The sequence below is a fragment of the Mus caroli genome, unplaced genomic scaffold (genome assembly GCF_978045245.1).
Source record: "Mus caroli unplaced genomic scaffold, Mus_caroli_1 scaffold_6, whole genome shotgun sequence".
Classification (NCBI taxonomy): Eukaryota; Metazoa; Chordata; class Mammalia; order Rodentia; family Muridae; genus Mus; species Mus caroli.
Window position 1 is genome coordinate 102,493,697 of NW_028227261.1, and position 72,089 is coordinate 102,565,785.

A 72,089-nucleotide genomic window follows, 5' to 3' on the forward strand; every position below is an offset into this window, starting at 1 on the left:
TTAAGACCAGCCTGAGCTTCATAGTGAGTTCTAGGTCAGCATGAACTACATAAGACCCCATCTTAGACAAAACAAAATGAACTTTAAATAAAGTATGAATCATTTTGTAACTCTTGAGATGTGATGAGTATTCAACTCTGGCAAAGGAAGAAACAGAAAGAACAAAAGAAAGGAGGTCTAAGAATAATCACATTTAGTCCCTTTATTATGGATGATTTAGAAGAATTCTATCAGAGTACCTGTTATAATCTACAGTTGTTCATAATCATGACTCTAACTGGAAAAAAGTGAATACAAGATTAAACACATCTGGGACAGTAAATGCATTGAAAGGACAGCTCTTTGGACACACAATGTTTTCCCAAAGGACTCATATGTAACGTGGACTCCATTTGCAACTTTGTTCTGTCACTTGACTCTTGAGGGCATATCTGGAAATTATAGGTTATATCATTCATGGCTATATTTCTGCTCTTGTACCATGAGAAAAGGCGCGCGAGAGAATTTAAATCATAGAAAATACTTGTTTTCTTTTAGTTAAACTGTACATCTCAAAGCTCTTTCATTGTGTAGACAGAGGTAAAAGGAGGTAGAACAAGGATATGCAGAAATTTTAGTAGTAAATTTTGGTAGCGGGTGAATTTTGGAACTAGAGAATCTCCTGTTAGATTCTTTCATATAGCCATCCACAATCCTTGGCTAAGTTTTTACACGCTGCCAACACTTTGCATAGGTAAAATAAAAAAAAAATCATGGCTTCTTGAAATCTAGGAATTTATCACACACTCTTATTCAAAGAATTTATCACACACTCTTATTGTGCTGTATTGACATTGTAAAAAACTAAACTAAGATTGTAAACTATGCCCCGAGGAAAATGTCAGATCAAGTCTGCTGCTGGGTAGAGTCTCTCAGAGGTTAGTTATGCTAGCTAGGCTCCTGTCATAAAAACATCATTAATAGTGTCAGGCATTGATGCTTGCCAATGGTATGAGTTTCAAGTTGGGCTGGTTATTAGTTGACTTTTCTTTCAGTCTCTGCTAAATCACTGATTGGTGTAAAGTAGAATCTCAAGGTCATTTTGGATTGCATTTCCCTGTTGACTAAGGATTTTGAACACTGCTCAGCCATTTGAGATTCCTCTCTTGAGAATTCAGTTTGGATCTCTTCCCCATTTTTTAATTGGGTTGTTTGGTTTTTTTGGAGTTTAACTTCTCAAATTCTTTATATATTTTGGATATTGACCTTCTGTTAGTTGTAGAATTAGTGAAGATATTTGTTCATTGCATAGGCTGTTATTTTGTCCTGTTGACAGTGTCCTTTGCCTTACAGAAGCTTTTCAGTTTCAAAACGTCCTATTTATCATTTGTTGATCTTAAGACCTGAGTCATTGGTGTTCTGTTCAGGAAATTGTCTCCTGTACCAATGTGTTCAAGGCTCTTTCCCATTTTCTCTTCCATTAGGTTTATTGTATCCAGTTTTATGTTGAGTTCCTTGATCCACTTGGACTTGAGTTTTGTGCAGGGTAATAAATATGGATCTATTTGCATTCTTCTACATGTAGACATCCAGTTGGACCAGCACCATTTGTTGAATATACTTTCCTTTTTTCCATTGTATGATTTTGGTACCATGTAGAAAATCAAATGTCCATAGCTGTGTGGGTTTATTTCTGGATCTTTGGTTTGATTGCATTGATCAATGTGTCTGTTTCTGTACCAATACCATGCATTTTTTTAAAAAAAGAAACAATATTGCTCTACAGTACAGTGTTAGGTCTGGGATGGTGATTCCTCCAGAAATTCTTTTAGTGTTCAGGATTATTTTGGCTCTCCTGTTTTTTGTTTTTTGTTTTTTTGGTTGTTGTTGTTTGTGTTTTTTTGTGGATTTTTGTTGTTGTTTTGTTTTGTTTTTGTTTTTTTTTCATACAAAGTAGAGAATTGCTCTTTCAAGGTCTGTAAGAATTGTGTTAGAATTTTGATGGAGATTGAATTAAATCTATAGACTGCTTTTGGTAAGATGGCCATTTTCACTATATTATTAATCCTACTGATCCATGGCATGGAAGATGTTTCCATCTTCTGATATCTTCTTCAGTTTCTTTCTTCAGGGATTGTAGTTCTTTTTTTTTCTTCAACTTTTTATTAGATATTTTCTTCATTTACATTTCAAATGCTATCCTGAAAGTCCCCTATACCCTCCCCCCGGTGCCCTGCTGCCTTACCCATCCACTCTCACTTCTTGGCCCTGGTGTTCCCCTCTACTGGGGTATATAAAGTTTGCAAGACCAAGGGGCCTTTCTTCCCAATGATGGATGACTAGTCCATCTTCTGCTACATATGCAGCTAGAGACATGAGCTCTGGGGGGGGGGGGGTACTGGTTAGTTCATATTGTTGTTTCACCTATAGGGTTGCAGACCCCTTTAGCTCCTTGGGTACTTTCTCTAGCTCCTCCACTGGGGGCCCTGTGTTCCATCCAATATATTGTGAGCATCCACTTCTGTATTTGCCAGGGCATAGCCTCACAAGAGACAGCTATATCAGGGTCCTGTCAGCAAAACCTTTCTGGCATATGCAATAGTGTCTGCATTTGGTGGCTGATTATGGGATAGATCCCCGAGTGGGGCAGTCTCTGGATAGTCCATCCTTTCATCTCAGCTCCAAACTTTGTCTCTGTAACTCCTTCCATGGGTATTTTGTTCCCTAGTCTAAGGAGGAATGAAGTGTCCACACATTGGTCTTCCTTCTTCTTGATTTTCTTGTGTTTTGCAAATTGTATCATGGGTATTCTAACTTTCTAGGCTAATATCCACTTATCAGTGAGTGTATATCATGTGAGTTCTTTTTTGATTGGGTTACCTCACTCAGGATGATATCTTCCAGATCCATCAGGGATTGTAGTTCTTGTCCTAAAAATCTTTTACTTGCTTGGTTAGAGCTACACCTATACATTTTCATATTTTGTGGCTATAGAGAATGGCGTTGTTTCACTAATTTCTGTCTCTGTCCATTTATGATTTGTGTATAGGAAGGCTACTGATTAAGTTAATTTTATATCCAGTCACTTTGCTGAAGTTGTTTATCAGTTAGGAGTTCTTTGGTAGAATTTTAGAGATTGCTTACATATCCTAACATATCATCCACAAATAGTAACACTCTGACTTCTTATTTTCTAATTTTTATTCCTTTGATCTCATTTTGTTGTCTTATTGCTCTTGCTAGAACTTCAAGTACTATATTGAATAGATATGAAGAGAGTGGGGCAGTCTTGTCTTGACCCTGGTTTGAATGGAATTGCTTTAAATTTTTCTTCATTTAATTTATGTTGGCTATTGGTTTGCTGTATATATTGCTTTTAATATGTGTAGATATCTGCCTTGAATTCCTGATCCCCTCAAGTTTTTTTAACATGAAGGATATTTCAACATCTATTGATATGATCATGTGATCTTTGTTTTTCAGTTTGTTTATGTAGTATATTATGTTGATGGATATTTATATAATGAACCATCCTGCAACCATGGGAGGAAGTGTACTTGATCATGGTGAAGGATGTTTTTGATGTGTTTTTGTATTCAGTTTGCAAGAATTTTATTGATTATTTTTGCATTGATGTTCATAAGTGAAATTAGTCTGAAGTTGTCTTGCTTAGTTTGTGTGGTTTAGGTATCTCAGTAACTGTGGTCTCATAGAATGAACCCACTCTTGGTTTTATTGATTCTTCATATTGTTTTCTTTGTTTCTAATTGGTTGATTTGAGCCCTGAGTTTGGCTATTTCTTGTTGTCTACTCCTCTTGGGTGTGTTTGCTTTTTTTTTCTAGAGTTTTCAGGGGTGCTGTTAAGTTGTTAGTATGAGATCGCTTTAATTTCTTTATGAAGGTACTTAGTACTATTAATTTCCCTCTTAACACTGCTTTCATTGTGCCCCATAAGTTTGGGTACGTTGTGCCTTCATTTTTATAGAAAGTCTTTAATTTCTTTCTTTACTTTTTCCCTGACCAAGTTATCAAGTAGAGAGTTGTTCATTTTCCATGAGAATGCGGGCATTCTGTTGTTTCTGTTGTTGTTGAAGTCCAGCCTTAGTCTATAGCAATCTGATAAAATACAAGAGATTATTTCAATTTTCTTGTATCTGTTGAGGCTTGTTTTGTGTTTGATTATATGGTCAATTTTGGAGAAGTTTGCATGATGTTCTGAGAAGAAGGTATATTCTTCTTCTTGGGGGGTAAAATGTTAAATATATATATATATATATATATATATATATATATATATATATGTATATGTATATATATACACATACATGCATACATATAACATATATATAACATTTCTGTTAAATCCATTTGGTTCATAACTTCTGTTAGTTTCATTGTTCCTCTGTTTGGTTTTTGTTTTGATGACTTTCCTCTTGGTGAGAGTGGGGTGTTGAATTTCTTTACTCACTACTACTGTGTGGGTTTCCACATGTGTTTTGAGTTTTAGTAAAGGTTTTTGTTTTTTTTTTTTTCTGTCTGAAAGTGTGTTCCCTTGTATTTTGAGGCATAGATGTTCAAAATTGAGACATCATCATGGTGGAATTTTCCATTGATGAGTGTAAAGTGTTCTTCCCCATCTCTTTTGATTACTTTTGGTTGAAAGTCTATTTTATTAAATATTAGAAAGGCTATTTCAGCTTGCTTCTTGGGGACATTTGCTTGGAAATCTTTTGTCCACCCCTGTATACTCTGGTAGTGTCTATCTTTGTTTCTGAGGAGTATTTCTTATATGCAGCAGAATTGAGGATCTTGTTTACATATCTAATGTGTTAGCCCTTATCTTTTTATAGGTGAATTGAGCCTGTTGATGTTGAGAGATATCAATGACCAATGATTGTTAGTTCCTGTTGTTCTGATTTTGAATGTGTTACTGTGTGTGTGTGTATGTGTGTGTGTGTGTGTGTGAGAGAGAGAGAGAGAGAGAGAGAGAGAGAGAGAGAGAGAGAGAGAGAGAGATTCTCTTTTTGCTGTGGGATGCCTAATTTCTTGTGTTTTCTTGGGTGTAGTTTGTATAGGAGTTTTCCTTCTAGTATCTTCTGTATGGATAGATTAGTAGACAGATATATCAACCATTTGTTTTTCTTTCTTATATAGTTTTTTTTTTTCAGAAAGATTAACCAAGTGGATCATTGGTTTTGAGTTAAACTTCAATCTCTTTGTCATTCTAGTGAATAGGTTTCTTTTGATCTGTAACCATATATATATGTATATGTATATGTATATGTATATGTATATGTATATGTATATGTATATGTATATGTATATTTGGGCTTGGTGTTTAGTGTCTTATCACTTCCTCTCACAGCCACCTTCTCTAGTTTGTCTATACTGGGCCCAATCATTTCCTCATCTCTCAACTGAAGCTCTTCATGAATTACTTCTGTATCCTGAGTGGAATCTAAACTTCCTTCAACATGTGCGATATCATCACCTTCAAAAGCATTTGTTACGTGAAAAACCCCCTCCCAGGCACTAATGTGGGATAAATGGCATTCCCCAAGCCCTGCCCATTATGAGCACCTTTCATATATCCAACAATAGCCACTACATTAGGAAAGGATTACTCTTGCTTCCTGGTTCGTGATATTGGCAGAGAAAGTCAAACCTCTCATCTGACACAGACATTCTCCTCTCAATAGGATCAATAGTGCAGACTAGGATGTTTTCCTCTCAAGCCTAACTATTGCTTAATACATTGAAGAAGTTGGAGTTCCCAACGTTTCACAATCTAACAATACCAATTTTCTGTGAGGTTCCAAGTCTTGGAGGTTGTTTAATTCCATCTCCTCCCTTTTTGGCAGGCATCATGCACAGGTTCCTGGCCTGCAAAGACCAGTGTTGCTGCTGGCTGCTGGAGATGAGGAGAAATGCAGAAAGAGTGCAGCCCTGGCCCTCTGCAGATCTGCACCTATTATTATTATTATTATTATTATTATTATTATTATTTTGCCTTATGGAAAATTTATTGCAACTCTCCAACAGCACATTACTTCTTTTTTTCAACGTCTTGCTCTGCAGCTTCCTTCACCCTTTTTGCTTGGATGCCAAAGAGCCAGGCATTGGCATGGGCCATTCGGAGACTGGCAAAAGCTTAATGTTCTTCTTTTCTTCTGTGATAACTCTGGCCTTTTCCTTTTTGTACACATTCCAGATGGGCATCACAGGTCCTGTCAGCTTGGTGGCCAGCTTAAGTTCTTCAGCAGAACTGTCTCCTTTCTTCGAAGCAGAAGGCTTCCTGTGGAAAAGTATGAGTTTGGAGCAGTACTCCTTCAGGTGCTGCACGTTGGCCTACAGTGATTCAGTGGATTTGTTTCGCTTCCTTGGGTTCACAGAGATGCCGATGGTGCAAGCCTTTTTCTTGTGGATACCAGCCACCCTGAATTCCTCCAGGATGAAGCCCCTGCCAGCCCGGATCTTGGTGTGGTATCTAACTGTAGGGCATCTCACAATGGGCCTGATGGGGCCAGACGCGTGTCGAGGGGTTTCGCCTGCCCGGCCTTGCACATGCGGATCTTGCTAGCCGGCTGGTTGAACCAAGTGTCCACTCGCTGCTGCCAATTCTTGTGGAAGTGGGGCTTCAGGATCCTGCCATTCCGGCTGGGCGCCGTGGCTGCCTCCTATACAGGAGAACGGCCGAGCAGAAAGCCTATTTTGTTATTTTAAAGTAACTTTATTTTTAGCTTCAAAAAACATGGAGATAATGGTGATGAGCTAGCTATTGTTATGTATGAAGCTTTCAATTATAAGGTACTAAAAATACCAACTATTTATTTTCAGTTTTAAAGACAATGTTTAAAGCAAATGTGTGTGTGTGTGTGTGTGTTTTATAAATCTTGCATCTGAGGAACACTTTTCATCTGGATGACACTGCACCAAAGCAAATTGTTATCATCTTTGCATCCCTTAATAGCATTGAGGCCTAATGGTGTTAAAGATGGAGAGATTTGAGAGTTTATAGCCTCAGGTTGTTAGGTTGTTAGAAATGATGAAGGCTACACTAGGATCTTAATATTTAGAAAAAAAAGTGATGTTACAGAAAAAGGAGAAAAGGATTATTTTGGTATTTGAAAGCAACTAGTTCCTTATCAATTATTAATTCACATAAGAAAAACAGCTATGATGGCACAGGTCAGATACTTGTACATAGGCTATAAATATAGATGAATAATTCATTTTTCTATTAATTTTGAATTTATAGGCCAACTGGTAAGTCTCCGTTTTTTTCCTCTTTGATGAGGTTATGCCTGGGACAAAACACTGCACTGCCAGTAGTGTGGGAGGAGAGTACTAGTAAGAAAATAAAATTCATTCCCTTATATTATCATATTTGAGTTGTGTCTCATTTGTAGATTTTTATGAGGTTTTGAAGAAGTTACTAGTATTTATTGCCATAATATTTTTATTATTCAGTGCTTGTGATTCCAGGCACTGAACACGGGACATGGGCACACTAGCAAAGCCTTACCCTTTCTCAGCTCCATTCACAGCTTCATGCCATTCATTCACCTGGGGATGTGTCTGTCTTAGACTGCTAGTCATTGGAAAGGTTTTGGCAAATAATATTTTCCCCACTGTGTTTGTATTGTCAAGTTCTTTTTTAAAAAAAAATTCTTCTCTCATGTAATACACCCTGATCAGGCTTCCCAGGAATATCAACCAAATACAGCATAACAAGATGCAATATCATCAGACACAAACCCTCATATCAATGTTGGGCAAGGCAACCTAGGAAGAAGAAAAGGGCTCCAAGAGCAGACAAGAGTCAGAGACACCCTCCATTGTTAGGAGTCCCACAAAACCTACAGGCTACTCAACCATAAGGTATATGTACAGGACCTATCATAGACTAATGTAGGCTTTGATACTGTCTCTGTGAGGTCCTATGAACCCTACTTAGTTGGTTCCATGGGCTGTTTACTCCTGATCTCAAGCCCCCTGACTCATACAATCTTTTCTATCCTTTTTCTATGGGGTTCCCTGAGCTCCTCTTATTTTTTGGTTTGAGTCTCTGCACCTTCTCACATTATCTGCTGGAGGATGCCTCTCTGATGATGACTGTACTGGGCATTGATCTATAGGTATAACAGGATATCATTAGGAATAATGATATGGTTCTGGGAGACAGAAGACACGAGTACTGTAAGAAGCATTTATTTTCCGGATATTCTATTTGCACTGTTTGTTTTTTTAATCTGTGCTAGTTAGCTTCCTGTTGTCAGGCTCTTCTTTTAGTGTTTTTCCTCTGACATTCCTTAGTTAAAATTCTAGCATGTTTTACTGTAACTCTCAATTTTCCACCTAAGTCATCCAACAAACCTGATGATCAAAAGTTGACATTTATTCAAGGGCATCCTATACTGATGCTTATAAGATAAATATCCAAACTTGAGAATCTGGGAGGATCCCATTCTGATGAAAAGATTATTCATGTAACACATTTATTGAAAAGTTGCTTTAATCAAATAGTATGAAGAGGTCAAGAGATTTGGTGCTGACTCTCATCCACTGGGTGTATACTTGTGTTGATAATAGAAATGAATCCATTATCCACACTCAGCCTGCCTGAGGCAGATCCCATTACTTGTGAAGAACTGCCTAACAATAAATAAATACATTTTCCTTGCTATAGCTCAGTGTTCAAGTATATCATTTTGACATAAAACAGAGGTGACAAAACTGGTTCAAAAATGACAAGATTTTGAAATCAAAATTGTTGGCCCCATATTCATGGTCATGCTGTAGAGGGAAGAGCATTCTTCTAGCAATGTAAAGCATACATACAGTAAACTAGGAGAGCACTATGTGGGGCTGTTTAGGTTTTGTTTTCCTTGCTCGAAAGTGCAAATGGGTATCTGGGAAGCAAATGTTTCTTTCTTTTTTTTTTTTTAACAATTGATATTTATTAGATAATAATAATGCATAGAAAGTACAAGAAAACAGTTTAAACATTTTCCCAAAGATAAATGAGAAGATAAATCTTCTTCACACACACTATACATATAATCATACACATTAAAAAATGGAACTGGTTACAAAAATGAATTTTGTGATACTCTTTGAATTTTCTTCTTTTTTTTTGATTTTTAATATTTTTATTACATATTTTCCTCAATTACATTTCCAATGCTATCCCAAAAGTCCCCCATAGCGCCCCCCACTTCCCTACCCACCCATTCCCATTCTTTTGGCCCTGGCATTCCCCTAGATTGGGGCATATAAAGTTTGCAAGTCCAATGGGCCTCTCTTTCCATTGATGGCCGACTAGGCCATCTTTCGATACATATGCAGCTAGAGACAAGAGCTCCGGGGTTCTGGTTAGTACATCATGTTGTTCCAACTATAGGGTTGCAGATCCCTTTAGCTCCTTGGGTACTTTCTCTAGCTTCTCCATTGGGAGCCCTGTGATACATCCAATAGCTGACTGTGAACATCCACTCCTGTGTTTGCTAGGCCCCGGCATCGTCTCACAAGAGACAGCTATATTTGGGTCCTTTCAGCAAAATCTTGCTAGTGTATGCAATGGTGTCAGCGTTTAGAAGCTGATTATGGGATGGATCCCTGGATACGGCAGTCTCTAAATGGTCCATCCTTTCATCACAGCTCCGAACTTTGTCTCTGTAACTCCTTCCCTGGGTGTTTTGTTCCCAATTCTAAGAAGGTGCACAGTGTCCACACTTTGGTCTTCATTCTTCTTGAGTTTCATGCGTTTAGCAAATTGTATCTTATATCTTGGGTATCCTAAGTTTTGGGCTAATATCCACTTATCAGTGAATACATATTGTGTGAGTTCTTTTGTGATTGTGTTATTTCACTCAAGATGATGCCCTCCAGGTCCATCCATTTGGCTAGGAATTTCATAAATTCATTCTTTTTAATAGCTGAGTAGTACTCCATTGTGTAAATGTACCATAATTTCTGTATCCATTCCTCTGTTGAGGGACATCTGGGTTCTTTCCAGCTTCTGGCTATTATAAATAGGGCTGCTATGAACATAGTGGAGCATGTGTCCTATTTACCGGTCGGGACATCTTCTGGATATATGCCCAGGAGAGGTATTGCTGGATCCTCCGGTAGTACTATGTCCAATTTTCTGAGGAACCGCCAGACTGATTTCCAGAGTGGTTGTACAAGCTTGCAATCCCACCAACAATGGAGGAGTGTTCCTCAATCTCCACATCCTCGCCAGCATCTGCTGTCACCTGAATTTTTGATCTTAGCCATTCTGACTGGTGTGAGGTGGAATCTCAGGGTTGTTTTGATTTGCATTTCCCTGATGATTAAGGATGTTGAACATTTTTTCAGGTGTTTCTCTGCCATTAGGTATTCCTCAGGTGAGAATTCTTTGTTCAGTTCTGAGCCCCATTTTTTAATGGGGTTATTTGACTTTCTAGAGTCCACCTTCTTGAATTCTTTATATATATTGGATATTAGTCCCTTATCTGATTTAGGATAGGTGAAGATCCTTTCAATCTGTTGGTGGTTTTTTTGTCTTATTGATGGTGTCTTTAGCCTTGCAGAAGCTTTGTAGTTTCATGAGGTCCCACTTGTCAATTCTCGATCTTACAGCACAAGCCATTACTGTTCTATTCAGGAATTTTTCCCCTGTGCCCATATCTTCAAGGCTTTTCCCCACTTTCTCCTCTATAAGTTTCAGTGTCTCTGGTATTATATGAAGTTCCTTGATCCACTTAGACTTGACCTTAGTACAAGGAGATAGGAATGGATCGATTCACATTCTTCTACATATTAACAACCAGTTGTGCCAGCACCATTTGTTGAAAATGCTGTCTTTTTTCCACTGGATGTTTTTAGCTCCCTTGTCAAAGATCAAGTGACCATAGGTGTGTGGGTTCATTTCTGGGTCTTCAATTCTATTCCATTGGTCTATTTGTCTGTCACTATACCAGTACCATGCAGTTTTTATCACAATTGCTCTGTAGTAGAGCTTTAGGTCCGGCATGGTGATTCCACCAGAGGTTCTTTTATCCTTGAGAAGAGTTTTTGCTATCCTAGGTTTTTTGTTATTCCAGATGAATTTGCAGATTGCACTTTCTAATTCGTTGAAGAATTGATTTGGAATTTTGATGGGGATTGCATTGAATCTGTAGATTGCTTTTGGCAAGATAGCCATTTTTACAATGTTGATCCTGCCAATCCATGAGCATGGGAGATCTTTCCATCTTCTGAGATCTTCTATAATTTCTTTCTTCAGAGACTTGAAGTTTTTATTATACAGATCTTTCACTTCCTTAGTTAGAGTCACGCCAAGATATTTTATATTATTTGTGACTATTGAGAAGGGTGTTGTTTCCCTAATTTCTTTCTCAGCCTGTTTATTCTTTGTGTAGAGAAAGGCCATTGATTTGTTTGAGTTAATTTTATATCCAGCTACTTCACCGAAGCTGTTTATCAGGCTTAGGAGTTCTCTGGTGGAATTTTTAGGGTCACTTATATATACTATCATATCATCTGCAAAGAGTGATATTTTGACTTCATCTTTTCCAATTTGTATCCCTTTGATCTCCTTTGGTTGTCGAATTGCTCTGGCTAGGACTTCAAGTACAATGTTGAATAGGTATGGAGAAAGTGGACAGCCTTGTCTAGTCCCTGATTTTAGAGGGATTGCTTCAAGCTTCTCACCATTTACTTTGATGTTGGCTACTGGTTTGCTGTAGATTGCTTTTATCATGTTTAGGTATGGGCCTTGAATTCCTGATCTTTCCAAGACTTTTATCATGAATGGGTGTTGGATCTTGTCAAATGCTTTTTCCGCATCTAATGAGATGACCATGTGGTTTTTGTCTTTGAGTTTGTTTATATACTGGATTACGTTGATGGATTTCCGTATATTGAACCATCCCTGCATCCCTGGGATGAAACCTACTTGGTCAGGATGGATGATTGTTTTGATGTGTTCTTGGATTCGGTTAGCAAGAACTTTATTGAGGATTTTTGCATCAATATTCATAAGGGATATTGGTCTGAAGTTTTCTATCTTTGTTGGGTCTTTTTGTGGTTTAGGTATCAGAGTAATTGTGGCTTCATAGAATGAGTTGGGTAGAGTACCTTCTGTTTCTATTTTGTGGAATAGTTTGTGAAGAACTGGGATTAGATCTTCTTTGAAGGTCTGATAGAACTCTGCACTAAACCCATCTGGTCCTGGGCTTTTTTTAGTTGGGAGACTATTAATGACTGCTTCTATTTCTTTGGGGGATATAGGGCTGTTTAGATCATTAACCTGATCTTGATTCAACTTTGGTACCTGGTATCTGTCTAGGAACTTCTCCATTTCATCCAGGTTCTCCAGTTTTGTTGAGTATAGCCTTTGGTAGAAGGATCTGATGGTGTTTTGGATGTCTTCAGGATCTGTTGTTATGTCTCCTTTTTCATTTCTGATTTTGTTAATTAGGATGCTTTCCCTGTGCCCTCTAGTGAGTCTGGCTAAGGGTTTATCTATCTTGTTGATTTTCTCAAAGAACCAGCTCCTTGATTGGTTGAATCTTTGAATAGTTTTTCTTGTTTCCACTTGGTTGATTTCACCCCTGAGTTTGATTATTTCCTGCCGTCTACTCCTCTTGGGTGAATTTGCTTCCTTTTGTTCTAGTGCTTTTAGGTGTGTTGTCAAGCTGCTAATGTGTGCTCTCTCTAGTTTCCTTTTGGAGGCACTCAGAGCTATGAGTTTTCCTCTTAGAAATGCTTTCATTGCATCCCATAAGTTTGGGTATGTTGTGGCTTCATTTTCATTGAACTCTAAAAAGTCCTTAATTTCTTTCTTTATTCCTTCCTTGACCAAGGTATCATTGAGAAGAGTGTTGTTCAGTTTCCACGTGAAGGTTGGCTTTCTATTATTTATTTTGTTATTGAAGATCAGCCTTAGTCCATGGTGATCTGATAGGATGCATGGGACAATTTCAATATTTTTGTATCTGTTGAGGCCTGTTTTGTGACCAATTATGTGGTCAATTTTGGAGAAGGTACCATGAGGTGCTGAGAAGAAGGTATATCCTTTTGTTTTAGGATAGAATGTTCTGTAGATATCTGCCAGATCCATTTGATTCATAATTTCTCTTAGTTTCTCTGTGTCCCTGTTTAGTTTCTGTTTCCATGATCTGTCCATTGGTGAAAGTGGTGTGTTGAAGTCTCCCACTATTATTGTATGAGGTGCAATGTGTGCTTTGAGATTTACTAAAGTTTCTTTAATGAATGTGGCTGCCTTTGTATTTGGAGCATAGATATTCAGGAATGATAGTTCCTCTTGGAGGATTTTACCTTTGATGAGTATGAAGTGTCCCTCCCTGTCTTTTTTAATGACTTTGGGTTGGAAGTCAATCTTATCAGATATTAGAATGGCTACTCCAGCTTGTTTCTTCATGCCATTTGCTTGGAAAATTGTTTTCCAGCCTTTCATTCTGAGGTAGTGTCTATCCTTTTCTCTGAGATGAGTTTCCTGTAAGCAGCAAAATGTTGGGTCTTGTTTGTGTAGCCATTTTGTTAGTCTATGTCTTTTTATCGGGGAGTTGAGTCCATTGATATTAAGAGATATTAAGGAAAAGTAATTATTGTTTCCTGTTATTTTTGTTGTTAAAGTTGGCATTTTGTTCTTGTGGCTGTCTTCTTTTAGGTTTGTTGAGGGATTACCTTCTTGTTGTTTCTAGGGCGTGGTTCCTGTCCTTGTATTGTTTTTTTTTTCTGTTATTATCCTTTGAAGGGCTGGATTCGTGGAGAGATAATGTGTGAATTTGGTTTTGTCGTGGAATACTTTGGTTTCTCCATCTATGTTAATTGAGAGTTTGGCTGGGTATAGTAGCCTGGGCTGGAATTTGTGTTCTTTTAGTGTCTGTATAACATCCGTCCAGGATCTTCTGGCTTTCATAGTCTCTGGTGAAAAATCTGGTGTAATTCTGATAGGCTTGCCTTTATATGTTACTTGGCCTTTTTCTCTTACTGCTTTTAGTATTCTATCTTTATTTAGAGCATTTGTTGTTCTGATTATTATGTGTCGGGAGGTAATTCTTTTCTGGTTCAGTCTATTTGGAGTTCTGTAGGCTTCTTGTATGTTCATGGGCATCTCTTTCTTTAGATTTGGGAGGTTTTCTTCTATAATTTTGTTGAAGATGTTTGCTGGTCCTTTGAGTTGAAAATCTTCATTCTCATCCACTCCTATTATCCGTAGGCTTGGTCTTCTCATTGTGTCCTGTATTTCTTGGATGTTTTGAGTTAGGATCTTTTTGCGTTTTACATTTTCCTTGATTGTTGTGCCGATGTTCTCTATGGAATCTTCTGCACTTGAGATTCTCTCTTCCATCTCTTGTATTCTGTTGCTGATGCTCGTATCTATGGTTCCAGATTTCTTTCCTAGGGTTTCTATCTCCAGTGTTGCCTCATTTTGGGTTTTCTTTATTGTGTCTACTTCCCTTTTTAGGTCTAGTATGGTTTTGTTCATTTCCATCATCTGTTTGGATGTGTTTTCCTGTTTTTCTGTAAGGACTTCTACCTGTTTGATTATGTTATCCTGTTTTTCTTTAAGGATTTGTAACTCTTTAGCAGTGTTCTCCTGCAATTCTTTAAGGGATTTTTGTGCTTCCTCTTTAATGTCTTCTACCTGTTTAGCAGTGTTCTGTATTTCTTTAAGTGTGTTATTAAAGTCCTTCTTGAAGCCCTCTACCATCATCAGGAGATATGCTTTTAGATCCGTGTCTAGCTTTTCCGGTGTGTTGGGGTGCCCTGGACTGGGCGAAGTGGGGGTGCTGGGTTCTGATGATGGTGAGTGGTCTTGGTTTCTGTTAGTAAGATTATTACGTTTACCTTTCGCCATCTGGTAATCTCTGGGGTTAGTTGTTATCGTTGTCACTGTTTAAAGATTGGAGCAGAAGCTGTGTTCCACTCACCAGCAGTCTCAAAATCCTGCGGCGGGGGTCGTGGGTAGCTGATGGTACCCCGTTGCTGGTCCAGCCGGAAGAGGCCTGTGGTCCTACTCAGGCCGGTTTTCTGCTTCCCTAACTAATGCAGTCTCTGGTCCCGCGCGCAATTGGATTGGAGCAGAAGCTGTGTTCCACTCACCAGAAGTCTTAAGATCCTGTGGTGGGTGTTGTGGGTAGCTGGTGAGTGTCAGCCGACCCTGCGCCCTAGCTACCCAGGTGCTTTTCTGACTGGAAGAGGTTTGTGGCCCTATGTAGGCCGGATTTCTGCCTCCCCAACCAAAGCAGTCTCAGGTCCCGCGTGATTGGACTGGAGCAGAAGCTGTGTTCCACTCACCAGCAGTCCCAAAATCCTGCGGCGGGGGTTGTGGGTAGCTGGAGGGTGTCAGCTGACCCTGCGCCCCAGCTGCCCCGGTGCTTTATGACCGGAAGAGGCTTGTGGCCCTATGTAGGCCGGATTTCTCTCTCCCCAACCAGAGCAGTCTCAGGTCCCGCGTGATTGGACTGGAGCAGAAGCTGTGTTCCACTCACCAGCAGTCCCAAAATCCTGCGGCGGGGGTTGTGGGTAGCTGGCGGGTGTCAGGCAACCCTGTGCTCCAGCTACCCTGGCGCTGATCCGGCTGGATGAGGCCTGTGGCCCTACTCAGGCCGGTTTCTGCTTCCCTAACTAATGCAGTCTCAGGTCCCGCGTGCAATTGGATTGTAGCAGAAGCTGTGCTCCACTCACCAGAAGTCTTAAGATCCTGTGGCGGGTGTTGTGGGTAGCTGGCAAGTGTCCGCAAATGTTTCTTATAGAATTCAAGTATTCTGTCTCTGAGGAAACAAGGCTCATTTGCTGGACAGACGACACTGTTAGAGACACAATAGTAATTATGGACAATGCTATTTATTCTGAGATAAATAGTAGAGTATAAATAGTAATTAAATCCTTTAGTGAAAGAATCAAAAGCATAAGTTTAATTGTTTCATATGTATATATACTTCAGAGGAATTACACCTTCAAAAAATTCAAGAATTTTCTTCCTATCTGTGTGAAGTGTGGGTAATTCCCAGCTGTTCAAAAATTAAATGGAGTTAAGATATAATAAATGATTGCTTTTTCCCTAGATGCAAGTCTGTTCGCTTCCTATGTTGAAGAAGGTAAAGATGGCATTTTAAGAAGTGTTTAGTTAAGGTTAATTACACCTTAATTTCTTTTCACCTCGGATCCTTGAGGAAAATTCAGTGCAGATATTCAATGTAGATGGAGTCAGAAAAAGTCTTTCCCATTTAGATGAGATAAGTGTTATTTCATCAAAAGAACACAGAAAGGAAGATATCTACCATAAAAGTAGAGAATATGAGAATATCTGGTAGTATCAGAGGTCCATTCTTGGTGGAGTTCATTTTTTTAATTTAAAATAAATTCTTCTCCCGTACAATCTCAATGACATTTTCCTGTTCCCCAATTCCTCACAAACCCCACAGACACCTCCACTCTCTTTCAGACTCACATTCCCCCTCCCCCATTTCCCTTCAAAAAGGTACAGGTCTCCAAGTGACAACACAGGAACAACAAAATAAGATACAACATGGCAAGGCAAAGGCTTCATATTGAGAATAGATTGGGCAACCCAATAGCAGGAAAAGGGTCCCAAGAGCAAGCCACAGAGTCAAAAACACATTGGCTTCCACCTTTAGAAGTCCCATAAAATCACCAAGATAACAACTACAGCCTATATGCACAGGACCTGGTGTGGACCTATGTAGGCCTCTATTTGAGTTTCAGTCTCTGTGAGCTCATGTGAGTCCTGATTGGTTCATTCAGTGGGCCATCTTCTCCTGGTATCCACTATTCCCTCTGACTCCTGCAATATTTCTTCCCTCTTTTCTGAGAGATTAGTTGAGCTCTGGGGGGAAGGACTCAAAGGAGACCTGTGATTTAGACTCTTCACATAGTGTCTGGCTGTGGGTCTCTGCACTGGCTCCCAATTTGCTGCTAACAGAATCCTTTCTGATGATAATTGGACAAGGCACCAATCTATGAATTTAGCAGAATATCTTTAGGAATAATTTTATTAATTTTTTTAAGACCAGTTGTGTTTGACCCTGCCCTTGGTCTCTGGGCTATCTAATCTCTTGTTTCTGTCCATCCCGGCAGTATAAGGTATGGGTTCTCTGTCTAGGCATTGGACTCAAGTTAAACCACACACTCATTGGACAGTCACATGAATTCTGTGCTTCCATCATCCTACCACATTTTTCAGGCAGTGAAAATTATAGCCATAAGGTTTTGTGACTAGGTTGGTGTCCAGAGTTTAGAATGCAGGGGGAAGGTTCCATGCAGGTACCAGCTCTCTACTCTCAATGAGCTGTGTGGATGTTGTCCTCAGCAATGAGTCTGTTCTGTCAGTTTTCTGGGAAAGTGACCCTCTGCCTAGTATCAGTCTGGGTTGTTTGGGGATCTTCATGGGACCCCCTTAGCCAGCAACTTGAGCAAATGCAACCCTGCCCCACCACTGGAAGCCTTGCCTGGCTAAAAATGTTCAGACTCTGCATGTGCCAATACTGAGAGCACTCACTAGGGTCATCCTCACAGATTAGTTTCCACTTTTCTAGCTTTCCACCCCCCCCAACAACGGTCCCCCAATTCCAGCTGGCTCTCCCACATTTTCTTGCTCCACCCTTCCCCCCCACTGATCTGTCATGTTCCTGACCACACTTGATTAGTTCGTCCACAAAATCTATTATATTTCCCCTTCCAGGGAGATATCCATGCTTACTCTTTAGAGCCCTCTTCTTAACCTAATCTCTCTGGGTCTGTGTACTGGAGCTTGATTATCATTTACTTGAGTCTGGGTTACCTCACTCAGGATAATTTCTTCTAGTAGCATCCCTTTGTTTACAGATTTCATGATGCCATTTTTAAAATGTCTGAATAATACTGGTGTAAATGTATTACAGTTTCTCCATCCATTCTTCTAGGTTGTTTCCAGTTTGGGTTCCCGTGATTAGTGCCAAGATGAACAAAGTTTAACAAGTGTCCTAGTGATAGGACAGAGAGTTCTTTGGGTAAATGCCCAAGAATGGTATTGCTGGGTCTTTAAGTAGATCAATTCTCAATTTCCTGAGGAACAGCCATATTTTATTTCCACAGTGGCTTGACAAAATTGCACTCCCACCAGCAATGGGGACGTGTTTACTTTGCTCCACACCCTCACCAGCATGAGCTGTCACTTGTGGTTTTGATCTTAGCCATTCTGACAGGTGTAAAATGGAATCTCAAAGTAGTTTTGATTTGTATTTCCCCGATGGCTAAGGATGTTGATCATTTTTTTTTAAGTGTTTCTCAGTCATTTACAATTTCTTTCTTGAGAATTCTCTGTATAGATCTGTTCTTCACGTTTTAACTGAATTAGGTTTTTTGATATCTAGTTTCCTGAGTTCTCTATACATTTCGGCATTAGTCCTCTATTACATGTGGAGCTAGTAAAAAATCTTCTTCTATTCCATAGTCTGCCAATTTGTCTGATTGACTATACCCTTTGCCTTAAAGAAGCTTTTCAGTTTCTTCAGGTCTCATTTATTGTTGATTTTAGCCCCTACACTATTGGTGTTCTGTTCAGGGAAGCTGTTTCCTGTGCTATGGTATTCAAGGTTATACCCCATTTTGTTTTCTATCAGATTTAGTGTTTCTGGCTTTATGTTGAAGTCTTTGATCCACTTGGACTTGAGTTTTGTGTGAGGTGATAGATATGGATTTATTTGCATTTTTCTACATACTGACATCCAGTTTGACCACCACCATTTGTTAAAGGTGCTTTCTTTTATCTAGTGTGTATTTCTGGCTTCTTTAGAAAACAATAAGTTGTTCATAGGTTTTGGATTTATGTCTGGATCTTCAATTTGATTCCATTGATCAATGTTTCTGCTTTTATGCCAGAACTCATTACCAGAACTCATGCATTACCCAGAACTCGTAAAGAAAGCTGATCATGATAGTTTGCTGTTTGTAATCCCAGTTCTGAGAAGCAGAGACAGGGGTATGTCTGAGCTTTCTGGGTAGCCAGTTTGGCCTGCTTAGCAAATTCTAGATTGGTAAGAGAGCCTGGTTTTTGTTGTTGTTGTTTTGTTTGTTTTGTTTTGTTTTTTTTTAAAGTGGATATATTCCTATCAGTAATCATGGTTGACTTTTTACACGTGCAGACATATTTAAGTAAGTACAAGTAGACCTACAGACACATGAGCACGAATACACACAAAGAAATGTGGATGATCCTGAGGTAATAATAAACCAACTCAGTCTGAGGAAATAATAATTCTATACCTACATATTTATGATAACAGAACACTCAGCATCCAATGCTGAGTTTATATTCATGCCTTGTAAGAGAGCCTGGCTTTTTAGCTGAAGCTTAAACTAAGTAAAGAGCTGAGTAAAATTGTTTATGACTCTTCCTTACAATTCATATTTTCATTTTCTCATCCTCATTTTCTATAATTTATACCTTTAAAGTGAGAAAAACAGAGTCAGTGTCTCAGGAAACAGAAATGTTAGGAGTTTACAGAGTTGAACCTTTGGGATGAAATGGATCAAATCAACCCCAAAATTTACTTTCTTCTTATAATAAGTGAGGGAAAGCTGGTCAGCATACAGTGGGTATGTACATATTTATTCCTTAATAAGTGTCTTAGAGATACTCCAAGGGTTTCTCCTTGTATGTGTCATAGAAGCATTTTAAACATACTGATATAGGGACTGGATGGCTTAATGGTTAAGAACAATGGCTGCTCTTCCAGAGGACTTGGGCTTGATTTGCATCAGCCACAGGACTGCTCATAACTGGTATTCTAGTCCTAGTGATCCAACCCATTCTTCTGGCCGTTGTTGGCCCCAGGCAATCACATGGTACGCAGACATACATGCAAAGAAAACAACCACTCAAAATAATTTGCTAAAAAATGACATTTAAACACATATGTTACACACACACACACACACATACACACACATACACACACACACATACACACACACACAAACTTTGACTTGTCTAGTTACATGCCTGAGGGTTCCTTTGATCAGATATAGCATTGGAGCACCAGGTGAGGTTGGGAATCTAAGTTTCACTGAATTTTAATTTTCTGAGGGAAAGACTTTAAAGGGTAAGGACAGAAAGGGTAGCAGCTGTTTAAAGATTCAAAATCAAAAAGTTTTCATATTATGCGACATGGGCTGAGTTTGTAAAGGGGACAGAATTTTACCAAAAAGAGAGTACTTCTTGTTTCTTCCTCCTTCTTCTGAACAGATCAAGGTTTTGTTGGTCTTGCACATACAAGGATTCAAAAATTGAGAGCTTCTCTTTAAGTCACATAGAATAGTATGGGGTTGGGCAACTAGCCTTTATCTTGAGTGAGAAAAAAAATCAGTATGATGATTTTCAAAGGCTGACAAGTCATATATTCTTCAGAAAATGAAAAAAAAAACAGATATTTTAAAATAATTTCTTAAATTTTTGAAATCAGTTGAAATTTCAATGATCTTAAGAAATTATTATCTTCAAATAAGACTAAACAGATAATGTCTATTACAATGTTTCAACATTTTTCTCTATTATTGGTAAGTTTTGAAAAGTTTCAGCTTTAAACACATCATAAGTAATATAATGTTTTTAGCATTATTTTCAAAGTTTGGAAATGTCTCCTGAGTTTCAGATAATGGTTCAAAGCCCTTACTCTTCTTTTACTACTACAGAGAAGTGTTTACAAACAATCACATACTGAAGTTCAACGGATTTCCGCCGATGAATAAAACGCCATAACGTCTGTTCATAATTGTGTCAGACAAATTCACCAAATTATTCACAATAAGTGAAGACTTGCATTTTTGAATTCAACTTTGCTGTAAACTTGGTCCTTAGTTCATAATTTTGCACAAATATTGGTTGGAAAAAGTTTTCTCTCTATAAACTCAATTCTGGTTCTAATATTTCATTTTTCTCTACTCATATGTAATATTTAATGGGTGTGATAAGACATACTTATATTGTGGTATTTTCTGGTCCTGAATCTTCACATTACAAATTGACTCAATTAGCATGATGGAAATTAGAAATATTTTAGTACTTTACTATACTTTTCAGTATCACTAAAAGCTTAATTATAAACAGTTGTGGCTTTGGCTGTGGCTGTGTCACAAACACACATTCATGTCCATATTACATACATATATACATACCTCAATAAATATATATTTATACTTTTAATTAAACTTCTTTGTATCTAGGATCCAAAATTGTACCGGTTATTTTGGTGGCAGAAATTTTGTAGGAGAAATGACATTTGAAACAAATTGTTTTCCTGTATCTAGAATGCCTTACTTTTGTAAACTTTACAAAACCTGTATCACCTTGTGAATGTAGTTTTAGGTTCTCACTAATGGCTTGGCATTGGACCCCTTCATCTGTGTGGAACTGAGGCTTAAAGTTGATTAGCTTTTGTCAAATAAACTCCTATGTCTTAAAATCATATTGCAGGCAAGGGAAAGTTAAGAAAGTCTGATGCTATATATCCCTCGGGTAACTTGTACATCAAGGACAAAGGCACACCTCCAGTCTTTAAATATAAATCCCACTCTGCTGTGAAGGATGTGAGACACAAAAGAGGCATTTAGTATGATGGCAGCAATAATGAAAACTGTTAATGAAACACTGAGAATGGAAATCTACAACTGGTCCCAACTATATAGCTATGTGAGATCATTAAATGTTTCTTAAATCAATTTAGCTCATTTAGAACTTCACTCATTTTCACCGCAGCCTCTTTTCAAAAAACATAAAGCCCTTTCAAAATGATTTATTCTATTACTAAATAATATAAGTATCAGCTTACACTTTATGTGGTCCTCTTTCACCCTCCTTTTAGAAGGCTATTTAATCAATGCTTCTTAATCCCTTAGAGAAAGTAACTTTTAAAATGACTTCACTAATTGTTTAATATGATGACTTATACAGTCCTCATGAATACCTTTCTTTGTAGTCCCACTTTACTGATATGTAACTTGCCTTGGAAAGTATTGCCAATCCCTAAGCTATTGTATAATCCTGACATTCAATTTTTTTTTTTTTTAGAATTGGCAAAAAAATAATTATCAGATTAAAAGTTAGGCAGGATCAAATACAGTTCATTAATCATTCTATTCTACCTTAAATCACATCTCACTTCATATCAAAGGAAATCCACACTAATCATCGCCTGCAACGAGGACTCCATTTCTTTCTTTATTTCCTTTATTGCTTTTCATCAAGATCCTATTGTGTGCCAATTACTGTGGCAAGCAGACACAGACCCTGCTGGGTTTTCAGATCCTTGTGAGCAGAGTTATTTTATTTCACTACCAAGTCATTACTGAGTCCATGCTCAGGCCTTGTGATTAAATAGTTATGTGTGTTGTTGAGTCATAAAGTTGGTTTGTAGATGATGTTGTTTTCAGAATAAACCGGGAAGAGAGACTGTATTTGTTTAGTAAAATACCATGCTGTGAAGTTGTGACAGAAAGCTGGAGCGGGGAAGAAGACAAATAGATAAATTACACCTGTGCATGAGTATAAAAAAAAATTGAGTAGTGTGCTCAAACTAGGGAGGACAAACAAATCAAGAGTGCACATCCAATAACAAAGAGGATGGACCTAAAACATAGAAAAGGGATGACAGAGTGATCATGGAGGCAGTGGGAATTGTCCAAATATTTTGCAGAATTGATTATTTACTTTATTTTTGTTATTTTAAAATTATATGCTTGTGCCTATGTATGGTTAGGGGCATGTGAGTTCAAGTAAGTTAAGAAGCCATAGGCTTCATATCCCTTTGAGCTGGAGTGATAGATGCTTGTGTGCCTCCTGACATGGGTACTGGGAACTGAACTCAGATCCTTTGAAAGAGTAGGATTTGCTCTTAACCACTGAACCATCTCGCCACCCCCATGAAAAATCATTATACAAAACACTCATGTGTTGGTATTTGAAGGAAAGATATATAATATTGCGTATCCCCAATTGGTAAAGTGGCTACAATGACTTGATAGTGCATTTTGGATGATAAGGTATAAAATCATTGCCTATTAAGAGGGAATCTGTTGAATACATAATAGCTGGAATACTTTGGAATAGAGAAATTTGGGATTTTTAACTTTTTATATGTTCAAATACTTGTATAGACATAAATTATTTCCAGTTGAGACTCAAGCATAAATCAAGATTCATATAGATTTCATATACTCTGTGTGTATACATTTTGAGTATGTACACTGTGACTAGGTGTGTCCGTGTGTCCGTGTGTGTGCATGTATGTGAACATGTGTGTGTGTGGTAGTTGGGCTAAAGGTTGATGATCCGTGACCTCTTCTATTGCTTCCAGTCTTACTTTTTGAGACAGCATCTTTCATTGAACCCAGCACTCAGCGACAGGTTATACTGGCTGCCCACCGAGCTGCAGGAATCAATCTGTCTTTATTCTTACTACCAGCCCTAGGCTTATGTGTGTGCTACACTGCCTGACTTTTATGTAGGTGTTGCAAATCCTACCTCAGGTCTTCATGGTTATTCAACAGGCACCTAATCAACTCTGCCATTCCCAGATTTCATATATACCCTTTTTTAAATTTATATCTTATTTTATTTCATTTAGGTTTATCATTTTATTTTATGTGTATTTACGTTTTGCACAAACTATTATAACTCACTACTGGTGCCTTTGAAAGTCAGAAGAGTGTGTTGGACCTCCTGGAACTGTAATTACACACAGCTGTTAATTGTGATGGAGATGCTAGGAACCTGGGTTCTGTGGAAGAGTAGTCAGTGCTTTTAACTGCTGAGGTAGCTATCCACCCTCAACCTCTTTTTGTTTAACAACAGAAGTGATACACACCTCAGTCTGTATTTTCTTTTAGTAGCATGTTTTTAAGATTTCCCTTTGGGGAGAGCATTCAGAAACCAAGATGTTAAATATGAAGAAGAAATCTTTAGAGACATGCCTGTAGTTGTCAGCCTTCAATATGAAGGTGAAGTTCCTGTTATTTCTATTTCTTAGTTTTTGATTATTTTCCTGAAAAGGTATTGGATGGACCTCTCACAATACATTTTTGTAATTTGACTCAATTTGCACATTTCTTTTCAGGGTTGGCCTGTTTTATATCAACGATTCATTCACAAAAAGACACAGTGACAGATTATTTTCGCTTGTCCATCCATCTACTCTGGAGCTACAGACAGATCTATATTCCACTTTCTGTTCCAGCAAATGAAATAAAGATATAGTGGAAATGGCATAAGTGGAGAATGTTACAGGAAATCTATAATGTAGATAAAACTTCAAAGTTTAGCAGAAAAAAAAACCCAGCCAATTGCAAGTTTTTATATTATTATATTTTCTCTGGCAAAACATAACCCATTTATTCCAAAAATAGGTCAAACTTCAAGTAAATGAAACAAAGCAGAAAGTTTTATTAAACTTTGTCTAAGTTTCTAGATTTAAGAAATTCTTTTGGTTTTGTTCTATGTGATTATGAGACATGCTATGGAACTTTACATATTCCTAATATTTGTTAGGTTTTAAAATCACACTATTTTGGTTTATTTTATTTTATTTTATTTGTGTGTGTGTGTACAAAGTCAAGTTCATTCTTCACAGCTTATCTTCCCGAACTGCTCCTGAAAAGCATCCCTGGCTCTATCATATTCTGTGCTTCTGGGTAGCCAAACTGGCAACTCAGCTGTTAGGAATTATGTAGAAATTTCAGAAAATTTTTTATGGAAGCCAAAAACCTTGTAAGACCAACTGATCCTAAGTTGAGAAAGAATGAAGGCACAGGTATGTGCTGTGGCTAGGTGTGGATGGGAAAAAATAGTATACAGTTGAGCATAGAACACACCTTGCATGGATCATTATTGATACTTATAATGGGGAGAATAAAAAAGTCAGAATGAAAACACTGAAGGAAAAAAGTAGTTAGAATGTAAGAGCCCGGTTTTTAGAAGTCATAGCACTAGAGCTTCAATAACCTATAGAAAAGCCAGGACATTTGAAAGCCCAGATTTCTCACATTAGTGTGCTCTATCTGCCTGAGGATGTTGGGGCTGGTTCAGAGCCACTACGGTCAGAGTACAAATAGCACCCTCTGACATTAGCACAAAGAGAACCCAACCCTTCCTCTTTTCTCAAATGAAAGTGACAACTACTCTATTTCAATTATCTTAAGCAAAAGAAGGAAGACATCTACACTGCCTTAGCGTAGAGTTAAGTAACGGAAGAGGAAGCAGAAATGAAGCTGGATAACGGATGCCAACTCTACAGAAGAAAGTAGTGAAGCCAAGTCTCTCTCTAGGACTCCTCTCTCTTCCCCTTTCTATAGCTTAACTTCATTCTCTCGTGCATCCTCCACATGGTTTTAGCAAACTCCAAGTTGCTAAAACTCCAAGTCCTGATCACTTATTTCTCAGGGAAAACGAACGAACAAACAAACAAATGTAACACAGCCTTGCCTATCTCAGTGTCACATCACAAAATCCTTTTGGAAAGTTAACTTGAAATAGGAATCCAGTATTATGTGATTCATGCTAATGGAAGGTTGGTCAGTATGATTTTAAAAAATGGGTGATTTTTATTTTCTATTATGGCACATCTCCTAAATGATTTTATGGTTTCCTCTTCATAAGGGAGAGTGGCAGAGTAACATTGAAGGTCATTATGGGAAAACATCTGGTCAATAGGATAAAATCTTTGGCATCCAGTTGAGTGAGATCAGAGAGCTGGCTAAGGGATCCATCCGTAGGAAGAGAGGATCATCTTAAATCATGACAAGAGATCAATGGGACTGTTAACTCTTTAATGAGCTCACGAACAGTTCTTTCCCAGAATTCCCATCCCCTTATACAGTTATACAGTGCCACAACTACCCTGCTCCATCTTCTTTCTCAAGACACTCCTTTTCTTCTCCCTGTCTCCTTGATGATGACTTTCTCTAATACTTAGGACCTCCATACTCTTTCTCTAGAAATCTCCTTGTCCCATGGCTTCCTGCTGCTGTGTGTCTGTCCTCCATCCTGGCTTCATTTAAACAGCACAGCCTTTTCCAGTCTCCTCAGCACATCTGCTGAGATTTATACCTTGCCTGACCTCTTTTATCCCTGACTCCAATAAAATTGTTCTCAAGATTTTTTTTTTTAATCAACCATCTTATAATTCATGTTCAGTGCTAGTGTATACTTGCTTATTTACTTATGTGCTCACCCATTTTTGTACACTGGACACAGCATTCCAAAGGAAAATGAGTATACATAAGAGCATACAACTAAACGAAGCACATAACCAACTGTACTATTGTTGGCACCAGTGCAGATATTCTTAATCTTTATAACCACCTGTCTTAAAAGCTAGAAGTTTTGTTGACACTGGCATTAGATGTCAAAATTCGTGTTTTTAAAATTGTTGACAGGGCAAAGAATCACACAAACTTCAGTGGAAGAGAAGAAAGAAAACACATATCATTTTAGTAAACTGGCATGGGCTAGCTAGTTGTTGTCAGGAGACAGTCTTCATATCTACGTAGATGGAATTTCAACAGTGGAATTACTTCCTTCAGTTTGGGATTTGAGAATGTCTGGAGGCATTTTCTTAATTGTTAATTGATATAGGAGGGCGAGTCCACTGGGTGCAGGGGATATCTATCTCTGGGTGGTTAGGCCTAATCTGTAGCCAGAGAAAGCAAGACTAAGCAGAATTCCTTTCTGGCCTCTGCTTTAGTTTCTGCCTCCAGGTTTCTGGCCTGATTCCCTCTGATGGCTTATGTTCTGTGATTCTTGAGATAAAATAAAGCCTTTTCTCTTCAAGTTGCTTTTGATCATGGCATGTATCACAACAAGATTAACTAACCAAAATATGGAGTTTCATAGAACTACACGTTCTTGTTAAATCCCTAAAGAGAAAGATGGTGAGGGCTTCTTTCGGTTCTGTGGATTTCCACTTATGTAGAATGTTATGGACCAGGAAACATGGAGCTGTGTTGCTACGTGCTCTGTAAGATGGGAACCTAGCACTGTGCACAGAGGCTCGATTAGAGGAATATAGTGTTGAATTGTGTTATGGGGGACATGTACCTTGAAAATTTATGACATATTCACCAACTGCACACATCTTTTATTTGTATTTTTATGTTCACTTTTGAGATGATAATTTCCTGTCAGTATTTCCCTCTTCCCTTTCCTCCCTTCAAACCCTCCCATATACCCCTTCCCACTCTGTTTCAGATTCATAGCTTCTATTTTCCCACTAATTGCTACTATATGCACATATGTATTTGTATGCATAAGTGTATTCCTAAGTATAAACTTTTTGAATTTATATAACATTATGTGTATATTTGTCAGTGGACAAACAATGGGTGTGTTCTTGAGGAGGGTCACTTATCTCTCTCCTAGATTTATTCAATTGCTTGTACATTTTTGCTTGGAGTTGAGGCCCCATGGACTTTTTCATGTTTATTGGTTCCTCTTTATTCAGCTCATGTAGTCAGTCATTTTGGTGAGACTTGACAGGTGTAAATTCTGGTGTTACTAAAGGACTCATTCTCACATCAAAGTCCTTAATTCTCCAGTCTTTGTGTACCCTCTTCTGCAGTGTTCCCCAAGTCTTAGGTTTCAGAGTGTTTTGTGAATACATCCATTCGAACTGACTCCAATCCTGCATTTTTTTTTTTTTTTTTTGATTTTTCGAGACAGGGTCTCTCTTTGCAGTCCTGGCTGTCCTGGAACTCACTCTGTAGACCAGGCTGGCTTCGAACTCAGAAACCCACCTACCTCTGCCTCCTGCCTCCCAAGTGCTGGGATTAGAGATGTGCTCCACCACCGCCCAGTCCCAAAATCTGCATTTTGACTGGTAGGACTGGTAGTGGTTTTGGTAGTGCTCTCTCTCTCTCTCTCTCTCTCTCTCTCTCTCTCTCTCTCTCCTCTCTGTTGCAAAAAGAAGAGTCCTTGATGAAGCTGAAGACTACATTTATTTGTGGATATAAGGACACATGTTTTTAGATTGTTTTTAAGGCTTATACTAGTTTAGTAAATTGGTGGTTGTAGATTTTCCTCAAATAACCATGATTTCTGCCGCACTGAATAGTTAGCTAGGTTTCCAATACCAGACATGGTATCCTCTTGTTGAGTGGGTATTATGTCCATTTAGAAAGCTATGGTTACTTCCAAGATATAAATGACACTACTGTACTGTAAGGTTAGTGTATCATGCTGGTTATTGATGTGATTCCTAGCCTGTAAGATAATTGGCTCTCTTCTTTTTTTGAGGAAGTTGTTTTGAGGTTTCATGGAACTTTCTGTTATAATGGAAACTAGTCTTCAGGGAGGGAGTTATCAGGTGACTTTTCCACCAACCTAATAAATTGAATTAAGCTAAAATTATAGTAAAAAAAAAAAAAGGTTTATTGTGGCAGCTCGATCTAGAGATGGCATTCCAAAATGTTTTGCACCAGCTTTTCCAAGCACAGGATTCTCATCAGAAGAGAAGGGCAGAGAATTCTTGGCCCAGGCCATCTTGCTATTGTCCCTAAACCCCCAGGCTAACAGCTGGAGTTCCAGCTCCAGAATCTTTGGGTGCTATTTCTGAACTGCATGGTGTCTTCATCAATACAGATTTGCTTTCCACTTCTTGGGGTGGGTAGTAACCAAGGCAAAAGCAATAGGTTCTATGTTTTGGGAGTCTGTTGGACAGCTCTGGCCAACAACTCAAAAAAGGGTTTCTCATGTCTGATATTGAGTTTTTTGTAAGGTGATCTTTGTTAGATGCTCTTGTAGTGAGCACAATCAGTCTAGATGAGTAAAGTTCATTAAAATTGTATATATGTTCTGATTACATTTAAAATACCCTCATTATTCAGCTGTGAATGTTTTGAGTTCATCCAAAATGGGCACGCAGAACAATAGTGGAATAGAGAGACAAGGATTTATTTATGTGAACCAGTATGTTAAGACATTTCCAGCGATGGAATTTTTCTACTTCTTCCCAGGAAGATCCTTGAATCCTCCCTTAAGCCTGCCTCATTACTTAGCCTCTTTGGGTCTGTTTTGTAGCATGATTATCTTTTACTTTACGGCTAATATCCACTTATAAGTGAGTACATACCATGTTTGTCTTATTGGGTCTGGGTTACTTCACTAAGGATGAATTTTCTAGTTCCATCCATTTGCCTACAAATTTCATGATGCCATTTCTTTTTAAAAACACTTGAGAAATACTCTATTGTACCACACTTAAAAAAAAAAATCCATTCCTTGTTTGAGGGACATCATCTAGGTTGTTTCCAGTTTCTGTTTATTATGAATAAAGCTGCTATTAACATGGCTGAACTAATGTTCTTGTGGTAGAATGGAATGTCTTTTGTGTATATTCTCAGGGGAGTATGGCTGGGTCTTTAGGAGTTTGAAACTGCAATACTGACTTCAAAAGCAGTTGGACAATATTTCACTCCCACCAGCAATGGAAGAGTATTCCACTTGTTCAACACCTTCACCAGCATGAGCTGTCACCTGTGGTTTTGATCTTAGCCATTTAAACAGGTGTAAGATGTATTGGGATAGTCTTTTTGTGTACTATGCAAAGGTTGTCTTTTATTATTCAAATGTTGATATTTGTACTGCCACAGAATTGAGTATAGGCCAGAGTATTGCTATTTTTATTAGATTATGACTTGTCTGAGTATTTTGTGAGCATTTTCCTCCATCATCTTTTGATTGATATAATAAAGAGCTGAAGACCTGTAGCAGGACAGAACAGAAATGGCAGGACTTCCAGGCAGAGATAGGAACTCTAGAAAAGAATAAGGTGTGGAGTTGGGGTGGGAAGGATTCAACAGCCATATATGGAGAAAAGTGCACTTACCAGGATGTAATGAGAGGTAGTGGGCCACGTAGCAAAGATGGATTAATATAGAGGAGGTTAATTAAGTTATACGAAATAGTTGGGAAATAGCCTAAGCTAAGGTCCAAGCTATAATAATTTTCTGTGTCATTTTTGGGATCTGGTGGATTGAGACAGACTGATGTTAAAGGTGGAAATCTCAAATTTGTTTTACTTTGCATTTCCCTGATACCTAAGGACATTGAACATTTATTTCAGAAATGTTAACATTTATTTGTCATTTGTGATTCTTCTGTTGAGAGTTCTGTTTTTAGAACTGTATGTAGTTTGTTGATGTCTAGTTTCTTGAGTTCTTTATATATTTTGGATATTAGTCCTCTGCCGAATGTGGAATTGGTGAAGATCTTTTCTCATTCTATGGGCTGCCATTTTGTCCTATTGATGGTGTTCTTTGCCTTCAGAAACTTCTCAATTTCAGGAGGTCATATTTATTCATTGTTGATCTTTGCGCCTGAGCTATTGGTATTCTGTTTAAGAAGTTGTCTCCTGAGCCAATTTGTTCAAGGCTATCACACTTTTTCTTCTATCATCTTTACTGTAACTGGTTTTATGTTGAGATATTTGATGAACTTGGATTTGAGTTCTGTGCTGGTTGACAGATATGGATCTCTTCGCACATTTCTACAAAACCAACATTAGGTTAGATCAGCACCATTTGTTGAAGATGCTTTCTTCTTTTTTTTTTCTTCTATTGTATATTTTTGGCTTCTGTATAAAAAATCAGGTGTCCAAAGGAGTGTGGATTTACAACTTGTTTTTTTTTTTATTCCATTCCATTGACCAATCTGTTTGTGTTTATGTCAGTACTATACAGTTTTTTTTTTTTTATTAATGTAGGTCTGTGGTACAGCTTAAAACGAAGGATGCTGATACTTCCAGAACTTCTTTTATTGTACAGGATTACCTTAACTATTATGTTTGTGTTTGTATGTATTTTTTCCATATGTAGTTGAGAATTGTTCTTTTAGTCTGTGAAGTATTGTGTTGGAATTTTGATGGGCATTGCACTAAATCTGTAGATTGCCTTTAAAAAGATAGCGATTTTATTATGGTGATGTTACTAATCAGTGAGTATGGAAGATGTTTCCATCTTCTGGTATAAATTTCAATTTTCTTCTTCAAAGATATGAAAGTGTTATCATACAGATCTTTCACTTGCATGTTTAGAGTGACCCCAAAGGGACAGGAATGGAGGTATTAGGTTGTGGTGGTGGAGGGAGAGGATACTGGGAGTGATGAGTGGAATTGGGGGGCATTTTGAGAAACTCAGTGCAATGGAAACTCCATGGGATCAATGAAGGTGACACTAGTGAAGGCACCTAGTAATTAGGGACACAAAGCCTGAACCAGCATCCTCTGTAACAAGGTAAGGCTTCAAGTGGAGGGATCAGGACACCAACCCATCCTCATGCCTGCAGATTGTGTTGGGACTGGAGTCTATCATATCATCATCAGAGAGACTTCACCCAGCAACTGATGGGAGCAGATTCAGAGTCCTATACCCAAATATTAGGCTGAACTTGGGGAGTCCTGAGGAGAGAGAAGGATTCGAGGAGCCAGGGTGTCAAGGACACCATAGGAACATGGCCCACAGAATCAACTGACTGGGACACAGAGATAAGAGAACTCCTATAGTTCTGACCTAGGTCCTCCACATATATTTTATGGTTGTGTAGCTTGATATTCTTGTGGGATTCCTAATAGTGGGAGCAGAAGCTATCTCTGACTCTTTTCCTTGCATTTAGGACCTTTCTTCACCTAATGGGTTGCTTCATCCAGCTTTGAAGTGAGAATATGTGCCTAGTCTTAATGCAGCATGTTAGGTTGATGACATATTTGGTTGATGTCCCTGGGAGGTCTACTTATTTCAGATGGGAGATAAAGGGGGTATGGTTCTTGAGAAAAGGGGAAGTAGGGGAAAGATACTAAAGGGAGAGAAGGAAGGGAAATGCAATTGGGATGTAATATATGAGAGAATAAAACAGAAAAAAAATTTCTCATGCATAAGTCTAGTAGAATCTGAGACTGAATTTTAAGATGTTATATCCAAGAATCTAACTTACCGTGACCACTGAAAGCTTCCCTGAGAATTGGTCAGCATTTCTGAAAGTAATGTATAGAAAGTCATCAAAAAGAGAGAAGGGTACAAGGTAATATTACCTGGGCGTTAATGGGATAAACCTGTGCAGAATTTTCCTTTACAAATTGAAGCAAACTGAAAAGAAGAGAGATTGAAACTATACACCAGAAATGATCTCGAAGGTTAGACATTAAATATAAGTTGTTTGTTAGTAGAGCCATTTTAGATCAATGTGGTAAAGAACAAATTTGGCTAGCCTGGTGGATTCTGGTTCTCCATAGATGATATAGCTAAACCATACAAGACTGTGGAAAGGGAGGTTAAAACCAGGCTATGTTGCACAGCTCTGAGGATTAGTCTTGAAACTTTGGTGGAAGATAGTCTCTAGGCAAGTATGAGTACCATTTGAACAATGTATAACAGACAGATACAGATACAGAGAAAAAGAGGAGACTGTTAACGAACCTTTTGAGTTGAAAGGAATGTGACATTTGATGCTGTACTCTCCTTACATTTTTCAGAGCTTAGCTGGAACAAATTACAGCATTGCTCGGTATCCACTTTGTTTGATTAAATTTCAGAGCTGGGATAATATCTAGTTTTGCAAAGATATTTGAGTACGCTATTTGGAAAAAAAAAAAGGAGTTTTGATCAATGGCTTTTACTCAGTGGGGCTCTGAAAGCTGAGATTTTACTTCCCCCCCAGGAGTAACAGGTTGCTCGATGAATAGTGCAGTGCTGTCCTGGAAGCACATGACCACGGCACTGAGAAATATAAAGGGCCCTTTGTGGCCATCTCCCATTGGCATGGTGCAAGTGCTGTGCTCAATCACACTGTCAGAACAATGACAGCCAGGAGAAGGGGCCCATAAAGCCATTCATCAAGCTCTGAAATAGCCAGCACTTTACTTGTCTGGAGTTATTTACAAGTGGTTGATGATGACACAGTTGAGTGAGGCAGGAGCTTATGAAACTTCTTGACTTTCTTTTTTGGTGAGAAGGGCATTTTGAAAGAGAGTATGGTAAGTCCTTGGGGACATCCAAATCCAACTTTCTGTTAAAAAGACAAAAGAGCACGAACAGGTGACAGTTTGTGGGAAGGGGTTTCATTGTGTTAGAGAATATATATTACTTTAGCACTGACAAGAACTTATGAAAACCTATATTATAATTCTCTCTCAAACAGATTTAAAACTTTTGAGAAAAAAATAAAAATCTCCATCTTTAGTCATCATCGATAAACGTGGAGATAAGAGAAGGTATCTCTAAGAATGGTTGTGTTTAGTCACTTTTTGGCATCTGTTTATAACTCGAGACAATCAACCAGTAAACTTGAATATTTACTTTGTCATAATGTTGAAGATTTCAACCCTTGTTAATTCGACCCGTTGCTTTTGGGCCTGAAGTGAGGTAGTGTATTATGGCGGGAGTAAGTGATGGGAGGAAACTACTCAGTGTTTCATACCCGTTTCTAGAACATGACACCCTAAAGACTTCTCATCGGGTCCTTCTTCCTAAAAGCTTACACCCTCCTCAGTAGCTCCTGCATAGAGACTGCACTTTCCACATGATGGCATTTAGGAGGGATCTAAGATTCAAGCTCTAGCACTTTCTAGATGTTCTTCACTTGTCTGGATTGCATGCATCTGTTTAGCACAGTGCTCAGATGGAAACCATTAGGTGGTAGCATCTGCAGCTGAATGAACTGGGGCAATGCTGGAGTATGCTTTACAAATTAAAGAAACAAAATGAAGATGGGTTTGAAGTAGAGGACAAACATTCTCTCTGTTGGTCCTAAACCTTGGCCAAGTCTCTAATCTCCCATAGGATTCAGAATTCAACACCGATAGGCTAATCATGTAAAAAAGATTTCCTAGCTGGGTGTGGTGGCACACGCCTTTAATCTCAGAATTTAGGGAGGCAGAGGCAGGCAGATTTTTGAGTTTGAGGCCAGCCTGGTCTACAAAGAGAGTTCCAGGACAGCCAGGGCTATATAGAGAAACCCTGTCTCAAAAAACAAAAACAACACCACCACCAACAACAACAACAAAAAGCAAAAAAAAAAAAAAAAAAAAAAAAAAAAAGATTTCCTTGGTTAAAATCTTTCTTCACCTGGTTGGTTAACTGATGATATATGATCAAATTTTCAGATAGATGATCATGGCATCATCACATTGAACTTTTTTTTTAAAATTAGATATTTTCTTTATATACATTTCAAATTTCAAATGCTATCCCGAAATTTCCCTATACCCTCCCCCGGCCCTGCTCCCCTACCCACCCACTCCCACTTCTTGGCCCTGGCATTCCCCTGTGCTGGGGCATATAAAGTTTGCAAGACCAAGGGACCTCTGACACATTGAACTTTTAACAGACAGTGTTTAATCAGATATAATAGTCTTTCAATATTTCCAAATATCTATTGAGTGTGTAGCTTGCATCTGGTTTTCAAAGTCATAAAAACATTTACAACCAAGTTAGTTTGCAGTTTTTTTTTCTAATAAGTGTCTCAAATGTATGACCCAAGCTTCTAAGACTTTTAATTTCGAAAAATCTATTCTAACTTTCAAATTTGGTTCCAGCTAGTAAGAATAAAATATTGTGTACTTCTTTTAGCTGATAGCCATCTGCTACAGAAACATTCAAATGTCAGCTCATCAGAATTTAAAAGGACTTCCTGAACAGAAGTTCACAGAAATTCAAGAAACTTTAATGGAACTTCTGTTGTAAAAATGATGCTGTCTTGGCTTTAGGCTAATCCTTAAAACACACCTACAAATCCATCTCCCAAAATGTCGGCAACAGAGAGGGAGCTGGGTTGGTTTTACAATTTTTATGGCAAAGGTTAAAATAAGCAATTTCCACAGCAGCTGTCGACATCCAGTATGTCTTTGGAGGCTGCTTCCCCTAGAGGATTTTATTTCTTCAAATGTCATAATTAGAATTTCATCCCTAGTGACTACTCAAGGGAATCTGGCAGCAGGAGACAGCATGGGTCACATTTTAATTACGGATGCATCCTTCCTTTAGGAAGGGCCGGAAGCTGGTTGCTAGTCATGTCACCAGTATCCGGATGCACTGTGAATAATTAAGCACTCCTTTCAGTGGAGAGCAGTTGTTTCCTTAAAATTCAGTGAGATTTATCAGAGTTTTAACAGACTTCCCTGTCCTGGTGAAAACTGATGGGCTGAAAAGAAGTCGGTTTCCAGGCAATTAGAGCAGTGAGTTGTGCTCACATTCATGCATTACCCATGACAGATGAGCATCAACGGGAGGGCACTTTTATGCATTCATTTATTTACTTTCTTTCTTTGTTAAACAAACATTTATTGAATATCTACTTTGATGCTGAGAGTTGAACCTACTCCTGGGTGTGGGGCAAAGTTGAATAGCATCGTCTTTTTCATAAGAGAAGCATAACTGTGTTTGGTCATGAATTCTTATCAAGTGAATAATTTAGTAGAGTTATATACCTGGTGCTTTGGGACACCAAGAAAGAAGTAATTAATTCTACTTGAAGAGACAGGAAAGACATGATGTGGAAAGTGGAGTCTCAGCTGAGCTGTAAAGGATAATATGCAGGAAAGAGTTTTGATAGATTGACAAGGGAGGGGAGGGATTCTTGGCAAATGGAACATAGAAACAAGGGGTGGTTGGAGGCACCTGTCCTTGTTGCACTGAAGGTACATGTGGGTTCTTTTGGGTAAATAGAAGATGGGCATAAATTACAGGGCTCAGTTCCTTTAACGAAGGCAGAAAATGTGATACTGTGGGCAAGAAATATGTCTATGCAAAGATGCTAAAGTTATGAGATGACATTGATCTTCTTTGACCTTAAAATAGCCAAACAAGACTTCTGAGAAGTTTTATCTTTTACCCCAACTTGCCTAAGAAAATAAATCATTCTCCTATTTTTTCCCATGGAAAGAAAAAGATTAGTTCATCCATACAATGAAATATTACTTAATAATAAAAAGAAACGAACTATTGAAACATGCAAGAAAAGGGACGACTCTCAAATGCATTTTTGCTAAGGGAAAGTAGCCTAAGAGAAAATACTAGATGATGTATGTTTCCATTTATATGGAATCCCAGAAAATGCAAAGCCATGGTTATAAAAAAATAATTTGGTAGTTGTCAGGACCTAGGGCTTGGATTGATGATATTAGCTGAAATGGAACATGGATGTATTTTGGGGAGAGACAGAAGTGTTCTGTCATAACTGTAATGATGATCAAAAAAACTATAGTTCTCAGAACTCATCATATTATATGTTTAGAACTAGTAAACTGATCGGTTACAAGTTATCACTAATAAGAGTTATGGCAATATTGAGACAAGTTAACCACATGGATTCTCAAGAAACAGACTTTGCATAAAATCATCTTGTGAGAGGCCATTGAAGTGTTCTTTAGCACGAGGAGCAAAGAAGGAGTGTTTGTCTATGAAAGTTTCTTTTATTTGCTTGTTGTAATTGTTGTCTGGGAGTTTTACTGCCTCTGTTTGCTAACCTAGGCCTGGTCCTGGAAGCTTCTAACCTCTGGACAACCTAGTCTAGGCCTAGAATATTTTCAGCCTCTGAGTCTTGCTGTTGAATAAGCTCACCCCTTTCTAGTTCTTTCTGAGCTCTGGCTGGCTGTCAGAGCTCAGCTGGCTTATTTAATCTGGCTTTTCTCTGGGCCTCTGAGTTGCTTTGCTTGGCTGCAAAGTAACTCTAGCAATCTTTTCTAATCTGCTGGCTCCTCATTCTCTTGCTCATTCTGTCTTTACCTGTGTCTAGCTTGTTCTCTCTCTGCAATCTGTCTTTGTACACCTGTTCCAGTAAAATTGCCCTCTCTCATTTCTCTCTCTGCACTGCTCTCTCTAACTGTCCTGGTAAAGTTGCCTCCTCTTCCCTCCCTGTGCTGCTCTGCTTTTCCTACTCTACTGACCATGGGTTCTACTGTATCCCTGTACTGTACTCTTTTTCTCCTATGCTCTCTGTCTCTCCCTTAGGTAGTTTCCCTTTCCTTTCTTTTCTCATAAGAGTTGGGCATATCCTATTCTGTCAAATCTTTCTCTGATTCATCAGTCTTTTCTGCCACTCAATTAGACAATACTTTCAAACATGAGTGCTTCCTTCTGCAAACTAATTTTACCTTCATTGTTTGGGATTAAAGGGGAGTACTAAGGGTGTGTCTGTATTCCAGCCAGAGTGATTAAAGGTGTGTGCTAAGGGCAGAACTAACTGACTAGAAACAGGTTCAAATATCCTGTAACTAATGACACTTTTAAAAAAGTGTTTAAGTTAAAATTATATGTAGTAAGAAGTAGTAGAGTAACTCCGCAATGCTGTAGCCAGCTTTACATATATTAATCATTTGCCTTTCACAGCAGCAATGTATCTCTTTGCTATTCTCATTTATTGGCTTAGGAAATTGAGACTCAGATTAGTTAATTGACGTGCGCATGATTATGCGCCTACTCAGTGTTAGAGCTAAGGTTGAAATTATGTACTGTTGATGTGTTATGTTTATATGAATTATTTTATATTCATTTACATTATATATTATATAATATTCAATATTATAGCATGGTTGACCCTTTCCTCAGAAACTTAATAATGGGAAGTGTTCATATTCACCTCTGGAGATTTTGATATTATATTTTCTTACTTGGGTTTATTATTTTTGTCATTTATATCATTGTAGAGCCCTGGTATACCTGGATATAACTAGAGGGAATTGGTTTTCAATATATATTTTACAATATAGTTTTATTTTAGAGTTCATTAGGTAAGTACATTGCTCTTATTTATTTTCATGTGTTTAAGTGGTAAAAATCTATGCTATTATGATATAAACAGTATCCACAAAGTACCAACCATTGACACGGGAGAAGTGATCATATGAAGATGGAAAGGAGATTGCCCTTGTCCCTGACAAAGAGGATGGGCACAATCAAGTGTAAGTGCAGGCTTAGTAATTCACTGGGTATTAAGAAGACTCACTACGGTGGACTTCACATTTGCATTTGTAGGAGCATCTTCTGGGATAAATTATTGGACTGCTGGGTAAGTGACAGAGTTTATGAGATGTTATGATCTATATTTTTGAATTACATTAGGATAATCTATTAAAACATCCATAAGTACCGAGAATCTGGCCTCTACAACTCATTTTTTGTTTTTGTACTTTTAAAAGAAAAAAATTCTCAGTAGCTATATAGTACCTGGCAATTAAAATTTTCCTCTGGCAGAGTTTCCTAAAATCTAGACTGAAGAAATAAAAACAGGGAGCACTGGCAAGCAAATCCTGCTTTGCATGTAACCTGGAGATTCTGCTTGTAAGGAAACTCTTGTTCAATACGCATTTCATTAATGAGATTCTCCTCCTGGATCAGAACATAGATGGTACAAGTGTACTTAAACGAAACCTGTAATGCTGATAACTTTATAAAGGTATGCATTAACATTGGAAGCTTGGCAGTAACATTGATAATAAGGACAATGAGGGTCACCAGATCTCCAGGAAGAAAAATGGACTAAAACTAAAATCTCTCTTCCCCCAAACATGGCTCCATCACAACCAGTGCCAGCATCAAACAGGACTCTAATATAAAAATCTTCGACTTCTGAACGCATTTTCTATAGTACATTTACGAAAGGAAATACTTGTATTTTAATTTCATTAGCATAATGTCATGAGAATTACAACCTCTGTGGAAAACAACATAGCTGTATGAATCAGGAATGTCTCCTTGTAGGGGCTATGTAATATTGAAAGATTTGCATGTCTTTTCTTGATTTCATTGTTAAAATATTAGGGCCATTTGGTAAATAAATACATTAATTATATTTAAATTCTGGTGTTAGGATTAATAAAGCAGGGCTGTCACTTGTAGGGATTAGCAACTCATTATATCTAAGAGAGGAATGTGATTACACAGTATCTTGGTTTTCGTTGTCCTCCTCCTCCTCCTCTTCCTCCTCCTCCTCCTCCTTCTTCCTCTTCTTCTTCTTCTTCTTCTTCTTCTTCTTCTTCTTCTTCTTCTTCTTCTTCTTCTTCTTCTTCTTCTTCTTCTTCCGTGAGTTTTGTCGATATAGTTTACAGTTCATGAGAAGAGCAAGAGTGTTTCATGTTATCATTGAAGTGATTGTAGAATTGATACAAGATTTTAAAAGTGATTCCTGTTATGGTTTGGATCTGAAATAGTTCTAACATACTCAAGTATTTGATTACTTGGTCTCCAGACAATGTTGTTGCTTTTGGGCATGCTGTAAGCCGAGTGTAATGGACCAGCTTTCTGAGAATTCAGAAGACCATTCTGAACCAATAGAAAGGTGAACAATAAAGACTGACTCCTCAAGGCAACATAGTGAAATGGAACTATAGGTCGTTGTGTTATATTCTGGTGAAGAATCTGGCTACAGTTTGCCCATACCCAGAAAACTTTTAAAAATGGCTAAACGCAAACTAATCAGCTAATTTCTTTCACAGAGGAAACTTAAGTATACTGTAACATATAGGCTAAGGTAAGGTTACTGTTTGCTCCAAGAGTCCAGTGCAAAATGCAGAGCGGAAAGCTATAAAATTGAATAGTTAGATGAAGAAAGGAGAGTAGGCCCATTTTAAGTTGCAGAAAAGCTGCAGACAAAGGGGTTGTAATTACTAAAAAAAAATTAATATCATGAAGGGAAGACCTCATGCATTTACCCTGGTACAATGAGAACCTTCCCATGGAAGTTTCCAGAGGGTAAACATTCAAATATAACTGTTTGAAAGGCCTGCCTTTCAACAGAGACTGAAAGAAAGGCCATCCAGAGACTGCCCCACCTGGGGATCAATCCCATCTGCAGACACCAAAACCAGAGACTATTACTGATGCCAAGAAGTGCTTGCTGGCAGGAGCCTGGTATGGCTGTTCCCTGAGAGGTTCTGCCAGAGCCTGAACAATACAGATGCGGATGCTCATAGCTTACCATCGGACTGAGCACGGGGATTCCAATGGAGTTAGGGAAAGGATGGAAGGAGCTGAAGAGGTTTACAATCCCATAGGAAGAACAATAATATCAACCAAACAAACCTCACAGAGCTCCCAGGGACTAACCTAACAACCAAGAGCACATGTGGAGGGACCCATGATTCCAGCTGCATGTGTAGTAGAGGATGGCCTTATCTAGCATCAGGGCAAGAGGATGCCCTTGGTCTTGTGGAGGCTCAATGCCCCTGCATAGGGGAATGCTAGACCAAAGAGATGGTAGTAGGTAGGTGGGTTGTGGGAGCACCCTTATAGAAGCAGGGGGAGAGAGAATGGGATAGAGGGTTTGTGGAGGGGAAACCAGGAAGGGGAGTAACATTTGAAATATAAATAAATTAAATAACCAATAAAAAGTGAACTGGAGATAAACTAAAAGAGACAAAAAAAAAGTATCTGTATGGATGGTCTACAGTATACTTTGCTCCAACAGGGTATCCATGGAACTGTTCCCTCAGCTAATGTGGTAGATTGGCACAAAATCCCAGAGATGAAAAACAGAGGTTTTGAAGTGCATGCAGCATGGCTTTAGATATTACCTACATTCTCAAGGTGGCATCAGACTACATGAGACTAAGTTCTGATGAATGGGCACTGTGAAGTCAGTTCCCCAAACAAGGCATCCCCCCACCCCCCACCCCCCACCGAGTCCTTCAGGTTGCTTCACTACTTGGAGTGAACTGAAGTTCTTCCTTCTATCATTTACCTTGTGCTGGGGAGATGTCATACAGGCTGGAGAACAGGAGTCACAGTTGTAGGGTTACACCTTCTTTTCTATGCTGTTGTCCAGTTCTTTATGCCTCACAGGGCTGTAGTCTTTTCCATAGTTCTAGTGTTTTCCGTTACTGATCTCAAAATGCATCTATACACATGTTTCTTTCTTTCACTTCATTTAGAAAGGCTTCTCCTTAGCCTTCTTGGGATCTCTCTTTTTTGTCTTGTTCTGACAAGGTCACAGACAAATCTTTCCTGATACTATTCTGCACAGTTGTTTATTCCTGGCAAGGACATAATGCAGGTATTGGCTGCAACACCAGCTAACAGCTGTCAGCTGTCAGTGTTGTTGTATTTTTCTAGGTTTCTCACATCTATCAACTCACCTTGAGACAGCTTGAAAACCATTTTTAAACAAACAATAGTACGTTGTGTTAGTTATCGTTTATAACTCACAATTGAATTTCCGAATTTCAAAAGATAAGAGAATAAGAATCACCAGGTATAAAAGGGCACAGGACTGGCTACTCTTGTGTATGACGGCGATTTGTTGTAAGTTCCAATAGAAACTTGCACGTACATGTTCATAGAGGCAGTTGTTCTGAATTGCTCCCAAATGACAAAGATTGCACTGTGCATAAACCTTCGATGGAATATATAAACAAGCCACTGAACAAAAGTAGATTAGAGGTGACAGACAGTACTAGGTGGTGGCAGGAATAGAGAGCTACTGAAAACAGAGGTGATCTTTCCTTTAGTGTCTGCAATTCCATCTTAGTTTAGTAGGCTTAATTTTCACTAGCATCCTTTGGGCCACACCTCCTTTCTCTCTGTCACAGCATCTATTACAACAGCAAGAGCTACCTGTATTTTTTTATTACCTCACTTATGATTTATATCACATTATAGTATGCTTTTTAAAGGTTCCTAGTTCAAAGACATCACTATATATAGAAACAGCAGGATGTTTTTTCAATGTATACAGTGCTACCTGTATTTTTGTACAGTTATCTTTTTGCTTTTTAAAAAACTCACCATTTTGAAGTGAATGTAAATATTCTTAAATATTTTAGACTTTTTTAGATATAACTCACTTAAGTGAAGTTGGCTTCCTTAAGTGAGCTCTTCCACAGCATGGTGACTTTCATTACCATATGTAGACACCTGCTTTCCTCAGTAACTCCAGAGGAATCCTTTGACTTGTGGAACTTACCATGGCTCATAGAGTCATTCTCTTTTACACTCTCAAAAAAAAAATCAGAACTGAGAGAATTCAGAGAAACGAATTCCTGTTACACAGTTCCACCCCACACTCAGTATAGAGTGTGAAATTGCAAAGAAGTGGTTATGTGTCAGACTGTTTGGGCTACAGGGGGCCATTTGATTAAATGTTGACCTGTGCCACTAAGGATATTTGAAGTGAAACTAACATAGAAATAAGTTGATTGAGTAGAGAAGATTTCTTTTCCTAATCTGTGTGATTCTCTGTAATTTATTAAAGATCTAACAAGATAACACATCTGAGTAAGAAGAACTTTCAGGTGCCAAATAATTGACCTGAGACACAATTCCTCCACTGCCCTCAAAATTGTACTTACATCACTGGCTTTCTCAATAACTAGGCGCAATAACTACATGGAGTCGAGGTCATACCTTCAACTCTTGGGTCCCTGTGTATGTCTGTTGCAGATCTTCAGGCTTTTCAGCTTCTTTAGTGATGTGAGCCAAACCCCAATTCATATTTTCTCATCTCTCTCGCCCCCCTCTGTCTCTCTGTCCCATCTTCTCTTCCCATAATTTTATCTTGGGTTAAGGATCTTGTCATATGGCTAAGCATGAGTGATGCACATTTAGTCAATCGTTATCCCCCTTCACCCCTGTAATCATTTTCATCTAAGATGATGATTACTAGTTCTTTTCTACCACAATACCTATTAGGTATTTGCCTGCAGTATTTCATAACTGTATAATAGTATATAAAATCACAGATGTCTGTTCTTTTATAAATTGTATGTTAAAATAAATACAAAAAAGAAAACAATAAAAACTGATACTAAGATATAGTAACTAGGAAGACTATTACCCTTTTTAATTTTAAATGTGTCATTTTGGTACAAGTCCAAATAGACACTGACACTGACAGTGTCAATGTGCTTGGTAGGGATGGCTACTGATGTGTTTTATGGATGAAGCACAAAGTGAAATTAGGAACATCACACCGAGAAGCAATCCTTATAGAAGCCATTAGAGACATTCTATGTGTTTATTTTTATTTGTTCAATTACTTAATCTATGTATTTACTTCTTTTTTTAAAAAATATTTTTTATTAGGTATTTTCCTCATTTACATTTCCAATGCTATCCCAAAAGTCCCCCATACCTTCCCCCCCCCCCACTCCACTACCCACCCACTCCCACTTTTTGGCCCTGGCGTTCCCCTGTACTGGGGCATATAAAGTTTGCATGTCCAATGGGCCTCTCTTTCCAGTGATGGCCGACTAGGCCATCTTTTGATACATATGCAGCTAGAGTCTTTTTCTAGGTTTAAATTTAAGGCTTTGACATTAGTGATACTGTAAAGTAGTAAGTGTATCAAAAATTAAATTGTATAGGGTCACTCACAACTTCATGTATTCCTGATCAGGGGACTAAACATCTTCTAGCTTCTGCGGTTACCTGTATGCATTTGGTATGCTTATATATACTCAGGCACACAGACATGCTAAAATGTAGACAAATAAACCATTCTAGCAGTACTTGCTTCCCATATAGAGAGGCAGAGCTAGCAGTAGATAATGGGCTAGCTACAAATGAAGAAGTTGTTACTGTCAGAAGTTGTTACTATCTTTTATTCTGATGAAGAATTCCTAGTCTATGGTGTATTGCCACTGCATAGTTAGTATGGCCACAGGCCAATGTCCTCCATATCGTCTTTATTAAGAGGCAAGGTGATATGTTAAGTTGATCTTGGGATGTCCAAAGGCCCATGGGATTCCTACAGAAGGAGCTTATGAGGATATAATTACTCCTGTGATGCACAGTTCTCTTTATAGACATTGTGAGAATTAAAGTCAAGATCCATATCTTTACCTCCCTTACGTAGTGGTCTGTTTTTCCATTTTAATGGTGGCTTCCTCTTGTCCTTTTGGTATACACGTCTGACTTCCCTAATTCTGGATTTTTGTGTACTTGACATTGTAAATGAGATAATTTATCAGCCAGGCTGTAAAATAATCAAAAGTATGTTTATATAATGACTGGTAAACTATGGCTTTAGCCAGGTAGCTGTTTAAACAGCTGTTGTTATTAGCATAGGGAGAATTTTGTACAGCTAACTCAAAATACCCCTGACTCCTTCAATGCTGTAATAAGACTGCAATAAGATCTTCAATAGCTGGATTCCTTATGGTGACTGCTTTACTCGAGACACATTATTTTGTTACAAGCAACTGTTAGAGTTGCCTGGTGGAATCCTAGCAGTGGTGTTTAAATTGCTATGTTTCCCTCCCTCAGTAAGACAGTTTAGCACTTTCAATAGAGTAAGTTAATAATAAGCTGTATGTAATATTTGACATTACCAACCTCCATTGTAAGTTTGTTTGACAAGGTAGAAGTTCAAAATTTATCTTGACTTTGTATGTTAAACACAATTGATCAATCAGGATATCAGGTGTCAGTAGTGAGAGTGATAAAAAAGGGGGAAATGAGAGTAGTCAGAGTGCCATGTCTATGAATATTCATATGTATTCATATATATAAAATTCTCAGGAGCAAAGTTAGCTAAAAATAAAATACATTATATTTTAAGCAAATATAAATCAATTGAACATATATATTGTATTTTCATATTATTGGCCATTGAAAGTATATATTATAATACCAGCTCTATTCTCTCTCTATATCTGCAACCTGTTACAAAGGGATGAAAGGTTTATTTTATGAATCTCCATATACATTTTAGAAAGTAGTTGTCAAATTTTTCAAAAAAGCTTGCTGAAGTTTTAGTGGGAAGGATTCTTTTCATTTCTCATCCTGGAAGGATTTCTGATTTAACTGTTTGATGTCTCTAGCTTTGATCTACAAATATGGAAAATGCCTTGCTAGGGTTGTCACCTAACATGATTTATGTACTACTACATGTGATGTGGGTTTTTAAAGCTCTGCCATTTTATTGTTCCAAATATAAAAATACATTGAACTCTATATGTTTCTGTTGTATCCCTTGGACTTTATTCTGAAGACTTTTAAACTCCTTAAATTTTTCAAGGAAAATAATCATGTCTGGTAAAATGGACAGAGATTTATGATTTTCTGTCTTTTGTAAGAAATAATTTTAAGTTATGTAACAAGTCAAATTAAAACAATTTTGTACTTTTTCCCCTGTGACACATTTTTTTTTTAATCAAAAAAATTTAATTAACTAAATACATACCTTAAGACTTTTCTATGGGCCCTTACCAAAACAATCCATTCAGGGAATCTCCTACAATGCTGGGGACTAACAGAATATGAAGGGCAGACGTATACATGCCAACAGGTTTAATCACACATTTACCAGAAACTCAATTCAGGTCAAATCAGCTCAAAAAATATTCAAGTCAAATTCATGTCAAAAGAGCATTCTATTCTTAGGAAATGAAAATCACATCATTTTGGTCACTTTGTGATGTAAAAGTTCTGAAGCAAATTAAACTTCTTTTGCATACAACCATTAAATTTGAAAGGCAGCTTTGGGACATGAATATTTTATAATGTCACATCTGAAATTTAATTTCTACTTTCAGAGAGAATAAAGCATCCCCGTGTGACACATTCATCACCACAGAGTCAGATGGGTCATCAGATGGGTCATCAGAGTCAGAGTCAGTATCTGCCCAGGCCCCCAAGTGAAAAAGGTATGTTGAGCTCAGTGGTTAGCTGCAGCTTTGATGCTAGCAGAGGTTCCTAGCCAAGAAAACAAAGCTTTCCTTCTTGTTTCAGGAAGGCGCTCTTTTTTGTGTATTAACATGAGAGAGACCCTGCTGTGCCTTATGCTGGTTCATTTGAACCTGAGGGACATTGCCTGCCAAAGTGCTTGGAGGGGGCAGATCTAGAGTGAGAAGCAAGGACTCTTCAATAGAAGAAGGAAGAGTGACAGATAACTGGTGTTACAGCTCTCTGACCAAGCACTTTGCCAATCTCAGGGCACCAAGCACTGCAGAGATGTTAAGTTAATTAAATTATAACACCCCATGGCCTGGAGAAAGTGCAAGAAGCTTTGTGGAGTGGAGTAATTATGTAAAGCAGCCAAGAGGAAAACCCCAGATCCTAAGGCTTAGGCTATATTTAAACTGTGTGGTTGACTAATTTCTTGGAGGTTATGCAGTCAGAATGTTTCTATACACAAATTTTTAATTTTCTTTACAATTCTTCTTTGACTCATGATTTCCTCAGCTGTGCACTATTCCTCTTTCATTGTTTCTGACTTTCAGGTTATCTTTTCTTCTTTGATTTCTAGTCTGTTTTACTAAGGTCAGAGAAGTTCTTTTTAAAAATTAATTTGTATTTTAAATCATTTTACATTTTCAATTATTTTATATTTTCACAATTTGTTTGTGTGATTTCACTTCTGATCCATGCATACTTTAAAAAAGAACTGGACTCATGGAAACGGGAATAATGGTTGCCACAGGCTGAGAGCAAAAGAAGGGGGAGGTACCATTCAGAGGATACACAAATTTAATGGTCATATAAAAAATTCTGAGAGGCAAATGGGCAGCCTGAGGATTGTGGTTAATACTGTACTGCCTGCTTGATACTTGGAGAAAAAACAACGCTTGGGATTTTATAAATAGACTGAGAATGAAAGGAAGTTAACTATTTAGGTTCTCTGGCTATACTCAGTTTAAGCAGGATATTATTTAGTTACCAAAAGGAAAAAAGAAAACATCTAACTTTATAAAATTAATGATCATTTACTAGGGAGATTAGAGATGATTGTAATAGGGAGAAAAGAAAGGGGCACAGAGGATGCATAAATTATAACTAGTGGTTGATTAATGCTTAGGGTTATTAATTTTTAGGATTTTACATTAATATTGTTATTATTATTGTTATTTCTGTGTGCATGTGTGTGCAATTGTGTGCAGCTATGTGTATAGGTTACTATGGAAGCCAGAAGAGGATGTCAGATTCCTTGCTTAGAGCTGGAGTTGTAAGTGGTTGTGAGCTGCCCCATGTGAGCACTAAAATCAGAACTCTGGTCCTCATGATGGAGTAATAAATAAATGCTCTGAACTCCTGAGCTATCTCTCCAGACCTGTGCTTGGAGAATTTATGAAAGCTAAAAAGAGTGAAATGAGAAGCAAATAAAATAAAATAAAATAATGGAGAGAAAATAGAAGTGATGAGATGAAGCAAAAGCTTAGGGAAATTGATTTAACTGTATTTGACCCTTCATTGATATGATCTGCTCTTATTCATATTTCCCCTAAAGGTTAGTTACTTATTTCCCATTACACCTTGGATTTTTGCCTGGCCTATTACTCTTAGATCTATAAGTGAGATCTATTGATTCTTTAACTTGCCACACAGGCTACATTTTACAAAATGGTGCTTCAAAAACCTCCCTTCTCAGGAGAGTTGGTGACATATGAAAATTGTCCCAAGGGATTCAGATTACTAGTTTATTTTACAGTGACATTTAGCCATTCTGACAAGTGCTTAATTATTTTATGTTCCTTCGTAAAGGTTGTCTCTGACAATATGTGTAAATCAAATAAATGAAAGTACCATAAGCCATTAGTCTTTCATTCTAGTTGGCATCTGTGATATCTGTTAATAATTTAGTACATTTGTTGACAATGATGAAGTCAACACTGTTAATGCTGGAACTGCTTTCTCCCCAAGGATGAATTACACAGATGCTTATCTCTAATAAAGTTAAATTTAATGCCACAGGGCTGCATGTTGTCCCACAATAAAATAGCATAAATATTTCATGTTAGTTCATCCTATCATCATGCATGATATACCATTCCGTGTTGTGATGTAAAGGAGAGACTGTTATAAGCATGGGAAGTTCCATAATCAGCCATAGCCCTCTCAATGCTGGCCTCTTGTGTACTATTGATTATTTCTCTTTTCTGGATCTTATTTTTCACATGTATAAAACAAATACTTTTGTCTGGATAGCAAAGGCCTTTTTAGTATTAAAATGAAGGTATTTTGTGTTTATTATCAAATCTCTACCCACATTCAACCAATAGAGACTGTTCTTTCTCCTTTCATTAAAACCATTATTCCCCCAACTCTGTTTGCTCTTCATACTGTACAATAAAAGGTACAGAAAGGACTAAACTGCATTCATGAGACTATATTGGGATTTCTTGAAATATATGTAATTTTTAGGACAGAAAGAAAATCTGAGTAGAGTTGATTCCTATGCTATTAGCAATGAATAAAATCTGAGTTTGTGATTTGAATACATGAGCTTGCCTAAGGTGGTTTGAAGTTGAAATTTCCAATTCAGTTATGTCATGCAGACTCATGTGATATTTTGCTAAAGCAAACTCATGTGATGTTTTGCTGAAGTAAGACCTCCTGTGGGACAACACATGATGTTTGGAGAGAGTATAAGTAGGACTCAACAGACAGTGATGGGGCAGGTTAGTCTCAAGTCTTCCCTGATCTTCTTTTACTTTGTTGAGAGAGGCATAGCCAAGAACTTCTCAAGGCATCTGCCTGGTCCTGGTCGTTCCTGCTGACTCATGCCAATTTGGCAGAGATCTAGGGCTTTCTGGTGGATTGTGACTCTGCTGCTGATTTGTGTTTGGTGACATGTTTGAACTGGACTGTTGGTATCTTGACACTACTGAATTGGACTGCTAATATCCTGACAAAGGAGACTGGAATCCCCCCCCAAAGAACTACTTCTAAACAGGTCCACACCCCCTTGTCCTATATACCATCTTTTCTCCCCTACCTTTGTACAATGGGCTAGAAATACGTTTGAAGCATTTGAGAACCCTTATTAAGGTAGGTTGTGAAAAAAATCTAAGCCTACAGTGGTTTAAATATGATGTGCTAAGTGGATGAGTGTGAAAGGAAAATGGGGAAGATGCTGACAAGAGAAATCTAATGCTTATTTCATTTGATTAACATATATTACAATATCTACAATGTGTGAAAAACACTGTACTTGTTGCTATGCTAGTGAGGAACCACTGAAAGAAGAAGGTCCTTGCTCCCTGATCTCATATAACCATGCCCTAGGGTAGATGCAGATAGTAAAACAAACATTGTGATGTGTTACAGAGTATTTTATTCAGATGAGTGCTTATAGTATGCCAGACATTTGGTAGGAGATCCATTGCAAGTATTAGTATCAAAACAAAATCATAAAGTGAAAAAAATTAAATCATGTCTTTTTTTTTTTTTTTTCTGGCATGAAGAATCAAGTTGAATGGGATTTTTCAAAACTAGCTTTCACTCTGGAGTCTGATGGCCTCACAGGCTTTCTGCATCACTCTTAGCTTCAGCTTTATCACTCTTCCCCCATTTCTGCTTCACATTCACAGTTCAGAAAGAGAAGCCAACTCGATGATTTTCACATCATCGCTTTTTGGAAGGGGTTTTGTTTCAGGTCATTTCTGCTTTCAGATTCAAAGTGTAGATTGGTGACTTCGGAGCCAGCCTCCTCGTGAAACCATAAATGCCAGGGAAGGACATTGTGTTAGACAAACACCTGCTCCCTCAAGAATGCAAACTTCCACAGATGTTCCTTTGGGGACTGAGGTGGCATAGCTGACTTATTCAGCTCTGAGGATAAAGATTGGCTCTGAATAATGCTCTACATCCATCATGGGGTAGAAATAATCATAGTTAAAAACACTTTAGTATAGTTTTAAATGGAAAGTTAAAATAATCAAACAACAAATAAGCAAATCTGGAAGCAGCTTATGAAATCTAAAAGAATATATGTACTGAGAAAAATGATATGAAATAATTATTATTCTAGAAATATTTGTGGTACAAACCAAATATCTTATTTTTAAGTTGTGATGGACAGGGACATTTTAAAGATGTGCTTATATATTTAGTTTGCATATTTTTATATCCTTGATATTTCTTCCAGATGAGACCCTATATTGTTTGGGTAGAAATATATAATTCTGTTATTTTGGAAGTGTGATACAAGGAATAAAACAAGAAATGTATATTCAGAACTTTTGGCCATGATGTCTCCCCTCAGATTTAAAAGTCTCAGGTTTTGGGTGGCAGAAAAAAGACTGAAGTCCTGAGGGGCAGCAGAAAGAATGGAAACAGGCAACTTCAGGAGATAGGAGGTTGGGGGGGACCCTCCAGAATGTACCAGAGACCTGGGAGGTGAGAGAATCTCAGGACTCAAAGTGAGGAACCATCGATGAAATGCCCTATTGTGTGAAGAGGGAACTTGTAGAGCCCACCTCCAGTAGAAAGGGCATCAAGTGAGGGATGGGGCTGCTATTCCACAGTTAAAACTCTGACCCATAATTATTCCTGTCTGAAAGAACTGCAGGGATAGAAATGGAAAGGAGCCTGAGGAAAAGAAGGTCCATAGACAGGCCCAAAGTGTGATCCAGCTCAAGGGCAGACCCAAGGTTTGACACTATTACTGAGGCTATGGAGAGCTCACAAAAGGTACCTATCACGACTGCCCTCCAAAAGACCCAACAAGCCCCTGAAAGAGTCAGATGCAGATATTTGCACCCAACCAGTGGACAGAAGCTGCTGACCACTGTGGTTGAAAAAGGAAAAGCTGGAAGAAGCTAAGGAGGAGGGCAACCCTGCAGGAGGACCAGCAGTCTCAATTAACCAGGACCCCCAAGATCTCTCAAACACCGGACCATGAACCAGCTGATAGGAGCATGCACCAGCTGATAGGAGACCCCCAACACATATACAGCAGAGGACTGCCAGTTTTGGGTTCAGTAAGAGAAGATGCGTCTAACCTTCTAAAGACTGGAGGCCCCAGGAAGTTTAGAAGTCCGGTGGAATGGGTGGTGAGTGGTGGGGACACCCTCGTGGAGACAGAGGGTTGGGGAGGAGGTATGGGATGTGGAATAGTTGGAGGGTGGACAGGGAGGGGAATAAAATATGGAGTGTAAAAAATAAATAAATAAAAGATTTTTAAAAATGTCTCAGGATCATGAACGGCTTGTTTCTCTTCACATTGGTAATCAAGGGGTCATGAGAAAGAATGTCTCAGGAAAACCATTCATTTTCAGAAGGCAATACTTTAATTTCTTTGGCAGGCATGTGCTCAGTTTTCTTCAGTTTTGCTATCAAGTTGAGATATTTTAAAGATATAGAGGAATTTTTGGCAGTAGATATAGAGCAGTTTTTCAGGCTGACAAAAACAAATATACATAGAGTTTACTTGTAAATTTATGAGGGATTTTATATATGCATATGTATATTTTCATTTTTTTCTTTTTGGTCTTGTTTTGTGTTTCTATTAGAAGATGATAAAATACCTCCTTACAAGCAGATGCATTAGTAGGTTTCTATCACTGTGACAAAATTTCAGAGCTAGTCAACTTCCAGGAAAAAGGAATTGATTTGTCCCATGATTTCAGAGGATCAGTATAGTGTCATTGCTTTAGACCTTTGGGGAGGCAGGGACATTATGTGAGTAGGGTAAGGAAAGCTAAGAGAACTTCTCTCTTCATGGAAGCTAAGAGAGATAGAAAGAGGAAGGAAAGATGAGGCTGGGAGAAAGAGGAGGAGACAGTTATAGATAGATGATGGAGATAGATTATAGATAGATAGATAGATAGATAGATAGATAGATAGATAGATAGATAGATAGAATGAGGTGCCATGGACAAGACATACCCTCTAAATATGCCTTCAGTGATGCCTTTCCATTGCTCCCTAATATATATTAAGGGAGTAAAAGTTATAATGGACATAGCTTCTCTGTCATCTCTAGGAGACCTAATCTCAAAAGATTTCCATTTCCTTGTCCTCTTTCTCTTACAATTTTTCTGCCTTCTCTTCCTCAATGTTTTCTGAGCCTTTGTTGGAGAACTTGTGTTGTAGATGTATCTGATGGGGGCTGGGCTCCCTCAAATCAGTTGATCTCTGCACTGTGTCTAGTTGTAGTTTTCCGTAATGCTCTCTAGTTACTGAAAGGAGAAACTCATTCAGTGTGGGATGATAGCTACACCTAATCCTTGGAACTGAGAAAGACCAGAAATTATGCTGGTCTATTAAAATGTGGGTAGTAGATTCTCCTTTAAGATCTGTGACCAGGGACTGGACCACCAACCAAAGAATACACATGGAGCAACACATGGTGGTCTTGTTGGTCATCAATAGGAGGAGAGGCCCTTGGGTCTGAGGGTGTTGGATGCCCCAGTGTAGGGGAATGCCAGGGAGGGAGGATGAGGGTGGGAGGATGGGGGATCACACACATAGAGGCAGAGGAGGGGGTTACGATAGGGGTTTTTTGAAGGGGAGCCCTGAAAAGGGGAAAACATTTGAAATGTAAATAAAGAAAATATCCAATAAAAACAAAAAACAAACAACTGTGAAGTTATTAGGCCTGGATATTTGGCCAGATTTCTAATATCACACATGATTTCTCTTCTGTTGAGCAGGCCTTAAGTTCATTAGACAGCTGTTGATTACTGCCAAAATATGAGTGGTACTATTGCACCTCTAGGAATGTCTTCCCCTGCTGGTTATTGTTGTTGCTTATAGACATCAGAGCAAGATTGGACTATTGATTGCTTCTTCCCTTTGTTAGCACGCTCAGTACCTTCTGGTAATATGGAAGCCAGACTGTAGAAATGAGGCTTCCAGGTTAAATCCTGCTCAAATCTTCTTGTGTGTATTATGCATGATTATAGCTTAATATAAGATAATGATTCCTTGATGCTTTATCAGACATCCTTAGAGTGTTTTTTTTTTTTTTTTTCGAGACAGGGTTTCTCTGTATAGCCCTGGCTGTCCTGGAACTCACTTTGTAGACCAGGCTGACCTCAAACTCAGAAATCCGCCTGCCTCTGCCTCCCGAGTGCTGGGATTAAAGGCGTGCGCCACCACGCCCGGCTTTTAAGAGTGTTTTTTTTTTGTTGTTGTTTGTTTGGGTTTTTTTGTCCTTCTTTCCTTTTCCACTTTCTGAGTGGAACTTCCTTTTCCTCTCCAACTGGAGACCCATTCCTCATTTTCCCCATTTCTCCATCTACTTCATTTGAATCTTGCCAGTTCCCTATCTTCCCCTTTTCATGCCCAAACAAGTCATAAATAATAATAATATTAATTGACAACTAATATGGAAGAGAGAAATCTCACAGGCCCCTGCCTCTAGACAAACAAGTATAAGAAACAAATGACTGCAGAGAGGGAGAGAATTCATCTTCCTCAGGAATGAGCCCCTTGATTGGTTATCCCATACACATTGTTCATCACTGAAATCATATAGGAACAAGTAATGCTAAAGTGATTCAGAAGGCTATATTTACATATTCATGCACATATTTAACAATAATAGTTATAATAATATTGAGGTCATCAATTTGAGAGGGATTGAAGGAAGAAAAGGGAGGGAGAAAGTGATTTAATTATATTTTAATTAAAATTTAAAAGATAAAATAAAGCAAGCACTATAGGTTTTGCTTTGTGCTGTATTCGGAAGATTCTTATAGTTCTGAGTCCTTTGAGGTTACATTCTTAGTCATATGCAATGAAGTGTTTTATATGTCTCTAGCTCCTTGTCCCAATTTTCCAAGTAAGTGAGATTGATCTCTCCCAGTGAATTCTCAACATTTTGTTTGATATATCAGGATAGGGTTTTCAATGGTCTTTAGTTCCACTAGCAGGTAGGTCAACATCTTAAAGTTTTCTACCCTGTGTTCCTACTGCCTAAATTTCAATTAGAAAAGAAAATAACATATCCACTCTAAAGCTATCAACTGTTACTCCATTTATATCATTTTTGCTGTTCTTTTCAACATAATCATATTTAATATGTCTTATTTTCTTTGGAAGGTTTGCTTTACACTTTCTTAGGGTTAAGAAAACTCCTGATCTGATACTTAATATTCTAGGATGCAATGTTCTTTTGCATATCTCTAAGTGTCAGCATATTTTCTCACTCCACAGTGTACTTAATTCTTACATGTTATGTCAATGTGCATATTTTGGATTCTAAAAAGTAAATTTTATAGACTACTGAATTTTATTTAATAGAGTTTTAAAATACTACATAATTTTTATTTTGTTTACTTTATATTAATTTAAACGTATTTATTCCATGTCCTGACTATATTGCTGTGGAGAGGTCAGTTTATAATCTGTATGGGTGTGTTTATGCTTATGAACAAAACCATAATAGAGAACTAAAAGTATCCTGAGAAAAGTATGGCCAAAACACTTTAAGACCTAAGTCAATTAATTTCATTTGAGGAACTGAGAACATCCCATAGTTTTCTGTGGAAAAAATATTCATATTATTCCAAAAATTAATTTAAAAAATTTAAATAAGTCCTGAATATTATGTATTTGAAAAATAAGAGCGCTGACATCAGTAGGCAAGGAGCATACCCTCCACCAATGTTACCATTAACAGTAATGGATGGCTCAAAATTCAATCCTTTTCACTTGGACTCATTACTATTAATGAGACAAAATGAAAGAAAATGCCAGATAGTCCTCCTGGAAAAATAGAAAAGGTGAAAATGAGAAATATGAGCTGAGGTTTTAATTTGTAACTCTGAATATAATGATGTAGAGTAATGCCTCTGTAATTTATCAAAAAGTTAGCCCTTAACTTCCTTATTGCTATTTGATTCTCGTTCTATTTTGGCTGTACCTTCCACGTTCTCAGTTAACATCTTCCTGCCAAGAGATTCTAAATAGGTAATTCTAAGAGCTACACGAAGCTATTAAAAAGATAGTATTATCTTATTCTATTTCACTCTTGTCATTTTTTTTTTTTAAACCAGTGTGGGCACAAGAATATAGAAAATTATGGACAGTTACTCTAGAAAAGGAACATTTAATGCAACCAGAATGTCTGAGTTGTCTCTTGGCGGTAACAAGGTCTAGGTGACTTCCTGTTTTTCCATGTTGTTTTCTCCTTTTACTTGGTATTACCAGGTGAGTGGAAGGGAAAAGAAGAATTAACACTGAACTATAGATTACTGTGGGAGTCTTTTATTATGTCTCTGCAATTTGACTCTGCTCTTTTAATTGTCTATGTTGGATGAAATCTTTCATTGTCTAAAACAAATGAGCTATGTCAGTATGCCTCTTTCTAGAAGAATGTCTAGAAAAATATGTAATGAAAAGCTCTTTAACTATTCTCTTCCATACTTCCACACAGGCTCAATAAGATCTAATGAAAAACTAGTAATTAAATGTCTACAGAGGCTCGGTATGTAGCGCAGTGTTCAAGTTCTTTCCAAGCAAATGCAAGGCCCTTGGTTGGATACCCAGATTTGATAACATCCATGGTAATTGTAAATTGGTGTGTTTTGTCTTTTTACATTTTTAAACCTTTGTCTTTGAATCACTTACTTGATTTCCTTGCTAATTTAAATCCATGCCATGTCTGCTATCCCAAAACCTCTTGCCATACTCACTCAACAGCACCAGGATGCCATAATCCATCATCTTGATTGTCAATGGATTCAACACTGCTGTCACCAATAAGAAAAACTTATATTACTTCGATGATGGAGGGTTAAAAAAAAAAAGTACAAATTTAAGTTATGAGCACGAACTTTGTTTCTTTGGAAAGTCAAAATTCCAGTTGTCAACATCTAAAGATGGTGAGTTTATCTTAAGCAGTAAAGCTCTACTTATTCAATTTGAAAAAAATCATTTATTCAGGTGGTTTGAGATATAATAACTGACATATAACTTTTCCTTTACTTACTATGTTAAATATGCAACTATGTACATCCTGCATTCCTCAGGACTCAGAAGTCGACTAAAACAATTTCTGTCCATAAAACAGTATTTATTCCAGATTTTATTTGTTGTCTCAAAAGAAAACAACAACAACAACAACAACAACAACCACCACCACCAAAGACGAAGATAACACCCTAGGGTTAGTAGAAAGAATTCCTCAAATCCTGGTCCTTTGTATTCTTTTAAAGCACCAATGTTCCATTTTTTCCTGAGCATGATGGTATTTACCTTATGTGCAAAACAAGAAAAGGGAGACAATTAGAATTTGCCTTGCTTCTTGGCAGTACAGACAGTTTACAACCCTCATGTGAGCTAGCAAAACACTACCAGGAAGATGATTACCCAACAATAAAATATTCTCATTCTCATTAAGGCCAAGTAAATGAATTATTGAGTGGAAAAATAAATTTAATTATATATAATATGCTTGTTCAACCTACAGTTGCTAACTTTATTGTGTGTGCCTCTGCTTTCTTTTAATATTGTAATGTAATACCTACTCTTTAAAGATAAAAATTTCCTGGTTAAATTAATAATACCAAATTTCTTTATAGCATGTTCATATTGTAGCTCTTTACTTTTGTCTCATAGAGCTCTACTGATTATTCTTCTACTTAAAGTTTTCTAAATTTTTATCTTAAAAAGTCCTTCAATAATTTAACTAGATTAAATGTATGTAAATTAGTGAACATATGCAGACACTTATTAACAGGGCTTTTTTTTGTGATGGATTCCAGAGAGTGAAAATGTGTTTGTACACCACACACACACACACACACACACACACACACACACACATCAAATATATATATGAAATCTAGCACTAACTTTTAATAAAATTCACTTTTCTCAGAAAGTTATTTGCAGTCCACTAGCTATATTGGTAAACTTAAAAAAAATACTCATGAGAAACATTCTATTTTAAAAGCCTCTCTTGGGTATTAAATTTCTACTTGTTACATTTTCCTCAGGACAGGCTGACTACTTTTTTTTTAAATTGAGCATACATATAAAGATGTTATTTTTTATACTCCATATTTTATTCTGCCCACTAGATCCACCCTCTGACTGTTCCACATCCCACACCTTCTCACATCTGACACCTTCTCCCCACCCACCTGTCTCCATGTGGATGTTCCTACCCCCACCCCACCTGACCTCTAAATTCCCTAGGGCCCTCCAGTCTCTTGAGGGTTAGGTGCATCATCTTTGAATGAACACAGACCCTGAAGTCCTCTACTGCATGTGTTTTGAGGGCCTCATATCAGCTGGTGTATACTGGTTGTTTGGTGGTCCAATGCATGAAAGATCTCGGGGGTCCAGATTAATTGAGACTCCTGGTCCTCCTACAGGATTGCCCTTCTTTCAGTTTTTCAGCTTCTTTCAGCCTTTCCTAATTCAACCACAGTATTCAGCAGCTTCTGTAAATTGGATGAGTGTAAATATCTGCACCTGATTCTGAAAGCTACTTGTTGGGTCTTTTTGAAGGACAGTCATGATCCCTTTTTGTGAGCACCCCATAGCCTCCGTAATAGTGTTAGGCCTTGGGACCTCCCCTTGAGCTGGATCCCATTTTAGACCTGTTTCTGGACCTTCTTTTTCTCAGGCTTCTCTCCATTTCCAGCCCTGTAATTCTTTCAGACATGGGTCAGAGTGACTGTAGGATGGCAACCCTATCCTTCACTTGATGCCCTGTCTTCCTGCTAGGGGTGGGCTCTATAAGTTCCCTCTCCCTACTGTGGAGCATTTCATCTAAGCTTTGAGTCCTGAGAGTCTCTCATTTCTTAGGTCTCTGGTATATTCTGGAGGGTCCCCCAACCTCCTGTTTCTTGAGGTTGCCTGTTTCCATTCTTTCTGCTGGCCCTCAGGGCTTCAGTCCATTTCCTTCACTCAATACCAGATCAGGTTTCCTTCTCCCCACAACTCCCTTCCCTCTCCCCTGCTGTCCACTTTACCTCCCAGGTCCCTCACTCCACTTGTGATAGCTTTCTTCTCTCTCCCAAGTGGGACTGAGGCATCCTCACTTGGGCACTTCAGTTTGTTGACCTTTTTGAGATCTGCGGACTGTATCTTGGGTATTCTATACCTTGTTTCTTTTTCTTTTTTGGCTAATGTCCACTTATTAGTGATTATATACCATGCATGTCCATTTGGGTCTGAGCTACCTCACTCAGGGTGATATTTTCTAGTTCCTTCCATTTGCCTGCAAACTCAGGATATCCTCGTTCTTAATAGCTGAGTAATATTCCATTTTGTATATGAACCACATTTTCTGTATCCATTCTTCTGTCGTGGGACATCTGGGTTGTTTCCAGCTTCTGGCTATCCTAAATAAGGCCGCTAAGAACATAGTGAAACATGTGCTCCTGTGCCATGGTGGGGCATCTTTTGGATATATTCCCAAGAGTGGTATAGCTGGATCTTCAGGTAGATCTATTTCCAGTTTTCTGAGGAACCTCCAGATTGATTTCTAGAGTGGTTGCACTAGTTAGCAGTCCAACCATCAATGGAGGAGTGTTCCTCTTTCTCCACATCCCCTCCAACATGTGTTGTCACCTGACGATTTGATCTTAGCCATTCTGATTGGTGTGAGGTGGAATCTCAGGGGTCATTTTGATTTGCATTTCTCTGATCACAAAGGTGATTAACTTCTTAAGTTCTTTATATATTTTGGATATGAGCCCTCTATTGGATGTGGGGTCAATGAAGATTTTTTTCCCAATCTGTAGGTTGCTGATTTGTCTTATTGACTATGTCCTTTCCCTTACAGAAGCTTTCCGGTTTCATGAGGTTCTATTTATCAATTGTTGATCTTAGAGTATGAGCCATTGGAGTTCTATTTAGGAAATTTTCCCCTGTGCCAATCAGTTCAAATCTCTTTCCCACTTTTTCTTTTATTAGATTCAGTATATCTGGTTTTATACTGAGGTCCTTGATCCATTTGTACTTGAGCTTTGTAGAAAGTGACATATATGGGTCTATTTTCATTCTATATACAGACATTCAGTTAGACCAGAACCATTTATTGAAGATGCTTTCTTTTTTCCATTGTATATTTTTGGTGTCTTTGTCAAAGATCAAATGACCTTAAGTACGTGGTTTTATTTCCAGGTCTTCAATTCTATTCCATTGATCAATGTGTCTGTCTCTGTACCAGTACCATGCGGTTTTTATCACTATTGCTCTGTAGTAAAGCTTGAGGTCAGGGATGGTGATTCCCCCAGTTGTTCTTTTATTAAGAATTGTTTTCACTATTCTGGTTTTTTTGCCTTTCCAAATGAATTTGAGAATTGCTCTTTCCATGTCTTTAAAGAATTGTGTTGGGATTTTGATGGGGATTGCATTGACTCTATAGATTGCCTTTGGTAGGATGGCCATTTTTACTATGTTAATTCTGTCAATCCTTGAGCATGGGAAATCTCTCCATTTTCTGAAATCTTCGATTCCTTTCTTGAGAGACTTGAAGTTATTGTTATACAGGTCTTTCACTTGTTTGGTTAGAGTTACCCACAAGATATTTTTATATTATGTGCGGCTATTTTGAAGGGAGTTGTTTCCCCAATTTCTTTCTTAGACTGTAGATCATTTGTATAGAGGAAGGCTACCGATTTATTTGATTTAATTTTATATCTGGACACTTTGCTGGAAAGGTTCTCTGGTAGAATATTTTGGGTTGCTTATGTATACTATCATATCATATCATCTGCAAATAGTGATACTTTATTTTTATTTCTTCTTTGCCAATTTGTGTCCCTTTGATATCTTTTTGTTCTCTTATTGTTCTAGTACTATATTGAATAGATATGGGGAAAGAGGGCTTCCTTGTCTTGTCCCCAATTTCAGTCGGATTGCTTCTAGTATGTCTCCATTTCATTTCATATTGGCTGTTGGTTTGCAGTAAACTGCTTTTATTATGTTTAGGTATGGGCCTTGAATTCCTGATCTCTCCAATACTTTTAACATGAAGGGGTATTATATTTTTTCAAACGGTTTTTCTACATCTAAGGAGATGATCATGTGATTTTTTTCTTTGAGTTTGCTTATATAGTGGATTACATTAATGGATTTTTGTATATTAAACCAACCTTGCATCCCTGGGATGAAGCCTACTTGAAAACTTCTAACAATTCACTTCCTAATGTACAGAGTAAATGATAGAATGATTGTGTTCTCCAGATAGTTGAGGCCACTAACCATCCCTTCTTTGCAAATTCTGGATAGCTGTTTATATGGCAAAGAATAGACTTTGGTTTGAATAGTATATCACAGTCCCATGGGAGTGATTTATTTTTTAAACATTTCCCTTTGATAACTAAATCCTGAGGTCCAATATTTATCAACTTAACTTGCCAAAGCTCTTGTTCAGCACCTCACATTCTCTGTTTTTGTTGGTTTGTTTGAGAATTTATACACATACAGTAACTTACAGCTGAATAAGCACATATATTGTAGCAAAACATAGTCCTGATGGCAGGTCTCAAATCTTAGGTCCTTTTGCTTGGACATTTACTTCCACACTCTTCAGTGAATTGTTAGTTTCTCCCATGCTCATGGATTGTCAGGATAAATATAGTAAAAATGGCTATCCTACCGAAAGCAATCTGCAAATTCAATGCAATCCCCATCAAAATTCCAACGCAACTCTTCACTGAGTTAGAAAGGGCAATTTGCAAATTCATATGGAATAACAAAAAACCTAGGATAGCAAAAACTATTCTCAACAATAAAAGAATGTCTGGTGGAATCACCATGCCTAACCTCAAGCTGTACTACAAAGCAATTATGATAAAAAAAACTGCATGGTGCTGGTACAGCGACAGACAGGTATATCAATGGAATAGAATTGAAGACCCAGAAATGAACCCACACACCTATGGTCACTTGATCTTTGACAAGGAAGCTAAAACCATCCATTGGAAAAAGACAGCATTTTTAACAAATGGTGCTGGCATAACTGACAGTTATCATGTAGAAGAAGTTGAATTCGTCCATTCTTATCTCCTTGTACAAAGCTCAAGTCTAAGTGGATCAAAGACCTCCACATAAATCCAGAGGCACTGAAATTTATAGAGGAGAAAGTGGGGGAAAGCCTCGAAGATATGGGCACTGGGGAAAAATTCCTGAATTGTTATTTTCTCACCATCTTCCTGTGTTGTTTGATCTTACCTTGCTAACTTAATCTCTATGTGATCTAAATGTTGACAGTAACTCTACTAATTTACCCTCATGAGAAAAATATGGAGAACGCTCAGTGAATTCTACACTTCTGATGATGGAGAGAATGTGCTATTTATGTGCATCTCATGTCTTCTATGCTGTATTTAATGTAGTTCTCTAGCATTCCTATTTCTTTTCTTTTAACATTTTTCTACAAATCTCTAAGAGACATTGATCCATATCATTTTAGTGAAGCATACATTCCTAAGATTTATAGAGAAGAAGAAAAAAATCTCCCCTCTATGAATCATTGATTTATTTTGGCACCTTAAACACATCTTAGTTTCACAAGTCTCTGGTGTATGCACACATCTTATTAAAACCTGTAGACTATTTACTTCTCCAATCACTCATTTAGGCTGCCACTTGCCAAATGTGAATGTGGCATCTGGTATACCTAATTCCAGGAAATATCAAGAACTTTTATGCATTTGTAGTTTATCACACATATGCCATCAATTTCTTCCAAGACATGTCACTTGTGCAAATAGCCTGCAGTTCTTATTTACTGAGATTTGCATCCAGTGAAACTAATCACGTTGATTCAAAGAGTTTAGATTTCCATTCCAGATGTTTGTAATCTCTCATGCCATTTACTGACCTTGCTAATTTAAGGCTGTTAGTTAATCAACCTTTACATAGTAAAGATATGGTATTATCAAAGGCTGATAATACACTATGTTAGAATTTCTTAAAACAAGGAAACAATTCTGTTTAACATGGAATAAGGAAGGTATAATTAAAAATATAATTTCTGAAAATAAATGTCAATGTCAAACTAAGATCAACCAGTTTCTATGCTTCACAAAATTATGTTTCGGTTTCTGAGAACAAAAGTCATTTTACACACATATGAAAGAAATTTGGTTCTAGTTTTTAAAAGTTTTCTTTTGTTTTTACCTTAAGGAAACTTTGTTCTTGTGTTCAATCAGTTGTGTAACCATGTGGCAGTTCATCCAGCCTTTCTTTCTTTCTTTCTTTCTTTCTTTCTTTCTTTCTTTCTTTCTTTCTTTCTTTCTTTCTTTCTTTCTTTCTTTTTTCAAAATTCTCACCTTCTATTTACAGAGAAATTTGGAATATGTTAATATCTAAGAAAAGCACATGTGTACAGATAAAAGAAAAAATGCTGTATATGGTCTGAACTTAATTACTCACATTAATTGTTACTATAGTTATAGTATCAGCATTTTAGAGATAAGATTATTATTATTAGGTTCAATAAAATCCCTATTGCAAATACATATTTTATAGTAGGGTTGGTAAATAGTTACATAACCTTCAAGTTTGTTGTAGGCTTTAAAGTCTTTAGAAATTTGTCACAGTACCTGACAGTCTTGCAACATTTATAATGATAATACACATTTGTAGTTAGATGGCTAAGAATTTCTTCCAGTGTAATTCTCCTAACACAGTTCCTACAACAATAAAATGTACAAACCTAATTATAACCAATAACATCTTTTTGTAAAGTGGAAAGAAAACTACCTATTAGTGATTGTGCCAGAGCTCTGTGGGAAATTGCAAAGATGTATAATCTTTTCATTTAACAAACACACTGAAATCTTTCTCTCCTATATTTAGAGTTTGCTTTTTTTTTCCCCTGGGAGACGAAATTAGAAAATTTTTCTCATATTTCTTCACTTGACTAATTTAGAATTGTGAGTGACTGGGAAGCTATACATTATAGGTATCATAGTCTTCCAGGCAGGTGATCTGGGTACATTTGTCCAGGTATTTCGTTTTCTTTAAAGTATTTCATGACATTTCTGTTTTCAATGTACAAAATTGAGTTATTAAACAATCTACCATCTGGCTGTTAACTCTAGTTGGAGGCTTATATCACTAAAAGATGGGAATTCTGTATGGATAATTTTATGCACTATACCTATTAAAATGTGTAAAAATTTTTATATATGTATAAAATTTTATGTTTATTTATATTAATAACATTAATAAAATTTTTATATTTATTTTACTATTTGGCATAGTGCAGAAAAGCCCATCAGTGGACATGCTGCTTGACACATCTTACCCGTTGACTTTTCCTTTCAGTTCCTTACTGGACAATGATAGAAATTTATCACACACCACAAGAACAGGCTTGGCACTTTGTATCTAATCAGGACCAGCACATGGAATCTCTTGCCTGCTTTCACTTTTTCCCCAGGGGAACTTTGGAGTGAAAGGACAGTTACAGGCTGAGCTAATTGCAGGTGCAGTGCATTTTCGCTAATGATTACATTAAAATCTAAGCGCACCTGCTGAGCCGTGAACATTGCCCTTTAATGCTGACTCAATATATTCAGGAAGAGAGGGACAAAAACTCATATTTTAGTAATAGCTATAGATAATTTGTTCCAGAACCTGTTTTTAAATTTTTTATTAGTTCTTTGGGGATATTGTATAGTGTGTTTTAATCATATTTGCCACACTGCCTCTAAATCCTCCCAGATCAACCCCTTTTCTGCCTACCAAACTTGTCTCTGCTTATTTTTAGTTTTTACACATTTATCAATTCCTGCTGCCTGTACATTTTTCTATGTGTGACCTTCCACCAGCCTGTGGTTGACTTACAAAAGAATAGTTTTTTTTTTTTTTAAGAGAAAGTTGATTTTCAATCTTCTAGAAGCTGGGTTTACTTGTTTAGCTTTGAGACATTGGTGCAGGCACACCTCAACCTCTCGGTGTAGCTAAAGGTGAATGTGACTTTCTGAACTTCCGTCCTCCACTCTCAGACTGCTGAGATTACAGGCCTGTACAACTATGTCCAGCGTTTGTGGAACTGGGGAACAAATACGGGGATTTGGGATGTTTGACAAATGATCTCCTGACTGGTACACTCTCAACTAACAGATTATGAAGAAAAAAATTTGAGAGTATGAACCAGCCATAACAAATGGAACACAAGCATAGTAATGTGGCATAATTTTAATAACTATTACTAGTTCCTATAGTTACTATTGTAGGTTGGCTAGGGATAGAGGGGGCATTATAGTATACTCTAGCATTTCAGTGTTGAAGAATAGAATACCCTGTAGCCTTCTCCACAGGCCCTAGCTCTTTGAAAGTTTGTTGACTTCGTGCTTCATTTAGTTTTCCTTAAAAATCAGCTATAATGGTTTGATAGATTTAAACTTACATCCATTTGAATGTCATTCAGTAACATTGCGGTTGTAAAACATTGATTTTCTTAGTGCTTTTGTTTTGGCATTTAAAAAACTTTCTCTTATCTGCCTCCTTGTCATTTCCCTTCTGTGCTTCCTGGATGCTCCTCTTTCTCCTTCCTGAGCCCCACTCTGCTCGCTTCTCACATATATCTCATTCTCTTTGAGCTTTTGTCTCTTCTTTAAGATCTCTTGTTCATGTATTATAATCCCTTAGTGGTTTCCCGACTTACACACACACACATATACAAGTATTTGCTTGCAGGCTATGGATATCTTTATTAGATTTAGAGATTGCCTAGTGTGCATAAAGCCTTGTGTCTGTTCCCAGCATTGCATAAACTGAGAATGTCTCCACAGTCTCTTAATCCCAGGCTTCAGGGGTGTAGCTAAGAAACCAAGAGGACCAAAATTTCAAGGTTATCCTTGACTACAAAGAGAATTCAAGAGCATCTGAGAATACCTAAGTCCTATTGAAACCAATTTAACTTAAGTAAATTAATTCCAGTTAAATCTATCCAGATATGGAAAACAACCATTTTTCCCCTTTTAGTCTTACTTGTTTCACTTCAACTTAAATGTAAACCAAGTCATAAACCCAACACAAAGGAATAGTTTGGAGTCCAGCCAATTCACAATGGAGCCCACTGCATTTCACAGATGCATCTTCCAAATAATTCAGATGTCAAATGTGACTCATAAGCATATGTTTGAAGACAAATATGTTTAAACAAAAAGCCCATTTTACTTAAAAGAAGGAGAAACACCCACATAGACTTCAGGATACATGTAATGGCATAAAATTATGAATCACAATGAAAATAAAATACTCGATCATGTATCTTATTCCTCTAGAAGAATGACAATTGAAGAAGAACATCTACAGAATCTTCAACATTTGTGCAAGTTGAGAGCAGTTGAAGTTGTCATTGAATGCAGAACTCAAAAGTAATCGCCTACACATACAGTACCAGTAGAGAGAGTTAGCCACTATGATATCTGATAGAGCTGCTAAAAGAAAGTATAAGAACCTAAAAGATGTCTGAACTGTATGAAAACCTTGAAGGAAAAGTGAACGTTGTTAGTTGGAATTTTATGAAAATTCAAACAATGTTTTGCAATTCAAAAATACAGTAGAATATAGAGATAATCTATAGATAGCATAATACTTTTATACTAAGATAGCATAATACTTTTATGAAAGAGAAATCATTTTAGCATTAAAATGTTAGGAAAGGTCCCTTAAACTATTAACATGTTAATGATGACTCCTTAAATGAGTAAAAAATAGAAATCTTATGTTAATGAAGGCCAGAGTGTGGATTATTATTTTTTACCACAGGTGACACTACATGACTTATATTCACGTGAAAAGATGTTTCATATTTTAGTTGTGCACCAGTAAGCTTCATCCTTACCCCTGACTTCACTTCCATGTATGTTATGTTTTTTTTTTTTTTTTTTTTTCAGGATGAAGAGAAGCTGTGGTTGCTTTTGAACAATAAAATATTATGAAGGTAATGGGCTAGCCTTATTGAGTAAGTACTGCACAAAATTTACTTGATAGTAGTTGAGAATGCCCCTGGATAACACCTTGTTTTTATCTGTATGAAAGTTTCAGCAGATGACTCAATAGAGCCTGGCTTTGTGTGTGTGTGTGTGTTTGTGTGTGTGTGTGTGTGTGTGTGTGCGTGTGTGTATGGTGAGTGTGTACGTGATAGATATCACTTTATCATCACTCAATACAGTAATCAGGATAGCACTATATAACAATAAAATCAAAATAATGTTATAATCACAGTTTAAGCAACTATAACATAGGAATAGAGAAATGAGAACCCCCACACAAGGCTCATGGAGATATTATGATAGTACTTTCCATTTTGAAAAACATTTTGGGAGCATCTAAAAAGTAAAATGTAGCCCTTCACAACAATTAAGAAATTGTATCTACACAAGCAATGTAATTAATGCTATAGCTTGTAACTATGGAGAGGAAATGATCCAACTCTTTCAGCAGCTAAATGGATAATAAAATGTTATTTTTGCAACAGAGAGCTATCCAACCCAGAATGAAGCAAACTATCAAAGTAAGCTGCAACATGAAGACATTCCAACTACACTATAGTTTACAAGATCTATTGATTTTTTAAAAAAAAAATAATGGCTGCATTTTGTATAGATTTACCCTCGACACATGATTATGTACTTTTTGTATGTAGCCATGTCAGAGTGGTATGCCATTTACACTTTCACACTTAATTAGAGGACTGTTTCCCTCTTAATATTATTCTTATCTAGTGTTGTGAAGCAGTCTCATAGCTCCTTGTGCAAAAGAATATCGTTTCTCTTATGCTATGTCTCAGGTTTCAAGTTCCTTTTGAAAATCTAATTTCTAAATGTATAAGGTTACTAACTTGAGCCACATACTCTCTTCTGACATGATGTTAGATTTGTCTTCATATAATGCTATGTTATTTTATTAGCGTACTGAGTTTATTTATGTATTACTTATACAAGTAGCTTTGCTATTGAGAGTTTTCATTTCCACTCACTTGATATTTTTATTTCTTTATGAGTTTGTTTTACTGGCTACTCGTTGATGTGGTATTCAACTTACAAACATAAGAGGCAGTCTCATCTTCAGCTCTTGATTAGAATACCTGCTGTAGACTTCCCCTATGTCTCTACCCCTGTGGATCACATAAATCTTCCCTTCCTAGTTCCCTCTCTCCCCAACACTCATGGCTTTTGGGCAACCTCCAACTCCACTAGGCATTACCAGGGGGTCAACATGTCATTCTGATCAGGAAAACAGGTAGGCTAACTGCAGACCCTCTCCCTCTGTTTCTACTAATTTAATCCCTCATTTCCACCTCTTCAGCAGAACACTATCTGTGGAATCCTTCCCCAGTACTGGACCTCCATCTCCACTGGATCACACAGATTTTTCCCCTTCCTAATTCTTGTAACACAGAAGGAGATCCTACTTTCCTTTCTCCTGTGGTCTTCTCAGCACATCCTAGACCATACACATTTCTAGGCATCAGCTCCCACTAGCTACAAACACATTTTTCCTGGAACCTCTAGTGGCCACAATTTTCAGAGTCCCAGAAACATTTCCAAGCAGGAAACAAGTAGCTACCACACTCTTCTAAGAACCAGAAAAGGGAACAGAAACCAGGGAACAAAACTTCCCACACACTAAACAAGACTAGATATCAGTACTTACAATTACACATCTCCCAAAGCCATATGCCTAGACATTAGTGTAAAAGCACAACCAATAACAGCCAGGACAATATGTCTCCAGTAGAACCCAGCTTCTAAGTATTCCACAATAAAGTACCAGAAGAGATCATAAATAACATTTAGGAATACTATAAAGTTACTTAAAGAGGAAATGGGTAAATCCTTTTAGAAACTATAAAAAAGCAACAAAAAGTGGCAAGTAATGAAGTCTAAGACTTGAAAATAGAAATAGAATCAATAAAGAAAACTCAAACTGAAGAAAATCTAGAAATGGAAAACTTAGGAACTCAAACAAAAATTTCAGAGGCAAGACTCTCCAACAGAATACAAGAGATAAAAGAGAAAATCTCAGGCACTAAGAGAGGGTAGAGGAACTATAATAAGGGTCATTTAAGAGGTGGTATGGAAACACCCATTTGGAGCTTCCTAAAATATGTCCAGGTAAGAAGGTGAACTAAATTGGATTGCCAAATAGTGGAAGAGACAGAGTTCCTACTAGCCATCTCTTGATTCCAAAGGAAGCTTCAATTATTGGGACTGGGCTATATCTGATTGAGTTATTGGCCAACAGGGGTCCTCTCACAACCCCCAGACAATTTAGGCTATTGCCAAGACTATAAATTGTTCTTCCCAATGTGATATCAAGGCTGCATTGCTGAAGACAATATCTACTAAACTCAGAGAACATGGAGAAATTGACCTGTTGCCTTTATAGAACCTTCATCTCTACATCTTAGTGTTTTGGGTCAGAAAGTTACTCTGCAGGCTAACAGAAGAGAAAAGGAAACAGAAATCCTGCTACAAACTCTGATCTATCATGACTTCCTGCCTGTAAAACATGCTAGTTGTAGCACAAAGCCTTCGGTAGTAACTTGCCAGTTTCTGATTTGACTTAAGGCCCCTTCCACTAGACATAACCCATACTGGACACTGCTTGTATGACCTGGAACCTGAGTCTAGATAGCCCAGGGAACTAGGATTAAGAAAAAAATGTTACTCCTAATGATTTTCTGCTCTATTCATAGTTCAGTGTCTCGCTCAGCCATTATCAATAAAGCTTTCTCATCCAACCGGTAGGAACAAATACAAAGACACACAGCCTGAAATTATCCAGAGAGTGAGAAACCTTGGAATACTCAGCGCTACGTGGGATGTCTCCATCAAATCCCTCTTCCTCAGAGCTTAGATAGCACCGCAGAAGTGGAGACAGAAGTAGTGTTAAAGCCAGAGAGATGGAGGACACCAAGAGAACAAGGCCCTCTAAACCAACAGGATCATAGCTCATATGAACCCAGAGGGACAGAAACAGCAGGCCCAGGGCCTGCCTGCACAGATCTGCACCAGGTCCTCTGTGCTTGTGTCATGGCTCTGAGTTTAGTGTTTTTATGGGATTTGTGAGTGAGTGAACAAGTGGGTGTCTGATTCTTGTGCCCTCTTTTAGGTGCTTTTATTTCTGTTTCTCTTGTCCGTGTATTAGTTTTTATCTTAATATTTTTTTATTTTATTGTAGAATCCTGTTAGTTTTCTAATGAGAGACAGAAATGAGTGGCTAGTGTTTGGAGGGGAAGAAGGAAGAACCTGGGAAAAGTAGAGGAAGTGGAAGCCATAATCAGGATACAGTATTTGTTTCAAAAATACTTTCAATAAAAGGGAAGAAACATCTGCAAATCATAAAAGGAGGAATGCCTGCTTTTTTTCTATCATTAGATTTTATTTTAATTTTTGTTTTGTCAGATATCATATTTTGTATGTTTCAAATTATTGTAAATTTTTGGAGATTGCTTTCTGGTCATGAGTCCAGGACATTCTGGTGTGTTTTATGTTTGCTCAAAACTTATATGTATGTGCTGTTTACAGGGGCAGAATCTATAAATATCTGTCTGATCAAATCAGGTGACAGTGTTTTCTGGTCTTGTTTAGGTTATGGACTTTGACTCTCACCTGAAGGATGATGGCTGGCGTCTTTAACTGTAACTGTGAAGTTTTACTTTTGAGCTGTTACTTTTGTTTTGTGGATATTGGTGCTCTGTTGCTAAGAACATTCACACTGAGGACTCTTATTTTAAATCATTTTAAGACGATTTCTTACACTATTTGTGTATTTATTCTTTACTCCTGAAACTCTTTTTATTCTAAAAGACTTCTTAAAAGTTGGATAGCCACTCTATCTTAAGGATGGAGCAGGGGAGCTAGAATGACCAAGTATTCCTACTAAGACATAGGCTGGGGACACAACAGACATTTTCTAACTCCACACCCCTGTGTTTTTTTTTCAGTTATGCAATGATATCCCCTCTAACAGCCTGATACAGATTATAATGCATCATTTACCTTCAGAATATACCTTACATTATAGTTCTGCAGAAGAACAAGTAATTGCCTCAATTCTACAAAATAATTGAGTGTTCTCTCCTATATGAGCAAAAGCGACCACCCTGAATACTTAATTTCAAAACTTGATGAATTGACAGAGGGATGATGGAAATAGCCAATATGAAAGTGGAGGTGCGAGTTATCTAAAAATGAACCCTGGAGTGCTGATGGGAAGTCGATGATCGCAGCAGGATTGCCAAAACTCAGGGAACAGTGTTTGTAGTGAGTCTGTCTCTCTGATCCTTTAGTGTTGTCTCAGTAGCAGACATCAAAGGGTTTACAGTGATGTGTGCAGTGTCTGTGTTCTGTCACAAGAAAAATGCCTAGTGGGACTTATTGCCCTATCTCTGGGCAGCAGCTCTTGAGAAGCACCAGGAAATATATTTTCCCAGTGGCTTCAATCTCACTACAGGCTTCTTAGGAGGAGCACTTCTACAAAGTGCTATGGCCTCAGAATTGCTTCCTGCTAACTCGTGCTCATCGTGGCACCCCTGTTATCCCATCTCTTTTCACATTTACTCAGTAAGGCCTGGGAGAATGTACAGGTGGGGAGTCTAACTGGTGAACAAAAAGAATTTTAGTGTTTCTTTAAAATTTTATTTTTTGCCCTTTGTGTTAGTGAGGGTTATTATTGCTCTGATGAAATGCAATAACCAAAGAAAGTTGCGAAGGAAAGGGTATATTAAGCTGACATTTCCGTATCACTGTTCTTCATTGAAGGAAGGCAGGACAGGAATTTAAGCAGGACTGGAGCCTGAAGAAAGGAGCTGAGTCAGAGGCCATGGACTGGAACATCTTACTGCCTTGCATGCCACAGCTTGCTCAGTTTACTTTCTTTCTTCCCTTTTTTTATTCATTGATAGTCTTTATTTTTAAAAGATGTCTTGCTCATAATCACCCCCTGTGTTTTGATCATTATCTATCCAACTGTGGGCCTGGTTTTTTTTTTTCAATTTTTTAATTGGATATTTTCTTTATTTACATTTCAAATGATATCCACTCTTCTGGACCTTCTCCCCTGAAACCCGCAGTCCCATTCCCCCTCCCCTGCTTCTATGATGGTGTTTCCCCACCCACCCACCCACTCCCGCCTCCCCACTCTCGAATTCCCCTACACTGGGGCATTGACCCTACACAGGACCAAGGGCTTCTCTTTCCATTGATGCCTGACAAGGCTATCCTCTGCTACATATGCAGCTGGAGGCATGAGTCACTCCATGTGTAAACCTTAGTTGGTGCTTTAGTCCCTGGGAGCTCTGGGGGGTCTGATTGGCTCATATTATTGTACTCCCTATGGGGTTGCAACTCCCTTCAGCTCCTTCTGTCCTTTTTCTAACTCTTTCATTGGGGACGGGACTCTGTGCTCAGTACAATGGGTGGCTGTGCACATCCTCCTCTGTATTAGTCAGGCTCTGGTAGAGCTTCTCAGGAGACAGCTGTATCAGGCTCCTCTCAGCAGCACTTCTTGGCATCTACAATAGTGTCTGGTTTTGGTGATTGTATATGGGATAGCGGTTTCTCAGAAAATTGGACATATCATTACCCGAGGACCCAGCTAAACCACTCCTGGGTATATACCCAAAATATTCTCCAACATATAACAAGGACACATGCTCCACTATGTTCACATATATAATAACCTTATATATAAGAGCTAGGAGCTGGAAATAGCTAGGAGCTGGAAAGAACCCAGATGTCCTTCAACAGAGGAATGGATACAGAAAATGTGGTACAGTTACACAGTGGAGTACTACTTAGCTATACAAAACAATGAATTCATGAAATTCTGAGGCAAGTGAATGGAACTAGAAAATATCATCCTGAGTGAGGTAACCCAATCATAAAAGAACACACATGGTATGCACTCACTGATAAGTAGATATTAGCCCAAAATCTAGGAATACCCAAGATATAATTCACAGACCACATGAAGCTCAAGAAGAAGAAAGACCAAAGTGTGGCTCAAGAACAAGGAAGACCAAAGTGTGGGTGCTTTAATCCTTCTTAGAAAGAGGATCAAAATACTCACCAGAGCAAATACAGAGACAAAGTGTGGAGCAGAGACTGAAGGATAGGCCATTCAATTTACTTTCTTATATAACTCAGGAACACCAGCCTAGAGTTAGTCTCACCTACAATGGGCTGAGTCCTCTTATCTATCATTAATTAAAAAATGCCCTAGCTTTCCATTTTAAGGATTCCCTCAGTTTATGTTTTCTTTATTGCTTCTATTTCCCTTTTCAGGTCTTGAACAATTATATTCATTTCCTTTGCCTGTTTGATTGTATTTTCATGTATTTCTTTAAGGGAATTATTCACGTCTTTTTTCAAGGCCTCTATCCTCTTCATAAGATTAGATTTAAGACTATTTTTCTTGTGCTTCACATGCATTAGAGTATTCAAAGCTTGCTGTTG

At 37.8% G+C, this 72,089-nt stretch overlaps 2 pseudogenes; both read right to left on the bottom strand.

Annotated features, from left to right (window-relative positions):
* Positions 1–273: 273 nt before the first annotated feature.
* On the bottom strand, positions 274–5,844 carry LOC110293305 (obg-like ATPase 1 pseudogene; annotated as a pseudogene).
* Positions 5,845–6,025: 181 nt separating this feature from the next.
* On the bottom strand, positions 6,026–32,870 carry LOC110293304 (large ribosomal subunit protein eL13 pseudogene; annotated as a pseudogene).
* Between the last annotated feature and the right edge of the window lie 39,219 nt (positions 32,871–72,089).